Genomic DNA, 72,089 nt, shown 5'->3' on the forward strand with positions numbered 1-72,089 from the left:
ACAGGCTTCATCGGTGTGAAAGGTCCTCAGGGGGTCCAAAAACCTTCTCACTTGCCATCCTTCTGCTCTTGCCACATGCAGAATTCTTCCCATATGAGCTTTTGCTTTACACACCAGGCAATACTCGATCGCATGTCCATTCCAATAGCATGAGCACACCTGCATATCCACATCGTCTCCACGTATCTCCCACTGGGTGTAAAAGACCATTCTTGGCAACTGGGCTAGTCGGCATAACCCACATACAAGTGCATCCAAAACCTTCACCGGCTTCTGAAGTATTTGCTTGAACTCATGTTTTGCCCCACTTGGAATTGGGGGTTTTCTAATCCCAGGTTCCGACCATTGGACCGTCAGCGGTACTTCTTCGCGGCAAATCACACAGTGATTCTCAACTTTTTTCCATTGTAATATCTCCTTTTCACAAGATAAAAATCCTTTCTTTGCATGATATAGTTTTCTCAGGGCTCTGCCTGCCCAGAGGTCAGTTTTTGTTCTTCTTAAGGCAACCACCCCATTGACAGTAGCCACTCTGACAAAGGGTGAAAGATCTTGGTGTTGTGTGGGCCGCTGAAGAGGAGGTACTGCTGGCCCACCACCACCAGAGGGCGCCGCCGCCCCACAGGAGCAGCCTCGGTAACAGCTGTCACCCATCACCTGAGACAGCTGACGGCAATTATCACTGGGGTATATCAGCAGGACGGCATCTCCACCTCATCACCGAGATATCGTTCTACCTGGAAGGTAATAATCTCAGCTGACTGCTTGACAGTAACCTTTGTGATTTTTGTGAGTGATTGCAGACTTTTTTCCCCAACGAGAGGTGGAGGTAGCTTCCCTGCCGTACAGGTTGCTGGGTGCAAACGCGCCCACGTTAATTGTGTTCTTGTTCCTCGCCAGCAGTACCAGGTCCGACACGCGGAGGCAGTGGCCACCTGGGAGTTCGGAACTTGGCGGCTCCAGTATTCCCGGGGTCCTGTGGCGGAGGAAACCGTGTGGTTCCGGTTCTACTTTGGAGAGGCGTCTCCTATCTTCGAGCCTGCCCACACGACACCTTCGTGAATTGAACTTTGTCCATTGTTGTAATTTGTTGTGTTTGTTGTGCACGTTCGCAACAGTAAAGTGTTGTTATTTGACCTATTCCATTGTCCGTTCATTTGCGCCCCCTGTTGTGGGTCCGTGTTCCTACACTTTCCCAACACTTGGGTGTTTTTGGCCATGTTTAGCTCCTGGTTTCGTCTAATTAGGAGTTGGCTTCAGCTGCTCTACTCCTTGGATTCCCTTCTTCTTCAATTCTACTGTGTTGCTGTCCAGTATCTTCACTACTGTATCTGTGGTCTCATACTTAAGTTTAACAGCAGTGTTGGTTAGCTGATCTCGAGCTCTCACCCACACCTTCTGCCCAACCTTGAATGGGATCTTTGGTTCTGGTTCTCCGTCCCTTTTAGTCTGACTCCGCCCCACTTCCGATGTCGAAAATGGGCGTTGGTTCAGTTCTTGCGAAGGGGTGGGCCTGCCGGCACGATGGTGGTCATTCAGGGCCTGTCCAATTTCCAGGGCCTTAGTACTCCATTCCCTCGTGTTAGCATTCTTCCCAATCCAGTTTTTCACCAGTCCAATAGCCCTTTCCACGACTCCATTTGCTTGAGGGGTGTATGGGGGCGAGTAAATTCTCATTACTCCATTTTCCTGGCACCACTGGTCGACCTGAGCATTACGGAAATGTGTCCCATTGTCCGTTCTCAGCTCCCTAGGTATCCCCAGATTTGAGCACACTTGATCCAACATGCTGATCACACTGCTGCCGTTGGCTTTTCTCACAGGCTTAACAGTCACATAGCCCGACATAGAGTCCACAAGCACCAACAGATACTTCTCTCCTTTCTTACCGGTCACCCCCATGGGCCCGGCAACATCCATGCATACTGATCCCCATGGAACAGTACTCTTTATGGTGAAACCATCCACCCTTTGTCCTCATCGTCCTGCATTGTATCAACCACATACTTCACAGTCTTTGAGGACTCGGCAGACTTGGTTTCTCGGAATCCAAAGTTGCAGCTTCTCCAGCTCCTTCCATGTGGGAATGGTGCCTGCATGGCCAAGCGCTTCATGTACGGCCAGCAACACCTCTTTCATGGACTCTTTTGGAACTACCCTTCCCTTGGGTGTCTGTTCACTTCTCGATCCCGACAACGACAACTTTTCTCAGCTGCACATAGCGGTCCACTTCTTCGTTCCCGCTCCAATGTGCTCCTTCTTTTACATGGGCCTTCTGATGTACCACATCTAAGTCCATTGTTAGCCTCAACTCGGGATTTTCCTCCACAAATCCATATGAGCTACAGGCTTCCCCTTAGCTCCCTCGAATCCGTTTTCTTCCCAAATGGATAAGTCCTCTTTCAGGGCATGTGCGCAGTAATGACTGTCTGTAACCACTTTAGCCCTTTTTACTCTCCTCTTGGTTAACTCCAAGATTCCTTCCAGTATTGCTGTACGTTCGACCTTTTTGACGATATTTCTCTTTATCTTGATACTTCAGAATATAGCCCCAATAAGCTATATTGTCTGTACCCTTCTTCGACCCATCGGTGTACATAGTCCAGTCGTATGGCTCCATAGGGAGTTGCCTCTCCTTCGGCAACTTCTTTGTCGCCGACTGTTTTGGTCCAATTTCCAGCTCAGGGTCTAGCAGGATGACCTCCCACCTTCCCCATCTGGCATTTGTGGCTTTAATACTCTCAATAGTTCCTTTTCTTAGGAACCGGTGGACTTGGCTTTGAGTGATAACTTTTATTCCCTGACCTTGTGCAAGTTCTTTTAACGCACTCCAGTATCTAGCCAGGACTGCCAGTTCTTTTTCTTCCGGTGGATATTTTCTCTCAATCGAAGACAGAGTATAGCTCCACAAAGTTACCATACCCCCTCCTTCGTTGCTCACTTTTACCACCGAATTCTCTTCTTCACAGCTTATTTCGGCTAGCAGACGAGTAGTCAGACTACGCGGCTCCAGCCTAACTGCGTCTTGAATGGCTTTCTTTAGCTTTTCCAAGCAATCCTGATCTGTAGCTGTCCAAATCCATTGCTTTTGCTCTTGTCCATTAGGTTTCTTCTTGAGACGAGCATAAAGGGGCTTTGCATATCTCTGATAGTGTGGAACGTGATCTCTCACATAGTTACATAATCCCAATATTTTCTTTAGGTCATTCTCAGATTGCGGTGGTTTAATCTGACTCAATTTTTCTCGGTATACTTCTGAGAGTCCCAGGTCTGATGATACCTGGAATCCCAAACAGTTAACCTTGAATTGTCCAAACTGACATTTCCTCAGGTTGAGTTTTAATCCCGCTTCTGTAAGATTCTGTATCACCTTTTGCAGCCGCATTAGGTGTTCATTTTCATCATCATCTGCGATAAACACATCATTGATGTAGACTGTTACTGCCAGATCTTTTAATATTTCCATTACTGCTGCTTGGAACACATTTGGTGAATTTCTGTATCCCTGCGGGAGTCGTTGCCACACATAACTTTTCCCTTTATGTGTGAATGCTGTTTTCTCTTGTGACTGTTTTGCTAAACGCTGGGAAAAGAATCCATTTGCCAGATCAATGCATGATTTGTATCTCTTAATTTGGAGCATTTTCAGTGCTCCTTGGGGATTTATCAAACTCGCTCTATTGGCTATTGTTCGTCGATTGAGAGCCTTGAAGTTGATTACTGGTCTCCAGCCTCCTCCTGCCGACTCTGGCTTCTTAACTGCTTGGATGGGGCTGTTAGTGATCGGATTCATTTCCACTCGAATGATCCCCAAAGCTTCCAATTCTTTTACTATTTTATCCATTTCCTCAACCGCTCCAGGGTTCAAGGGATATTGTCGCACCGGTGGATGTACTCCTCCTTCGATGACATGAATGTATTTAGCCCCCAAATCTCCACAATCATTTTTAAATCATGCTACTTTAGCTTTGGAGATAATTTCCCTCAATTTTTCTTTCCCTGCTTCAGAGAAATCACTTTCTCCAATCTTTTCTTCTGTGACAGCTGGTACATCCACTTCTTTGTACCAGCTTACCGGACTCTTTCCAATTAGAGTCATATCCATTCGTACGACTTTTGCCTGTAATTTTTTCACTCGTCGTTTTATTAGATTTCGAAGCCTTTTGGGCCGATGCAATTCTCTCAAATCCTTGACCATTATCAAATTGAAGGGGCCTTTTATCCAAACTACCCCTTTCCATATTCCAAATGGTCTTTCCTCCGTTGCTGCATTCACATGCTGGATCAGTAGGTATCCCTTGGTCTTGAGGCTTCTGCGGGTCATGGACACCTCTGCTCCCGTGTCCACCAGGTACGGTTCTCCATCCACATCAGTGTAGATATTGTCCCCCTCCCAGTAGGCATGGTCTAGCGTGACCCGCGCCTCCGAAGCCATTACTTCTTCTGCCCTCCAGCTGCCGCTGAAGCTTGGCGGACTTCCTGGAGGGCTTTCCTTTGTTCTGGAGTTAATTTGTCGTACTCTTCTTTAGGGAGATAGCCACCACTATGTGGTGCAGGAGTAGGTCGTGATTGTGGTGGTGGGGGTGATGGACCTCTCGGCCGACAGCTCCATTGTCCTGCTGGAGGCGTTTCATTATCCCTCCGTGGTGTTTGAAACGGGTGAGGAGGTGGTGGTTTAGGCACTGAATTTCTTTTCTCCACTCCCCTGGTTTTTGTCCTGATCTTGTTGTGCTCTCCTTCTTTCTCTTTTCCTCATAGAACTGCTGCTCCAGATCCCAGCTCTTCACCACCACGTCCATTTGTGGGACTGTAGTGCCATCTATGGGCATTTTCACAAAGGTTATTTCCCCTCTTCTGCCCTTAGTGACCTAAATCAGTGCCCTAACATAGCGTTGTGGCAAAATCGTCTGTTTTAGCCCATGCCACACTTGAACTAATGTTTGACCTTCATCTAGTCCAGCCTTAGCTCGAGCAATATGGGAATCTTCATCATTGGGATCTTCCAACACTAACCTGGCATAATGGTTTCGTGCTGGTTCACCCCGACTGATGGGTTGACTGGTAACTTGGGCCAGCCACATAGATTTACCCTCTTCGCTGTTAGAAGCTCTGTCAATAAGGGGCCACACTTCTTTCAAATAGTCCTTTAGGTCCTCATTTGGTTCTTTCTCTCTCACCAGCATCTTTAATTCCTTGAATTCCCGGAATTTCCTGCCATCTGCTTGAATTTCAGCTTGAATTGCTGGCAGACTTTGCTCTCTAGATCCAGCAGGAAAGTCCTGATTTGGGAGGCTCACTTGCAATCCTGACAATGGTGGAATTGTTTCTCCTTCATCATCCAGATTTTCTTCATTAATTTCTCTCAACACTTGCCGTGACCAGCGTAAAGCTGCTGTTTTTAGTTTTCTCAACATCACATCACGCCTAAATAGGCGACTCTGAAGTTATTTGTTAACTCTTTACAGGCAGTCAGTGTAGAATAGAAGGGCCACATTAGCATATTAGCCCACTCCTCCAACAGTTGCTGTTACCTCGAGAGTTTTCTTTTCATCTTGTCGCTCAATCCACTCTTCTGGGATGTCATACCCAGTTTGCCCAACTTCTGGAGTATAGGTTTGTCGCTTATCTCGGGTCTCCACTGGGTTGACCCTGATATCTCTTGCAATTCTCTCTGATGCTACACGCACATTATACACCCCAACTCCTTTCTTTCGTCCTCTATAGCATCCAGTTCGTAGTTCTGGGTGTGAGACTTCTCTTTCCCCTACCACAGATAGCGGTTCATCCTCTTCCGAGTCTTGTGGATTGATCTCCTCTTCAGACTCTCTTTCCTGGTCGTCATCCATATCAGATTCATGGGAAGGACGTGGGTCTCGTGGTTGAAGCTCCCTGTTTTGTTCCGACTTTCGGGGTGACCCGGATGCTTTGGCATTTCCGACAGGTAGAGGAATGAATATAGGATCCTCTTTTCCATTATCCAGTGGAGGAGCCTGGAAAGGCTCTCTCATCTGAGATTGGGAGCTTGTGGGGTGTATGATAGTCTGGAGCCCACTTGCAACTCGTTTTAATGTTGGTCGTGGGGTTTTAATCCTTAATTGCTGCACTCCCACAGCATGAACTGATCTTTTCTCACGTGTCGCCGTGGAGATGGACTGCATCACTAGCGGGGGACTAGTTGCCACTCCACTAGCTCCAAGTGCACCCTTCCTTGGACCTGCTCTACTTGGTCCTAGGTTCACCGCTTCAAGTGCCCTTCTCACTCGATCTTGCTCCTGCTCATTGCTAGTGACCACCACAATTTCTCTCATTGATCCCCATGCTCCTGGGGTATGCATGTGTATGTTCACGGCTGCCATGGCAACCTTTTCTGCCTCTTCCCATGTCATATGTCCAGATCGTAATCCGTCCACACATATCACCACCCGCCGATGCTGGCGTTCTTTGGCCAAATCAATAGCTGTTCCCAGAGTTTTCAGCATTTCCTCCATGTATTCGATCGAATTTTCTCTCCCTGGGTAGCTTTCAAAGGGCACATGTATGAGTGCATGATAAGCCATTCGTGGTGCGCTTGTTATCACCATCGATCTTCCGTCCAGATCTCTCCCCTTTATATTCTTAAGCTCTTCTTGGTATTCTTTGCCTGCCCGCTCCTTGAGCTTTGCTCGGAATTTTCGGTTGGCAATTTTCAGTCTGGGATTTGTGAAGACAATGAGACTATCTCCATCTATATCCCAAGGACTGCCAAAATAATGATATGCCTGTCTTCCGTCTTGGGCCACCATTTTTTTGGTTCCTTCGGGCATAGGGTCCAATTCCTCCATGTAGTCAGATTCAGTGTATACATGGTGGGTTTTTGCTTTAGATTTTCTAAAGATCTCCTGTGAACGCCCTTCCTCTTTAATATGGTAACTCGGTCCGGCAACACATTCTTCAGCTTTAAGCTGTCCCAAGCTTCTGGGCCCACATTCCGGCGATTGATGGAATATCTGTCCAGACACTCCCTGAAGGCTTCTTCGTCTTTTATCCTGCTCAACCAGGCGTTCTGTCTGTTTTCTAACTGTTGAGGTTGTTCCTCTCACACTTCCTAGGGGCAATTTTGGCCACTCTGGGTCAAAGCTTGTGTGGAGCTGGTCCGGGCTTTTATTTTCTTGACCATTTCCCCCAGGATTAGGACCTCCCAGGGATATCGATTCATCTCCACCTACCTCTGGGTTGTGCTCCTCATCACTTTGTTCGGATTCGGCCTGGGAGTCTATCTTGCCTTTGTCTTCATTATCGAGGATCTGACTTCCACTCATATCTTCCATTATAGGATATTGTTCCTTAAGCATTCTTCCTAACCCTTTTAGCCGTTCTGCCGTGGACTTAAACTCAGCATATATGGACGCTGATTTTGCTTTAACATCAACCAGGACCATCTCTACTTCCAACAACCCAGCTGTCATTTTTACTACGGAGTCATAACTTTTCTCGGGGCGTATTAAGGTGGTGATTTGTCCTCTTTTCCACTCTTCTCCGAGAAGTTTACACCACCATACAAGCCACTCTCTGGTCCCCATCTTGTCCTTTGGGACTGGTGGGCTCTTCAAAACGGCCAGGATCTGCCCCTCCTTATGCTTACCTGGATAGTATATCCCTAATGTGTGTATAATTCCTGCCATGTCTTCTTTGAAACGTTCTTCATCAGTTTCCACACTTTGATCTATGACATATTTCTGAACTGTTTCTGCCCAAGTATCATATCCTCGTCCATACAATACCACTCTGTGTGGCCGGAAATCCACTTATTTTTTCCCTTCATGTTCGGATTCAGGGTTTGCTACTGGTCCTGGCTCTCCTTCAGCCATATTTTCACTGCTTGTTCTTATTACTAAACTTACTGTTTCGTAATGATTGTCCTCTCTTTATTCTCTCGGTTGCTGAGATTGTTGATTCTACCACTGTCGTCTCCTTGACTTCAGCTATGGTCTTTGTCGTCTCGAGTCGTCTGCCTCTCAAAGCCTCTCTTGACGCCTTGAGTCAGGGATGAGTGACAGACTACTTGGCTATTCAGCGCTAATTCCAGAGGTTAATTCCAGATCAGCTGCTCCTTTTCCCGCTTCTCCCCTCAGGAACCTCACGGGGTGATGATCCTATTCTCTCTTGTAGATCACCATTTTGCACGGTATACTCTCATACCTGCTTTCTTGATGATCCGATTCAGCAGGCTCCCTTGCCTGCTTCCCTTCCTTGTCGTTTAATGACGATCCAGCAGGCTATCCCCCTCTGCTTCTCGTCCCCGATCCCAGCTCCCTGGGATAATTACTCCTGTTTCCTTTACTTCGTCCTTCTGGTGGTCGCCTCCAAATTTTCACACCTCTGGAGGACAGATATGTTTCAAGCCGTTACTGGACCTATACACGCCATCAGCCGACACTCTCCACAACACTGTCCTCTTCGGTGATCTATTCAGGGGCTTTCCACCTGCCCAATAGCAAAGACTCTCCTTTGGCCAGGATTCTTCCTCGGACCCGACTACACTTTGTCTGGTCCCTGTTCGGGCGCCACGTGTCCGATCCCACTACCTAGATACATGGCACACACTCAACCTCCGATGAGTGTGGTTGTGTAAAACCAGCTCTCCGTCTCTGGGGTCCGACCTTCGTGTCTCCACGGATATTACCCGGCAAGGCTACAGAAAGGCTATTTAAGCTGGTGTCGAGGAGATTCGTCTAGCTGCTCACTGCCTCCATCCGGACGTCCACCCCACTGAAGCTGGTCTCGCACCCTGGTTGAATAGCCTCCTCAGGAACCAGGATACAAACTGGCCATGCCCGTTAACGGCAGCTCTCCTCTTATGGATCAGGGCTCTTGGAATGTTGCTAGATTTTAAATTTAGTGGCTCGTACAGCAAGTCCCCAGGATGTGTTATTTTTATTGAAAACCAGACTAACCTTTAGAGCACTTTGATGTTGTGCACCCAATAAACTTAACTTTCACACCTTAAGAAGCATCAATAATCCAATGTCCGAGCCTTAACACTTTGACTGCATGCTTGGAGTTTTACTGCAGGTTTTGCAAGGGCCGATAACATATTCATCATGGGCTATATGGTGATGATTTCACAACAGTAATACAAATATAATTAAAATAATGATTGGCTGAGATTTAGTATTATTATTATTTTTTTTTTTTAATAATACAATAATTCTGACTGATCTTGCTTTGACTGGGACTGGATTGATTTCTTAACAAATTTTCCTGGGAGTGAGGGAGGAAGGTTTTCGAGGTTAAGGTCCCCAGCTCGATGAACTTGATTTCCTCTTCATCAGCTATTAGTCGTTGGCTGACCACGATCCTTGTGCGATATTGTGATCCTTCAGCAAAGTTAATCCACATAAGATATTATTCCATCTTCAATCAACCACAAATTGATCTAATCCATTCTGGTATGCTGTGATATTCCTTGAGAGAGAAATCGTTGAACATTCCCCACTCAGACTTAAGGCCAGTGGTTATCCTCCATTGTTCTGCTACTCTGTAACTGGACGGCCTGAGTGGGCGTCGTAATATCTCTCAAACGACTCTGCACGGCTCCAATCCTCTCACTCCACGATTCCAATTGATGCTCACAAGATGGTCAAGTCTTGTGATCTCCTCGTAGCAGGGGAGTAGTGGCAACAGCACCTCTCCCTGGAAGAATAACTCCGTTTTCTGGTGTTTCAACAAGTTATATATGTTCCTGACTCCAGTCGTCCTCAGATGATCTTGGCTACCATGGGGACACTGTTGACTCAAAACCTCCTCCCTTCTCCTTCTGCTTTACTGGAAATCTCCGCAGCCCCTACCAGTAACTTATTTCTCAAGTTTCTCTTTTCTGTTAACACTTCAGCTTTTCTGAGAATTCATTATTTTAAATCATTTCTTCAAAATCACATCAATCATATTCAATCATTTCATTACAACTCTCTTTCACATAAAAACAATTCATATGATCATATACAAACATTCTCATTCCTTATTATTCATTTCATATTTTACCAACATCTTAATCATTTGGTCAATTGTTTCACATCAGTTTTTCTTGCCCCACTTGCGACATCTTCTTCACTCCCTCTTTTTCTCTGACTCTGCACTCTTTATGAAAAACAACTCATATAATCATTCATTTCACTTATTCGTAAAATACATCTTCTAATCAACTCTTAATTTTAACACATTACTACTTCATTTGATCATACTTGTCATGTTAGAATCATTTTTAGATATATTCCCTCGTCTTCACCACCGAGTTCATTCCGTGGACCTCCCCATTTGCAATGGAAAAGTCCGGCATGACCTCACTTACTCCTGGAAGGTACCAAAAACTGTGCAGTTTAATTCAACAGCATGTATATTAATCCCATGGCATGTATTATACTCCAAGATGAAAACAAGCTGAGAGCAAGCTTAAAGTCATCTTTCCTGACAATAGGTTCTGGGTAATTTTACTACTTTCTTGACTCCTACCTGGCAGTAAACTGACCATCTCTGGGTTGTGGACAAAACAAGAAACTTGAAGGTATCAACTTGGGTTCTGGGAAACACGAGTCAATATTCCTCCTCATTTTGACAAGTTACAGGTCAAATGTATCATCAATTAACCAGTCAGTTGTCTTCTCAATCAATCAATTCTGAAAACAGTCGTTTGCTGCAGCTCTACTTCAAACAAACCCACATCCCCCATCAGACCAAGTACAAAACACACACAACTCCCACACCCAAGACTCAGGGCAAAGAATTGCCCTGAGGCAGTGAGACAGGTTGCACCAGGACTAACAATTTCGACCTTGACTCTCCAGCAAAGGTGTTGGCATCTCCAAACACCTCTGGGCAGAGACCTTATGACTCCATAAGCTCTTCTCAGGAGTCTCACTCTCACACGCTAAGAACCCAGAGACACGAATGTCATTGTTGAGACAAGTGGAACCCTCCACAGGTTTGACACTTACACGGTAAATGGAGCCCAAGAAGTCGCTGAAAGCCTGGATATTAGTCTTGATCAGTGAGAAGCCAGGGTTCCAGACTCACCATTTTCCAGGAAGAGTACTGTAGCGCATTACTGGAAATTTCAAGAGCACAAGCAGAAAATTTAGGGGTGCAAACCTTAAATCTTCCTGCAATATAATTATTTGCATTTCTTCTTTTGTTGCCAGACCCTGATTTTTCCATTCAGCCTGCCTCTTTGGACTCTGGTTGCTGTAAAACCTGCTTTTTGTGTCTTTGACCCTCCGTACATATAATGGACCAGCGTCAGTGTTTTGACCATCACAGGTTTAGCTGTGATGCAGCCTGACCACCTTGTGTTTTTGGCACACAGAGAATAATGAACGTTGTACTTACCATCCTGTGTCTCTCTGCAAACGGGCTCTTTGATTGTACTCCAGGTGTTACAGAAACAGCCCTCATGCTCATGGAATGGTTCAACATTGAAGACAACAGAGATGCATATGTTTAGAAGTCAACCTCTCTGACCTTGCAGACTGAAACTACAAACAAGGACACCACCACATCTGAAAGAAAATTGAAAATAAATAATTACTGTGATAATCAACCCCTGTGACTACCGACCCCAGTCTCCCCTGTGCATGCAGTGTCGCAGACATACAAAGTGAACAAGAGGAGTTAAGAGACATATGATGACCACAATGCTACATCCTTCTGAAGAATTAAATTCCAGAGTTTATTTATGTCATGTTTGGGACTTTTACCTTCAGTGACCAATGGCCAAAGCCATGATTTTTTGTTTGTTTGTTTTTTCTTTGCCCTGATATGAGGGACTGGGCTGTCGGGAAGCCCTGATCATATCACCAAGTGTGGATGACCGACCATTCCCTGCTGAAGTGGCTCAGAACAATAAACCACATACTTGGCTTGACACAGGAGGGCATGGTGGGAAAATTGTAGATGGCAAATTTTTTTTTGAAAACAATCTAAAAATGGCTGATGCGCCTTGTTGTCGAAGATGGAATTCCAGCAGGGATTATTTGAAAACCCTGAAAAAACTATTACATTTAACCTTTATTTAACAAGCTTAGTCCCACTGAGATCAAGATCTCTTTTGCAAGGGAGACTTGGGCAATTATAATTAAGTTTCCAATTCGTTTAACCTGCATGTCTTTAAATATTGGAGGAAACTTGAGCACCTGGAAGAAACCCACGCAAGCACAGGGAGAACTAGGGATGGGTATTGATAAGATTTTATCAATATCGATTCGATTCATTATCGATTCCCTTATCGATCTTCTTCTTTTTCTTTCGGGTGCTCCCGTTAGGGGTCGCCACAGCAGATCAGTCGTTTCCATCTCACCCTGTCCTCTGTATCTTCCTCTGTCACATCAAACACCTGCATGTCCTCCCTCAGCACATCCATGAACCTCTTCTTTGTCCTCCCTCTTCTCCTCCTGCCTGGTGGCTCCATCCCCAGCATCTTTCTCAATATATACCCGGGGTCCCTCCTCTGCACATGTCCAAACCATCTGAGTTTTGCCTCTCTGACATCATCTCCAAACCGTTCCACCTGAGCTGTCCCTCTGATATGTTCATTCCAAATCCTGTCTATTCTCATCACTCCCGAACAAAACTGCAACATCTTCAGCTCAATCTCTGTGTTTTTGTTAGTGCCACCGTCTCTAAGCCGTCCAACATCGCTGGTCTCACTACTGTCTTGTAGACTTTCCCTTCACTCTTGCTAATATTCTTTGGTCACTCCTGCCACCTTCTCCACCCAGTCCAGCCAGCCTGCACTCTCTTCTTCACTGCTCAACCACACTCTCCACTACTTTGAACAGTTGACCCCAAGTATTTAAACTCATCTATTTTCACCACTTCTACTCCTTGTAACTGCGCTATTCCACTGGGCTCCCTCCCCTTCACACACATGTACTAAGTCTTGCTCCTACTGACTTTCATTCCCCTGCTCTCCAAAGCATATCTCCACCTCTCCAGACTAGACTCAACTTGCTCTCTACTCTCACTACAGATCACAATGTCATGTGCAAACATCATAGTCCATGGGGACTCCTGTCTGATCTCATCTTTCAACCTGTTCATCACCACTGCGAACATGAAAGGACTTAGAGCTGATCCTTTGTGTAATCACATCTCCACCTTGAATGAGTCTGTCATTCCGACTGCGCATCTTAACGCTGTCACACTATTCTTGTACATGTCCTGCACTACCCTAACATACTTCTCTGCCACTCCAGACTTCCTCATACAATACCACAGCTTTTCAATTGGCACCCTATCATAAGCTTTTTCTAAGTCCACGAACACAAAATGTAACTCTTTCTGGCCTTCTCTGTACTTCTCCAACAGTATTCTCAGAGCAAACGTTGCATCTGTAGTGCTCTTTCTCGGCATTAAGCGATTTTGCTGCTCACAGATCCTCACCTGTTTTCTAAGCCTAGCTTCTGCTACTCTTTCCCATACCTTCATGCTGTGGCTGATCAGCTTTATGCCTCTGTAGTTACTGCAGCTCTGCACATCACCCTTGTTCTTGAAAATAGGAACAAGCACACTACGTTGACACTCCTCAGGCATCCTTTCACTTTCCAAGATTTTATTAAACAATCTGGTTAGAAACTCCACTGCCATCTCTCCTAGACATTTCCATGCCGCCACTGGAATGTCATCCGGACCAACTGCCTTTCCACTCTTCATAGCAGCCCTCACTTCTTCCTAATCTCTTATACTTCCTGACTTACTCTCACCACATCATCCAGCCTTTTCTCTCGCTCATTTTCTTCATTCATCAGCTCCTCAATATATTCCCTCCACCTTCTGAACAGACACTCCTCACTTCTCTAACTTGCTGCACATCCTTTCCAGCTCTGTCCCTTTGTCTGGCCAATCAGTGCAAGTCCTTTTCTCCTTCCTTACTATTCAACTTCTTGTACAGCTCGCAATATGCCTTTTAATTCGCTTGCCTCTTGTCTGGGGGCTGAGCCCCGCCCTTGCGTAGGTCAGTGGTTCCTACCTTGTGCTTTGGATTCGGCTGCGGTGGCTCCTTTGCTCCCTGTCCTTGCCACTGCTCGTTCATGCCCTTGGGGGCCTTGGCCCTGGTGGCGTGGTTCTGGGGCTCCCCCTATTGGTGGGCCTATGCCAGTGCCCTGTGTGCTTCCCTTGGGTTTGGGGCGGCTCTGTGTGCCTCTGTGGGGGTGGTGGTGTCGGGGGTGCGTTCCATCGCTGTCGGGCCGCTCCCCTGTTGGTTTGCTGTGCTACCCGGTGGCTCTGGGGGCTGCCTTTCCTGGCCCCCGTGCCCTTCTGCTGCCCCTTTTCTCCTGGTTCCCCCGGGGCCCTGCGTCCTGGACCCACTTCCGTCAGTGCTCGCGGCTGGCTGCATGGTTTCTGACGTGCCGGAGTGGTCCATGTCATGTGGTAAGGTTCTGTACTCTTGTCTTGGCCCAACACACCAGCCACAGTAGTGATTGGATATTTAGCTGTGATCTGGGTCTCTGTGTGTGGATGGTCGCGTGTTTGTGGCCGTCACCACACAATTCGGTTTTTGGGTGCTCTTAAGAGGATTAACACTACGGTGTTCTAGATTAGGGTATGGATGCTCACTAATTAGACAACAGACTGCTGCTGTCACTGTTTGTTCATGTGTGATTGTTTGTCATGGTATGTTGTATGGTTGGGGCCCCGTCTCCTCGGTGTCTCACGTCACAGTTATTGTCTTCACCACTTGTCTCTTGTTCTCGTCTGTCTTTGTGTTGTTTTGGTGGTCGGCCCTTCCTGATAGAAGTTGTCGGTAGGCTTTGAGTAGGATGTTGTAGGCTGATCGGGAAGGGCGGCTGGGGGTCACACACACACCACATTCACTTATGCACTACATACCTTCTGTCTTGCAAGAATAAATTGCATATATGGGTATTAATGTTCATAAATGGTTCTGTCAGTGTGGCACTTACCATTATTATATATGCAGACAGGGGGGGAGAAAAAAAAGAAAAAAGAAAGGACTCAGAGCTGATCCTTGGTGTAATCCCACCTCCACCTTGAATGAGTCTATCATTCCAACTGCGCATCTCACCGCTGTCACACTATTCTTGTACATGTCCTGCACTACCCTAACATACTTCTCTGCCACTCCAGACTTCCTCATACAATACCACAGCTCTTCTCTTGGCATCCTATCATAAGCTTTTTCTAAGTCCACAAACACACAATGTAACTCTTTCTGGCCTTCTCTGTACTTCTCCAACAGTACTCGTATTCTCAGAGCAAACATTGCATCTGTAGTGCTCTTTCTCGGCATGAAACCATATTGCTGCTCACAGATCTTCACCTGTTTTCTAAGCCTAGCTTCAACTACTCTTTCCCATAGCTTCATGCTGTGGCTGATCAGCTTTATGCCTCTGTAGTTACTGCAGCTCTGTACATCACCCTTGTTCTTGAAAATAGGAACAGCACACTTCATCTCCACTCCTCAGGCAATCTTTCCAAGATTTTATTAAACAATCTGGTTAGAATCCTTTGTTGAGCTCTCACTCTCTTCTTCTTCTTTACCTCTAAACATTTGCATAGATTTGCATATTTAAATAGGGGTGTGCAAAAGGAGGAGCCTGGTACGTCTGCATGTGCGCTCAATTCCACATTCGATGGGATGTACAAACAGAACATGTATGGATCCACGTATATACACTCATTGTTTTTTTCTGCTTAAGGCCAGTTTCTGGGTTTGAAGACCCTTTCACACTGGGCTTGCATACAGTTGCGTTGTGATGTGTATGGAGCACGCTGGAAAATTGTGCAGATTTGGCGTAGTCCCTGTGTAAGCTGGTGGATGATGGCATATGGTGGCATTCCTAGTCTTGCTTACAGCTGCGTGCAGTTTCTTACTGTGTGCTTACTGCCACCTACGTAGCCCTCACCTCTATTTTTCTGCCTCTCTTAGTCCACTCCTGCCTACTTTTTGGGTTTGTTGGCATTGGGGTAATGCCCTCTGTTGTCAAAATGGTACATGAAAGCAAATGGCTCTCACATTTCCAGATGTACAGCAGGGCACAAGTTGTTGCCTCATCAAGGCTCCTAACATGAGATTGCAAAGTTCAGAGTCCATTGTGTCCCCCCCACCCAAAAAGTTGAAAATATTGCCATTTAAACTCACAAGCATAATTAAACATCTCCTTTTTTGTTTCAGCATTCTGAAGACAGTGAGAGCGCTCTCTCTCTGCTTTTTTCCAGGACAGGCTGTTTCGTTTTCTGATTATCTGATTTCTCAAGTGCACGTAAATGGATGCATCCGGCTCATGCACACAAAACGGCTCATTCAGCCAGTTCGATCATCTGTCGTAAGCACGCCCACGCACTGCAGGTTGGCTGCATGGATCATTTCACCACACACTCACATGCAGGTTAGATTACCTGTTCTGAGCATGCACACGTCTGCCAGTGTGAGTACACACAGGTGCTATGTGGATCTTGCAGCCACACACACACGTTATACCTGTTCTCCTGCAGCTGATTCACTCTGGATGCATGCACTCAGTGTTTGGATGTATACAGCTGTGCAGTGTCGTGCAGACCTGCTTAAAACCTGCGTACTTTCTGCGTCCAGTGGTCACCGGAGAAAAAAATAAACATGTTTACAACCCCAATTTCAATGAAGTTGGGACATTGTGAAAAATGTAAATAAAAACAGAATAAAATGATTTGCAAATCCTCTTCAACCTATATTCAACTGAATACACCACAAAGACAAGATATTTAATGTTCAAACTGATAAACTTTATTGTTTTTGTGCAAATATTTGTTCATTTTGAAATGGAAGCCTGCGACACGTTTCAAAAAGGATGTTACAGCCTGGATGGCATTGAATTTTCTTAATTTTAATGAAAAGAAAATGGAGGTGATTGTTTTTGGCCCTAGCAGCTCCTGTTCTTCCTCACCTGTCAATCTGGGGCCTTTGTCAGCCTTTTTGAAATCTACGGTCACAAACTTGGGTTTTAAGATGGACAACGATTTTAAACTGGACCACCAAATCAGTGCAGTAGTCAGATCAAGTTTCTTTCACTTAAGGCAGCTTGCTAAGGTTAAGCCTTTTCTTGCACATCAGCACTTTGAAACAGCAATCCATGCTTTTATTACCTCCCGGCTGGATTACTGTAATGCACTTTATTATGGAATGAGCCAGTCCTCCCTTGCACGTCTCCAGCTAGTTCAGAAAGCTGCTGCCCGTCTGCTAACTGGTGCACGTAAGAGGGAGCACATTACACCTATCCTGGCCTCCCTCCACTGGCTGCCTGTGCATTTTAGAATTCATTTTAAGATTCTTTTATTTGTTTTTAAATCTTTAAATGGCCTTGCCCCGCCCTACCTCTCTGAGCTGCTTCATTGTTACGCCCCTGCTCGCCACCTCCTCCTGGAGGTGCCAAGGTGCAAGCATATGCTCAGAGGGGACCGAGCTTTTTCTGTTGTGGCTCCAAAGATGTGGAACGAGTTACCGCTCCACATCAGGCAGGCCTCTTCACTTTTTGTTTTTAAAACTAATCTTAAAACCCACTTTTATGCACTGGCTTTTAACCCAGAATGAGATCTTGATCTGTTTTGGTTGTTTTAACTGGGGGGGGGGGACTTTTTTTTATTTGTACTTTGTGGTTTGTTACCTTTCATATGTCCCCTTGTGTACAGCACTTTGTTTCAGCTGCAGCTGTTTTATTTAAAGTGCTTTATAAATAAAGTTGATTTGATTTGAAAAAAGCTGGGACAGTGGTATGTTTACCACTGTGTTACATCACCTTTCCTTCTAACAACACTCAATAAGCATTTGGGAACTGAGGACACTAATTGTTGAAGCTTTGTAGGTGGAATTCTTTCCTATTCTTGCTTGATGTCCGACTTCAGTTGTTCAACAGTCCGGGGTCTCTGTTGTCGTATTTTGCACTTCATAATGTGCCACACATTTTCAATGGGTGACAGGTCTGGACTGCAGGCAGGCCAGTCTAGTACCCGCACTCTTTTACTACGAAGCCACGCTGTTGTAACACGTGCAGAATGTGTCTTGGCATTGTCTTGCTGAAATAAGCAGGGATGTCCCTGAAAAAGACGTTGCTTGGATGGCAGCATGTGTTGCTCCAAAACCTGGATGTACCTTTCAGCACTGATGGTGCCATCACAGATGTGTAAGTTGCCTATGGCATGGGCACTAACACATCCTCATACCATCACAGATGTTGGCTTTTTAACTTGCGCTGGTAACATTTTTTCATGCAGTTGTTCACAAAGTGGTGATCCTCACCCCATCTTTGCTTGTGAATGGCTGAGCCTTTTGGGGATGCTCCTTTTATACCCAATCATGTCACTCACCTGTTTCCAATTAGGTCTTCTTTGAGCATTCATCAACTTTCCCCATCTTTTGTTGACCCGTCCAAACGTTTTTGAAATGTGTTGCAGGCATCCATTTCAAAATGAGCAAATATTTGCACAAAAACAACAAACTTCATCAGTTTGAACATTAAATATCTTGTCTTTGTGGTGTATTAAATTGAATATAGGTTGAAAAGGATTTGCAAATCATTTTATTCTGTTTTTAATTTACATTTTACACAACATCCCAACTTCATTGGAATTGGGGTTGTAATTTCTTGCATCCACCTCCCGTACCCCTCAGCATACTGCTGCATAGAGGAGCAAAAACTCGGCATAGAGCTGCATAACTCAGCGTTTTTGGTACACTGCAATACACAACTCTGTGTTGGCCCCTGAAAGGGGCATTCGCGTACGCCATGTGTTAGTAGGAAATCCACACAAGTCTTTGTACATGAGGCCCCTGATTTTTCTGACAGAGGATAACCAACAAGACGTTTTTTCCCAATGTAACTTGAAACAGCAAACACATTTCCAGCAGCAAATCTTTAAGATGTTGGTAATCTGATGGTTCAGGTTCATTCTTCGTAGTGTGAAGAGATTTTTGGGTGCAACGTGTGCCATCAAAAACATGAAATCGTTATCCACAAAACACAACATATAGTGGTTGGCAGATCTGTGATTAGATTTTCACTTGACAATAATCTCTATGACATAACAGATTTTAACTGATATAACCATAACAAATTTTAATGTACAGTTATTTGCCTATAAAACTGTTCATGGACTTACACCTCCCTCTGACCCGGTGAAGCCCTACATACCAGCTCGGGCCCTGCGTTCACAGGGTGCAGGACTTTTATGCGTTCCCAGGGTGAATAAAAAGTCTGCCGGTCACAGAGCTTTGTCTTACCGTGCCCCGGCTCTGTGGAATGATCTCCTGGCACATATATGGCAGTCGGATATTGTGGAGACTTTTAAATCTAATCTAAAGACCCATTTGTTTTCCTTATTTTATCATTAGTTTTATTGTGTAATGTTGTGTTTTTAGTCTTATGTTCTTTTATGATTTTGTCTCTTTTGTCTCTTTATTGTGTTCTTAATTTTTTTTAATTAATTTTTTCCTGTTTTTCAGTACTGTGTTGTGTGAAGCACCTTGAGGAGATCTCATCGCAAATTAGCGCTATAGAAATTAAGAAATTTGAAATTTGATAACACAATGCAACACTGTCATGACTTCAGGTCTGTGCAATTTAATGAACTTGTTTCCATGTTGGTTATTGTTGGTGACCCTGATAATTAGATCCACAGAGGAAGGTTCTGGATCAATAAAAGCTTTACAGCAGTGGTTCACCTGAAGAATTCAACAAATGAAGTAAGTGTCAGGTAACTGGATATGCCACAAGAGTTTTAAATTTATTGTAATCCATATCATCAGCCTGTTTAATATTAAACAATGATGGATGAGAAACTAAATGTAACTTATATAACTCTTGGTGGTCATGTGGAATTACAGAAATACAGGTATCTTTATTTTATGATCATGTTGACAGTTTATATGATAATAATCTGCTGTAATTCTACTATTGTCTGTCTGATCTGGATTCATAAAAACCTCCATGAACCAATGTACATTATTACTGCAGCTTTGTTAATTAACTCAGTTGTTTTTAGTTCTGTTCTCTACTCAAAGCTTTTAATTGATTTTTTATCTGACAAACAGATCATATCATTTTCAAGCTGTATCTTGCAATATTTTCTGTTTTATTCTTTGTGTGCTTCTGAATTTTTCCTCTTAGCAGCCATGGCTTATGACAGGTTTGTGTCTATATGTAAACCTCTGCAGTATCACACCATCATGACAAAAAGAAACAATCATCTTTCTGGTTTCAGCTTGGATTTTTCCAGCGTGTCATGTTCTGATTGTTGCCTCATTAATTACCAAGAGAAAACTTTGTGATTTTACATTGAAAGGAATTTTTTGTAATAAGTCTTGTGTTAGAACTTCACTGCGTCAGATCAGCAACAATTACTGTATTTGGTCTTTTTGTTTTGACAGACAGTGTAATTTTCCTTCTGTTCTTCATACTTTTTACATACACAAAGATACTCAGAATCTGTTACCAAAGTAGTGCAGATGTGAGGAAAAAAGCTGCAGAGACCTGTTTACCCCACCTTCTGGTTTTAATCAGCTTTTCATGCTCGAGTCTGTATGATGGCATTGTGGTTCGACTGGAATCAAATATTCCAAAAACTGTTCGTTTAATAATGTCTTTACAAGTTATTGTGTATCATCCTCTCTTTAATCCACTGATATACGGACTCAAAATAAAAGAAATTTCAAAACACATCAAGCAGCTGTTCTGTCACATAAAATGGAAATAATGATTCAACAATTCTCTGTACCAGATACAAGAGAAATAGTGTAGCAGAGAAATGCATATATCATAAGAATAGCGGCTCATGGCATATCGCTGCTTCACAAGATACATACACAGGTGACAACTGCTGGGCAGACGTGTCCGGAGACCAGTGCCATCATGCTGTGTACAGTACATTAGGCAGGCATTTCCATCACCTCATGGAGTTTATGAGGGTTACAAAGAAGTGAGGAGAAGCCAGAACCATCCAGAAGATTATATGGACTAAGTGTACATGTCACATTTTCCAAGTTAATTTTGTAATTAAAATTTTTTGGTTGAGTTTATCACATGGATAATAAAGAATATATGCCAGACTGCCTTTGTGTGTGCATTTGGTCTGTATCTTGTATTGCTTTTTTTTTTTTTCTCATATATCCGAGTTTTGTCAGGAGGGTCAAGCAGTAAGACAAAGGTTATGGTTAACATGCATCAACCTAAAACCTGTAAAGACTAAACCTGTAAAGACTAATTCATATTCATGTCAAATTTTGATGAATGTTTATTCACAAGATAAATTTTTGGTGGTGCCGAAATCGGTGCATTATTTTTATCTGATGTTCGTTTTGAGATCGGTGAAGTAATTTCTTGTTCTGTGACCTAAATAAACCAAACAATTAAATCTTTCATGTGTTCATGTTTAGTGGCCTCATATCTCTTTCTAGCTACCCAGTTATGAGATTGTTTCTTCCAGACTTGCCTAAATTTTTGTTTGCCAACCTGACTGCTGCTTTTGTGTGACTGCTTGACCACAGTCTGTTTCCTTCCAACATTAGCATTGTGCTCTAATGCTGCAAGTTTGACCCTAGCAGACATGCAAGGGTAATCAAACTCTTGTCTCTTTGGGCAGCAGGTTGGAATGGAAGTTCTCAAAGCTGCCTGTATGGTAAAATAAACAAAGCTGCCTCATGTCATGTAAATAATTTTGTGTTACGTATTATATCCTTTAGTGCTAATAATGTTCCCCCTTTAACCCATTGTTTTTGTTTCTGTTGTGCTGGTGTCAGTGGTTCATACAAACATGCATTTATATATTTGTTACCAGACCATTTATGTTTGCCAGCAATATGGAAGGTTATACTGGTAAACAGCTCTCTGAGCTTGTCTGGATTTCCATCACAATGGCATGCACTCAACCACATATGGTTGATGATGCTTTGTGTCCAAGGAGCAAGTGTAGAATGGCTTTTTTGTTTTGTCAGCTTTTTAAGTTTTTTTCTATAAGCTATGAGCCATGTGATAAACATCAAATTGATGACTGATGCTGAATTTTGGTGTATACTCCCTTTTCATTTGTGATCTAATACCTGCATGTCGGTCTGTCACAATGGTTTCTACACTAATACCCTGATCAAGGAGGTGGTCTAATGATTTGCAGAATCCCTGTTTTCCATGGCTTGGGAACTAGTTGTTTGGGTTACCTGGACGAGTTTGAAATCGACAATTTTCTGTGTCGTACTATCCATAAAAGAATAGGTACAGTATTTTGCACTGAATCCTGGACTGTCACATCTGCCATCTCCTGCCAAAGTCAATGATTGAGTTTCATTGGTAAGCATTCTGAGATGGTCTATTTGTTCTTCTGTCCATTTTCATCAATCACAGGAATAAGCAATTTTGATTGTGATTCATAATATGTTTTTTCACAAATGAAGGGCATATTTAACAACTGACAAACACTGAACTCTGCTGTCAGACAAACCAGAGAATAGGATGCAGGCACGCACAACAATATTACCAACAGAGACTTTAGATCTGCCCTCACCTAAAAAAGGATGTGCAGACTGTGACATTTCAAGATGACTGCATAAATACTGTACTTTGTAAATGACATTACAACCTTGAATGACCTTTGTAATGCCATTTACTGGACTGTTACATTCTTTACATTTTGTGAGAATAACTGTGTCAGATAAGTGTCAAAAAACCAAATATTTGTTGCCACCTGTATATTTGTTAGCATTATCATAAAGTTTAAAACTTTGGGCATCATCTTCACTGTTATTGCAGTCATCATCATCATCAAAACTGATGTCATGGTTAGGATACCATGAGGTATCCATCCATCCATCCATCCATCCATTTTCTTCCGCTTCATCCGGAGTCGGGTCGCGGGGGCAGCAGCTCAAGCAAAGCCGCCTAGACCTCCCGATCCACACACACCTCCCCCAGCTCCTCCGGGGGAACCCCGAGGCATTCCCAAGCCAGCTGAGAGACGTAGTCCCTCCAGCGTGTCCTGGGTCTTCCCCAGGGGCCTCCTACCAATGGGAGGTGCCCAGAACACCTCTCTAGTGAGGCGTCCAGGGGGCATCCAGAAAAGATGCCCAAGCCACCCCGGCTGGCTCCATTCAACATGGAGGAGCAGCAGCTCGACTCCGAATGATCAAGCTCCTCACCCTATCTCTAAGGGAGCGCCCAGCCACCCTGCGGAGGAAACTCATCTCGGCCGCTTGTACTCGCAATCTCATTCTTTAAGTTATGAGCCAAATCTCATGAGCATAGGTGAGAGTCGGAACGTAGATCGATCGGTAAATCGAGAGCTTTGACTCCCTGCTCAGCTCTCTCTTCACCAGGACAGTCCAATACAGCGACCGCATCACTGCAGACGCTGCACCGACCCGTCTGCCGATCTCACGCTCCATCCGTTCCTCGCACTACCAAGTATCCCTCCCAGGGATTCCAAGAAGGTTGGGTACTCTGCACATATAACTTGGATGAAGTGGTTAAAATATGGTTGATTTTTGCACACTGGATAAAGTATAAAAATTGGTTAGGTTCGCCTACTTAACAGATTTCAAGCACAAGCTAATCAAGATTATACACCGTTAGAGTAGTTAATCATTGGATTTATTGTTGTGAATATTTTTTGTGGTGTTGGTTTGAAATTTGTGTGGGTTGGTTTTTTTCTGTCTGGGAAAAAAATTCAAATTGACTGCTTCAATTGAACATTGCAGTATTTGGCCAATCTTGCCTCAGTAATTATGAATGAGCTACTGTAGCACTGACCAATTAGATCAATGAGTTCAGGCGGGTCTTTATAAACTCGTTTGGAAACAGGCTCATCTAGGCAATCAAGAATTTGGGTTATAAAACATTTCTATGAAGTACGAGGGCTGTCAATAAAGTAACGGTCCTTTTTATTTTTTTCAAAAACTATATGGATTTCATTCATATGTTTTTATGTCAGACATGCTTGAACCCTCGTGCGCATGCGTGAGTTTTTCCACGCCTGTCGGTGACGTCATTCGCCTGTGAGCACTCCTTGTGGGAGGAGTCATCCAGCCCCTCGTCGGAATTCCTTTGTCTGAGAAGTTGCTGAGAGACTGGCGCGTTGTTTGATCAAAATTTTTTCTAAACCTGTGAGACACATCGAAGTGGACATGGTTCGAAAAATTAAGCTGGTTTTCAGTGAAAATTTTAACGGCTGATGAGAGATTTTGAGGTGATACTGTCGCTTTAAGGACTTTTCACGGTGCGAGACGTCGTGCAGCGCTCTCAGGCGGCGTCATCAGCCTGTTTCAAGCTTAAAACCTCCACATTTCAGGCTCTATTGATCCAGGACGTCGTGAGAGAACAGAGAAGTTTCAGAATAAGTCGGTTTCAGCATTTTATCCGGATATTCCACTGTTAAAGGAGATTTTTTTAATGAAAGACGTGCGGACGGGTCCGCGCGTCGGGACACAGCCGACGCGGTGCGGCGGCACAGGAAAAACACCTCTGTTGAAAGCCTTAAGGACAAGTTGGAACATGTCCTGCCTGTTAAACAATTTCTCATATACTCACTCCACTGAAAGCCATCAAAAGCCGCCTGGATTTTACAAATGGTTATCAACACGGAGGTGTTTTTCCTGTGCCGCCGCACCGTGTCGGCTGCGTCCCGACGCGCGGATCCGTCCGCACGTCTTTCATTAAAAAAATCTCCTTTAACAGTGGAATATCCGGATAAAATGCTGAAACCGACTTCTTCTGAAACTTCTCTGTTCTCTCACGACGTCCTGGATCAATAGAGCCTGAAATGTGGAGGTTTTCAGCTTGAACAGGCTGATGACGCCGCCTGAGAGCGCTGCACGACGTCTCGCACCGTGAAAAGTCCTTAAAGCGACAGTATCACCTCAAAATCTCTCATCAGCCGTTAAAATTTTCACTGAAAACCAGCTTAATTTTTCGAACCGTGTCCACTTCGATGTGTCTCACAGGTTTAGAAAAAATTTTGATCAAACAACGCGCCAGTCTCTCAGCAACTTCTCAGACAAAGGAATTCCGACGAGGGGCTGGACGACTCCTCCCACAAGGAGTGCTCACAGGCGAATGACGTCACCGACAGGCGTGGAAAAACTCACGCATGCGCACGAGGGTTCAAGCATGTCTGAAGTAAAAACATATGAATGAAATCCATATAGTTTTTGAAAAAAATAAAAAGGACCGTTACTTTATTGACAGCCCTCGTATACATATTAAATACTGCTAAAAGGTTAAAAAAAATGTTAATTGACTGGTCAGCTAATTATTTTTTGATGAAATAACAGACAGATGGGCGCGGGGGTTGTGGTAGATTCTTTGAGGACTATTAAAAACTGATTGTGAGACTGTGAATTAACACCCAGTTCTTGACCTCCGGGCCTCAAACAGCCTGGTAGAAGGTTGGCGGGAAAAGTCTCCTATCAGGGCACTGTAATTAATAGTTCCTTTGAGTTCTATATGTATACATGTGTGTATATGTTGAGTGTAATGGGACACAGGTAATTTTGGATCTGTGGACATTTTTTTTTTGGGGGGGGGGGGGTATTTGAGAAGAGTTGGTTTATTTTGCTTGTTTGTTATGCTTGTAGTAGTTGTGGGGTTCTGTTCTTGGTTTAGGGTGCTAGAGGAGAAGCGTGTATACGCATAAATGCTGAGGGAAACTCTAAATGTTCACTTCCCCCCTCCTCCTCCTCTCCCTGCCACTCCACACCCCCATAACTGCTTGAGAAATTGAGAAACCCTGCAGCGGAATTTTGTTGTGCTCTAACACATGAAACACAGGGGTTTTACATGTAATTGATACTATCACTTTCAATATGCTTGTAAATGCTAAATTTCGGAAGATGCTGTTTTATTTGATGTAATTAATTTCAGCAACAATGTTGTTTTGCATTGCATTATATTAATTATGCCAATTAAATTTCACATTTAATTTTTTTCGAGCGTGGTTTGTTTTGGAAACAAAGTGTGATTTAAACACTCCAGCCAAACAGCAAAGCAGAGGTTGTATGATATGTGGACAGAACGTGTGCAAGTGAAAGTTGGATTAAGAATGTTGAAAAGTTGGTGGTGTGTGTGGTTACATAAGGGTATGGTAAATGGTAAATGGACTGCATTTATATAGCACATTTCCATCTGCATCAGACGCTCAAAGCACTTTACAATAATGCCTCACATTCACCCTGATGTGAGGGTGCTGCCATACAAGGCGCTCACTACACACCAGGAGCAATCATTTCAAACTCTGGGTGGGTGCAGGCGGACGACAGTAAAACAGAGTTGACAATTGTAATGAGTGCTCCTGCTGGAAGCATTAATGTTGGTGAGGGTGAACTGACAGCAATGTAGAGGCAACAAATAATAATAACTCAATATTTTGATCCTCCTGTGTTTTGATTGCGACAATATGAACTTTCATGAGATGCTATTAACCCCTGCTGAAAATCAAACAAGCAGCTGCAGGCTTTCATAAAGAACCGATGAAGTGCTTATTAAACATTTGATGTATGCCTTGTTCAATTTTTCATTTATGTCTATTTTATTATTGGTGTTTCAGTCAACAGATCTATTCAGAGCTAAATTACTGATGAATCGCTATTAATCAATAAAATATCACTCATTCAATCAATTGCTTTTTGTGATTCTTGTAAAAACCATCCTGAAGGTACCGAGTTTTCAGGCTATGCTGTGGTCTCGGCCGACAAAATCTTTATCGCTCAATCTTTACCAACCCATTTGTCGGCCCAGGCTGCACAACTCATAGCCTTGACCGAGGCCTGTAATTTAATGAAGGGAAAGAGGGTAACTATATACACTGATAGTCAGTATGCCTTCTCGACAGTCCATATTTTTGCCCAATATTGGAAAAATAGAGGGATGATAACATCATCTGGGAAACCGGTTTTACACAAAGATCTTTTGCTGTCTTTGGTGCAAGCAGTTCAGCTTCCCGCAGCCGTTGCCAATTGTAAGTGCACTGCATATACTACCAGTCAGGACCCCATCTCCTGTGGGAATTGTTTTGCAGATGAGACTGCTAAAGCTGCAGCCCAGGGTATGCTGACAGTCCTGCTTTCTGCAACTGACAGCACAGAATTACAAATTCTTAAAGATATGCAACATCATGCTCCGACATCCGAAAAAGCTCATTGGGAGCATCACAATGTCCACCAAAATGCTAACGGTGTATATGCCTGATCCTCGAATAAACTGGTCCTGCCCCGCAGCCTTTTCAGGTGGGCTGCTGTTTTGAGTCATGGGCTGTGCCATGTCTCAATGGGAGGGATGGTTGGACTGGTTAATAATCATTTTTTAACGTTCGGGTTTCAGGCACATGCAAAAAACTACTGCAGAGCATGTTTAATTTGTACAAAACATAACCCACAGGGAAATGAGAGGCCAAAGCGAAGGAAATTTCCAACACCTCAATACTCGTTTCAAATAATCCACATGGATTTTACTGAATTAAACCAATGTGAAGGGAAAAATATTGCTTAGTAATGATTGATGCATATAGCAAATGGGTGGAGGTATTCCCCGTTAAACATGCAGATGCTCTGACAGTTGCAAAGATTCTTTGTAGAGATACGTATAATCCCGAGGCATGGGATACCTGAAACATTGTACAGTGATAATGGTACACGTTTTGTAAATAAAATCATCCAGCACTTAGCAGATCACTTGAGAATAAATGCAAAAACACACTGTGCTTACCACCCTCAAAGTGCAGGTTTAGTGGAGAGAACAAATGGGACAATTAAAAGTAGGCTCAGGAAATGCATGGAAGAAACAGGGAGAAATTGGGTTTATTGTTTGGATTTGGTGAAATTATATATGCACATAACACCCAGCTCAGAGACTGGCCTTACACAATTTGAAATTTTGTATGGCAGGCCCTACAGGTTACCAGACTTACAGAAAATAGCGGGGCCTGATAGTGAAGATGAGGGATTAGTTGATTATATGAGACAAGTGTTGTCCCATAAGAATGTTATACACACTAACACGATACCAGACTCTCCTGTTTCTGTGCAGGACCCTGTAAATCAGATCCAGATTGGTGATTGGGTGCTGATAATGACCATTAAGAGAAAGAACTGGTCATATCCGAGGTGGGAGGGTCCATTCCAAGTGCTGCTAACCACCCACACTGCAGTGAAAATTGCAGAGAGGTCATCTTGGGTGCATCTATCCCACTGCAAAAAACAAAGATACCTGAAAGATCCTGACTCGGACAAGGGGGACGACGTGTAACAGTGTCGGCTGACGGCCTATGTGTCCAGCAACGGCTGGAGGCGCATCTAACAACAAAGATAAAGACCAAAAGTTGAACCAAATAAGACACCCAAGCTCATCCAGGGTCCTGAGGCAGACGAGAAACCAGCTACAGCCGAGGAGAATCCTATCAACATAAACCAGGAGGATAAGCAGACGGACTACAAGCTTGAAATAGAGCACCAAAGCAGACGTGACCAGACCAGAAAAGAAGCAGACGAATCCAATTCTTTGAGAACAGCCATGAGAAAATCCTGTTCTATTCCTGTGTACCTGCATTTAAAGAAATGTCATGAACAGGACACAGGACAGAGCACGACATATTATTTTATTTCCACTTGATGATAGTACAGATTTATGCATTACATCTAAAGGGAAACAGCATAAAAAGAGTTCCTGATTCCCTCAGTCCCCAAAACCCCGAATTGCTGAACTGAGACTTTGAACTGTCGCTTTCAGTCCCTAAGCCCAGAACTGTCTAACTGAAATTCTGAACTGTCACCAAAGAAAGAAGATATCTCCAAGACCAGAACTGTTGTCTCTCTCTCTCTCTCACAAAAAAAAGAGAAAAGAAAGAGAGAGAGAGGGAGAAACATATTAACAGGCTGCTCAAAGACTATTTTAGCTATGGAAAGATTTTCTGCTACAACAGGGTGCAAAGTACGCACTCTGCTGATGATTCTGAAGATTATTGCTGTAATTGTGGCATTTACTGTGTGGTGGTATGAAAAAATATATGAACCACGTTACAATTCAGACCAGAAGCAAGTGAAATCACAAAGTTTTGAGTGGATGTTTGATACGCCACGTAACCCATATCAGATGACCATGTGGTACAGATATGCTAGGTTTTTGGCTAACTAGGTAAATGTAAACCATTATTATGTTTGTTCTTTGATGCCTGTTTCTACAACACACCCACGTATAAAACCACTGCCGCTCCTGAATGTCAGCCTTTTGTTTCCACATGTGGTAGCATCAGCAATCAAGCCCATGGTACTCAATCAATCAGTTCACTGACATACAGACTCTTATATAACTAACAAGACACCAAAAAACATATCGTTCAAAAATTTCCTACCTGTAGAAGGGTTACTCGAAACACCTGTGCACACTAATCTTTTCCTTGATCCTGGAACTCGACTCACCTGTTACGGAAACAACCAGCCTTTGTTTTCTGGTCCAATTACCAATTTAGGACAGATAGCTAAGCCGCTGTGTAAAGTCATTTTGGGGCAGTGCACTCGCCTGTCGGATGGAAGCTTTAATCATACACAAGCTCCCTATGGGGGTAAATGTATAGATTACTTCCAAGCACCGGACCCGATGGGAACTTACGCTCAGGTGAACACGTATTGGCTGTGTGGCCACAACACCTTCATAGCCCTCTCAGCGGGATGGACGGGCAGATGTGCCAGAATTAACACAGCTCAGCACTCCTACGTCGTAGCCGCTCACCTCTCGACCAGTCATCGCTTTAAGCGTCTCTTGGCTCCCCATGACCCTATATGGGGAACAGATGTGCCCGAGGATGCAAAGCTGTGGTCTACAGACCAGAAGGTCCTGCTATCACTCTTCCCCTGGTTGGGCGTGAGCAAGGTCATGCTACGCGTGGAGACTCTAAATGAGCAATTTACCTATTTTGTGAACTCCACTGTTGAGGCTCTTAGGGGCATAAGGGCAGAGGTGTCAGCTCTGAGGATCATGGAAATGCAAGATCGAATGGTTTTGGATCAATTAACTGCGGCCTCGAGAGGGGTGTGTGCCATGGTGGGGGAGAGCTGTTGTACATTTGTCCCTGACAATGACAATGATGGTGGATCCATAAGTCTGGCCATCCAGAATTTGACATTGTTAGAAGCACTGTGAGTAAGGATTTTATTACGGACAATAGCTGGACCTCATGTATCTTTTCTGGATCATGGTATCACATCCTGTTAAAACTGCTGACTCCAATTATTCTTCTACTGGGCTTACTGAGTGCTATGATTTGTTGTATAATTCCTCTCGTTCGATCATTGGTTCAACAGATGATTTCCACCACAGTTAATGGATTGCTGCTAGACCGTGATTACATAGCCTTATTGCAGTCTGATGCTGATCCATAGTCACCCCATTCAGATGGGGAAAAATGTTGGTTAAGTATATTGCTTCCTCTGAGTGTAAGATTTTGATGTTTCTATGAAGATGACCGGGTCATTGAAAGTCCAGGTATGGAGGTGGTGGCTTTGAGATGTTGAGAATGTAGACATTAATTTTGATAAACAGGTGGAAATGATAGTAAATTTCAAGACATTTATCAATTATTAATGTCTTTGATTCTGTCTTTGATCCTGCTCTTCATATACATATATATATATATATATACACGTGTGTGATTTCACTTAATGTTTCTGTGTAGGCTCTCAGTTGTCCAGGTGGTTTCCATAGTAGAGAAGCTTGAATCTTTGACTGGACTGGGTTGCTTGACGCGAGGATGTTTTGCTTCAAATCGCAGAAGATTCCTCAGCTAAAATTCTTGCTCTGGTGGTTTGACTTCTGCCTTGACTCTTGTAGAGAAGAATAATCAAGAAGTCACAAAAGCTGGAGTTTTAAACCTAACCAGACCCCTCCTACCGAGAGGCAGACTGCTATAGGCTGGTGACTAAACAATAGCTCTAATTAGCACCTATTGTGCTCTAGTTAACACCCTCCTAATGACAGGGCAGCTGTCCCTCTCCTGATGGCTCCCTTGACGACTCTGCTGATGATGTGAATGACTCATTACCATGAACAAAAGACTGAAACTGCTTTGACCTGAGTACCCCATTGTAAACAGGGGATAAAGCGTGTCTCAGACCCCCTCCCCGGTTAAGGCTAGGTTTCAAACTTTTCACAAAGAATGCCTCCTTGACCCCTCTCTCAAACCATTTCTTCTCTCTGGCTAATATTTTAACTTCCTTGTCCTCAAACGTGTGGTTGGTGTCTTTAAGGTGGAGATGAACTGCAGACTGAGGTCCACTGGCGCCCTCTCTGCGGTGCTGGTATAGCCTTTTGTGTAAAGGTTGCTTAGTCTCACCTATGTAGTGTTCGTTACAGTTTTCCTGACATCTGATAGAATACACTACATTGCTCTGTTTGTAACTAGGGATCCTGTCCTTAGGGTGAACTAATTTCTGTCTCAAGGTGTTAACCAGTTTAAAGTAAACTGGGATTTTGTGCTGTCTGAAGATCCTCTGTAGTTTTTCCCCTACTCCTGCTAAATAAGGGAGAGACACTCTTCTTCTTGTCTCCGTCTCCTGTCTATCTGGTCTCTTTGTTCTCTGGGACTTCTGCACTTTGTCCATGGACCATCGTGGGTACCCACATACTGTGAGGGCTTTCTGGACAAGTTGTTGTTCTTTAGCCCTTCCCTCTGCAGTTGTGGGCACCTGTAGGGCTCTGTGTTGAAGCGTCCTGATCACCCCGAGCTTGTGTTCAAGGGGGTGGTTTGAGCCAAAGAGCAGATATTGGTCAGTGTGAGTTGGTTTTCTGTAAACCCCTGTCTGGAGTTGCCTGTTCTCTCCAATCATAACATCACAGTCCAAGAAGGCTAAATGGTTGTTTCTGGCATCCTCACGTGTGAACTTGATATTGGTGTCCACCGAGTTGATGTGTTCTGTAAAGTCCTCAACTTCCTGTTGCTTGATTTTAACCCATGTGTCATCAACATATCTGAACCAGTGTGTTACATGGCTGGGGGGGCCTGGCTGCCGGTTTGTTTGCCTTTTGGTTTCCTCCCAGGTGGCGTGCATTTGGGACTGAGTGGCTGTGTTGCTGAGGCTGTTAGGACTTCACCCTGATCACCTGCGACTCGTCAGGACTCACAGCTGAGGTGCATCTGGATGGATTGGAGCATGTTGGCATTTAAGACTGAAGTGCACAGTGTGCATTTGCCAGAGACTCGACCTTGTGACCAGACGGGTGAGATCGTCGTCTTGGGAGCCATCTCATCAGCAGCGGACGCTGAGAATGTCCAGGTTTGATGCACGGTCTGTGAAAGAGGAGGGGGTGAGGTCTCACGCTCGTCAGCACACTTCCTGAGGTACGTTGGATTTTGTGACTAACAGTTATACAGTCAGTAAATGTGGTGTCCCTCACACCTTATTGTATTGAGCTGTATGTTAGTCATGTATCAGCTTCCACTGCGGTGGAGTTTTGTGAACGGGATGTTCCATGCCTGCAGGTTGGAAGCTGATCAGTAATCAAGCCAGGAAGTGTTTGCTGTTTGTACACCTTTAAGTGTTCTGTGTGTAGAGTGTGGACTCACATAATGGTTCCTTCTTTCACAGACTCGGTTGTTGCGGCCACCTGGGGGGTGTCGGCGGGGTCCTTGGGTCCGAAACAGCTTCTGGCTCCGGACCGTTTGCGCTGCTGGGAGCGCACCACGCCAGACCGCACTTTTGTTATTATTATTATCACTGTTATGTATTAAATTCAGTTAGCCTTTGTACCGTGCTTTGCTTATTTCATACTGGGTCCTTCAGACGCTGGTCGGTTCTCCGAGCTGCGTCCGACACATAACACAGTGACTGGGAGAGATGCCCGTGAAAGACATCAAGGCTGTCTTCTCCACTCGCTCCATGTACAGATTGGCCACAATGGTTGTGTCTTTTGATGTGACTTCGTTGTTCACCTGCATCCCCACCGCTGAGGCCGTCTCAGCTGTGAGGCAGAGACTGCTGGAGGATGTGTCTCTACTTGAAAGGACCAAACTCACACCAGACCACATCTGCCAGCTCTCTGTCTTAACACCACGTATTTCCTGTTTAGGGGGAATTACTGTTGTGTGGGCCGCTGAAGAGGAGGTACTGCTGGCCCACCACCACCAGAGGGCGCCCTGCCTGGAGTGCGGGCTCCAGGCACCAGAGGGCGCCGCCGCCGTACGAGAGCAGTCAGGGTGACAGCTGTCACCCATTACTGGACACAGCTGACTCCACTCAGCCCGGGGGTATATCATCAGGACGGCGTCTCCACCTCAGTGCCGAGATATCGCCTTAAGACTGAGGTAACGTTCTCTGCATTCATAGTCTGAATAACCAGCTAAAACTTGTTAAACCTTTTCAGGACTGCTGACTACTGATAGCTAAATTGCTTGGATAAGTACTCACCTTCCTGTTATATATTGACAAGAGGTGGAGGCGGCTCTTCCCTTCTCCGTTACTGGGTGCTGTCGCATCCACACCTGTGTGTTGTTGCTCTCTCCCGCCAGCAGTACCGGATCCGACGAGCGGAGGCAGTGGCCACCTGGGAATTCGGGACTTGGCGGTTCCAGTATTTCCAGGGTTCGGTGGCAGAGGAGATCTGGGTGGTTCCGGTTCGACTGAGACGGACGTCTCCTACCTTCGAGCCTGCCCACACGACACCAGCGGATTCGACCCCAAATTGTTAATTGTTGTATTCGTTGTGCTCGTTTCACAACAGTAAAACTTGTTATTCACCTTTCTCCATTGTCCGTTCATTACGCCCCCTGTTGTGGGTCCGTGTACCTACACTTTCACAACAATTACTACAGGCAGATTCATGGCTGTGCAATGGGGTATCCCCCATTGTGGCCAATGGGGGATACCATCAGAGAGCCTCGTCCACAAACGACCACAAAAGACTCCAAGTTGTCACTAATGTCAAAGGGTGCAGCACATGGTATTAAGAACAGGGCATGTAAACTTTTGATTAGGGTAATTTGGGTAGTTTCTGTTATCATTATCATTTAAAAAGAGTAAACACTTGTTTGACAATAAATAGCTTCATCCAACCTCTAACCAAGAGTGAAGAAAGTTTCTGTGTTATTCATATTCTATGAAAAATGGCAACAACAACAACAACAAAAAAAAACATTTAAAAAAAATCCAAAATTCTGCCAGTGTATGTAAACGTTTGAGCACAACTGTATATGTACATTCTATCTGAAGAGCTGGAGTTGTATCAGGAATGGAACATGGTGAAAAGTTCTTCCAAATATATATCCAGATACAGATCCAAACCACATCTCCTGTGACAAACAGGAGCAGAAAATAATGAAATGGCAAGTAAATAATTTTCATTTTGTAATATTGGTGTTTCTGGGGTGCAGACACATGCTACCAGACTTCAGTGATTTTGGTAAACCAATGATTCTCACAGATATTCTTAATGTAGGAGTTCAGGGTGCAGCTGTGTAACAATAAAAAAAAGCCATCACTGTGTCATGATTCACACTGTCATTACTTCAGGCCTCCACAGTTTGATGACGTTTACATGTTTGTTGCTCCTGGTGAAGACTTTAATTAGGGCCACAGAGGATGATTCTGGCTCAATAAAAACCAACAGTTTACATTTAGAACTCTGCAGATGAAATGTGTGAATTTCTCTGTCAGGCAGCAGTGACACAGACAGACTATTATCTTGGTTGTGATACTGGATTTAACAAACACTCACTGATATCAGACCTTTTCATGTACAAACAATGATGAATGAGGAACCAAATGTAACTTATATAACTCTTGGTGGACATGTTGAATTGCACAAATACAGGTACCTTTACTTTACCATCATGTTTATTGCATATCTTCTAATAATCTGCTTTAATTCTACTATTGTTTGTCTGATCTGCATTCACAAAAACCTCCATGAACCAATGTACATTTTCATTGCAGCTCTGTTGATGAACTCCGTTCTTTTTAGTTCTGCTTTCCACCCAAAGCTTTTATTTGATTTTTTATCTGATAAACAGATCATTTCATATCCAGGCTGTTTGTTTCAGTCGTTTCTGTTTTATGCTTTAGGAGGTTCTGAGTTTTTCCTCTTAGCAGCCATGGCTTATGACAGGTATGTGTCTATATGTAAACCTCTGCAGTATCACACCATCATGAGACAAACAAACATCATTATATTTCTGGTTACAGCTTGGATTGTGCCAGCGTGTCATGTTCTGGTAAGTGCCACACTGAGTGTCAACAGAAAACTGTGTAACTTTACTTTGAAAACAGTTTATTGTAATAACACAGTGTTAACACTTCCATGTGTGAAATCAACAGTAATAACTACATACGGCATTTTTATTTTTCTGAATCTTGAAATTTTCCCTGTGTTGTTTATACTTTTTACATACATAAAGATTCTTAGAATCTGTTCCCAAAGCAGAGCAGATGTGAGGAAAAAAGCTGCAGAGACCTGTTTACCCCACCTGCTGGTGTTAATCACCTTTTCGTGTATGATTATATTTTATTTCATTGTGATTCGACTGGAATCACTTATTCCCACAACCATTCATTTAATAATGTCTTTACAAGTTATTGTGTATCATCCTCTCTTTAATCCACTCATATATGGACTCAAAATGAAAGAAATTTCAAAACACCTCAAGAGGCTGTTCTGTCACAGAAAAAGGAAATAATATATCAACAATTTTAGCTCATGTTTAAAGTCACCTGCAATGACAAAATTTATTTTGTCTGAAATAATAATGCATAGATTTAATTTCTGTGAATTTATGTCTGACACATTTGAAAGAAATTTCAAAACATTAAGTGAAACCAAACCATATGTATATATCAGGGGCGCAGCACCATATTCTGGGCTCTAGGTACTAGCCATATTGAACACCTCCCCCCCAACACACACACTGTTATGTTCTTTTTTATTAACGCAAACACCAAATTTCTAATGCGTGGTCAAACCAGGTCTAAATCATGTATACCTTAGATCACACCTGGGAGTCAGAACCCTTTTCGAAGTTGGGGGAGCAATACTGAGTTGGGGGGGTCTGGGAGACCAAATTGCAACTTTTTTTTTTTTTTTTTTAGAAAAATGGTGCAATTTGGTGCATTCCCCTGCATTTTAACAGATATATACCCCAATGTTAACTTGACTACAAATTAGGGTTAGGGTTTGGGATATAAGATCTACAGTCACAGAAAAATATCTAATTTAGCACAATTTTCCAAAATACATAATTAATTAAAAGTAAGTGTAATTCATGGCTTAACAGTGTGTAATTCCCTTTGTGAAGGAAAAAAAAAAAATACATAATACAATATTCTACAATCAAAACATTAAAGAACAGATTATTCATCTTATAGTCAATGTTATTCAGTAAACTCCGTCAATATTATTAAAAAAACAGACTTTCAGAATATTACTGCTCTGTGTAAGCCTGATCCTGTCAGATCTCAGAAGCTAAGCAGCGCGGGACCTAGTACTTGGATGGGAGACCTCTTTGGAACACCAGCGGCTGTGTGTGTTTCTCCAGGTTACACTGAAGTTGCGTCAGGTAGGGCATCCGGTGTAAAACGTGTCCCAAATGCCAATGCGGATCTGGCTGTATCCACTGTAGCGAGCCAAATGGACAACAACAACTTCCTTAACCTACAACTTGTAGGTTAAGTAATTACTGTGAGGTAATTACTTATGAGGTAATATAAAATAATGTCATAATAAAAATGACATATTTTCTAACTCTGTATTTGAAAAAAGAAGGTAATTCCTGTTATTTCTTAACAATATTAGATTGAATAAATCAAGCAATATATTTTTGTTTGTTAAAAAATAATTCATATCATATACTCTCTATACATACCATAATCGCCCTATTCTTATTCTGTGTATTTTGTAATTCTCTTTAATATGGTATAGTTTGTATAGTCATCTTCTGTCTGTCCCTGAGTACCTGTGACTACAAAGACACACCATTTATTAGGTAATCCTAATATTAGCTCAACAGAAAAACAAATACACAAAACAGGAAAAAAAAAAATGTTGTAAAGGTTTCTAAAATTCAATTACATTTTAGTTTAATTTGCTTGTAAAGTGGCTCCATAAGCTCACCTTCACTAACATCCTTGTTGCTTGGATAAGATGAGGGACCTGAACTTGGACCAGCACCTGCTGCTTTGTCTCAAACTAAAGGCCATGGAGGTTCATAATATTAACATTACATTCTGATAATACATTTTTTTTATTGTAAAAAGTTTAACCTGTTTGTGTGTGTGTGCATGTGTTTTTGTAGGCAAAAACTGGATTACCCTATGTTTTAAACAGATTGAAGAAAAATAAATATTGTTAATCGCAGAGTACCACACATCATCAGTGATTTTAGTCCCACGTTCCTCCTCCCACTTTGCTTTGGTACACGCCAGTGGTTCCACATCATGAGAGTTAATAACACCGTAAATTTTACCAATGACATTTGTAGATATATCTGCGTCGAAGATGATTTCAAGGAGTGAGTCAGGAGGCCGTGAGGGGAAGTAGTTGAGTGAGGATGACACAAAGCTGCGGAATTAAAGATATCTGAAGAAATGGGAATCAGGAATTTGAAATTTTGTTTTCACTTGCTGGAATGAAGCAAATAGTCCTTCAATGTACATATCTTTCATTAACCTAAGGCCATGTGTAGCCCAAACTGTAAAAAAGTGATCACTAATGGAGGGAACAAATAAACGATTTTGTACTATAGGTGCATGAATTGACAAATCATTTAAACCTAAAGTTCTTCTGAATTGAGCCCAAATTTTAAGTGAATGTTTTACCACTGGGTTTGTTGAATACATACATAATGGCTGAGGGAGAGGTAACCTTGAGCACAACAAAGAACGCAGAGAGGTAGATTTACATGACATCTCTTCGAGTTTTAGCCATTTACCACTATTATGGGGAGGGTGAAGCCAATACAACATCGCACGGATGTTAGATGCCCAATAGTAAAGCTGGAAGTTTGGAAGAGAAAATCCTCTGTGCTCTCTGTGCCGTTGCAGAATATTTCTGGATATGTGGGCGCTTTTCCCGTTGCATATATAGGATGAGAGTAACTTATCTATAATCGAGAAAAATGTTTTTGTTAAAAATATGAGTACTGACTGAAATAAATACAGGAATTTGGGTAAGACATTCATTTTAATTACATTAATTCTGCCCCCCAACGATATTGATAATGTAGTCCAGCGTGCAAAATCCTGTTTTATGCAATTTAGTAATGGAATGAAATTTGTTTTATACATATCTTTGTAATTTTTAGTTATCCATACACCTAAATATTTAAATGTGTCTTTACTCAGTTTGAATGGGAAATTTAACATATTTTGTTGGGCTTCAAAGTTAATAGACATATATTTGCTTTTCTGCATATTTATTTTATAGCCTGAAATTTTACCAAAATCCTCCAAAAGATCCAGTAATCTGGGGAGGCTCCGAAGTGGTTCAGATATATACAAAAGGATGTCATCTGCATATAGGGACACTTCAAGTGTTCAAGATTTTCTCTTTGCATACCCTTAATGAGAGCATTGTTACGTATTGCTGCCGCTAAGGGTTACGCTAAGGGTAGTGTAAAGAAATGTGACAGATTATTTGTCCAAACTGCAGCAACAGGGGAGGAGTACAGCATACGGATCCAAGATATAAAATTTACACCAAACCCAAATCCTTTGAGGGTATAAAAAAGGTAATCCCACTCCATCCGATCAAATGCTTTTTCTGCATCTAGTGAGAGAACCACTTCAGGTGTATCGGGTGGAGTGGGATGGTGAAGAATGCTTAGAAGCCTATAAATATTATAAAAGGAATGCCCATTTTTTTTATAAAACCTGTTTGATCATCGGATACGAATGAAGGTACTACTTTTTCTAGACGAAGTGCTAATATTTTGGCGAGGATTCTACTATCAACATTTAACAATGAAATGGGCCTATATAAACTGCATTCTAATTTGTTTTTGCCTTTCTTATAGACTGGAGATATGACGGCCTGCTCACAGATTCTGGCAATATACCAGAAGTAGAGGACTCATCATATACAGAAAGCAAAATAGGAGATAATTCTGTTGCAAATGCCTTAAAAAACTTACTCGGGAAGCCGTCAGGCCCGGGGGCATTCCCACATTGCATAGATGCCACTGCATTCAACAATTCACCCTTAAAGAATGGTCTCTCTAATTCTTGTGCTAGTTGATCACTGATAGTGGGCAGATTAAATTTACTGAAGAAGGTGTCAAGTTACGATTTGTTCCCACTGGACTCAGAAGTATACAGTTGTAATACTCAGCAAATCTTTGATTGCTCTGCAAGGGTTCTGTTAGTTTCACCCCATACTTGTTATTAATAGCAAAAATAGTCTGATCAACCTGTTGCTGTCGCAATTGATGTGCTAATATTTTCCCCATTTTTTCCCCATGTTCATACATTTTATGTCTAGACTTATTTAAAAGATTTTCAGTTTGTTTTGTAGTTATCAAATTAAATTCAGTTTGAAGAGCTAGGCGTTGCTTATAAATCTCAGATGAAAAAGAGATAGCCAAAGCTCCGTCGAGTTGAAAATATCATTTTCAATCTTTTTGATGTGCTCTTGTTGAGCTTTTTTAACTTTAGTACTATATGATATAATCTGGCCTCTGAGATAGGCTTTTAGTGATTCCCAGATTAGACTAGAGGATATTCCAGGAGTTATATTACGTACTAAGTATTCATTAATTTCTTTTGAGATACATTTTGTAAACTCTGCATCAGACAGAAGAAGCGTATTAAATCTCCACGGTCAGTATGTATTGCACAAAGTTGGCATATTTAGCATCATCAGTAAGGGGGCGTGGTCTGATATCACTACTGCCTGATATTCGCATTTGCTAACAAGTGCAAGTAGATTATTGTCAAGAAAAAAGGTAGTCTATTCGGGAGAATGTTTTGTGCACTGGCGAATAGAAGGAGTAGCTTCTGTGGCCAGGGTTTCTGAATCTCCAGACATCATTCATTCCATAGGTTTTAAGAAGCTGGTTAACCACTTGAGTTGACTGTGTTGGCTTCATGGATTTGATGAGCTTCGGTCCAATGCCGGTGATAGCACACAATTAATGTCACCGCCCAGAATGAGGTGGTGTGTATCTATACTTGCTATTCGAGAAAAAAGTCCAGTGAAAAAAGAATGGTTGTCCCAATTAGGGGTTTATATATTTGCTTGCACCACAGGTGCGTTATTTAGTCTACCCGTTACTATTATATGGGCATTTTCACAATATCGTAGAGCATTCAGTCTCAAAGAAGTCAAAAATTGATGTCTTCAATTTGCTGTTTTTAGTAATTAGTTTATATCTCTAGCCTTTACGGTTGCAGAAACTTTTTACATTTTGGCTCTAACTTTATTTTCTCTCAAGTTCTGGTCTTTCAAAGTATACATGTCCAAAAGGCTAAAAATACAAGAAAATTACCACTGTCAGTAATAGCCATATTTCCAAGTTAAAATAACTGTTGTGTGGGCCGCCAGAAGAGGATGTACTGCTGGCCCACCACCAAAGGGCGCCCTGCCTGAAGTGCGGGCTTCAGGCACGAGAGGGCGCTGCCGCCACGGACACAGCCGGGAGTGACAGCTGTCACTCATTAATTCCTGACAGCTGTCACACATTCTTCATCATCGCACTCCATAAAGACCAGACGTCATCTCCACCTCATCGCCGAGATATCATACTTCATTGGAGGTAATATCCTCAGCCTTTGTGGAAATATTGAGAATCTGTTTATTGTGAGTGTTTGCAGGACTTCCGGTCCTTTTGTGGAGGCTGTGCAATACGGCACTCTTTTTCCTCTGAGGATGCGCTGCAAGTATTGAGTGAGAGGTGGAGGTGGCATTCCCACCGTTGTTGTTACTGGGTGTACACACACCCACACTTGACTGTCTTTGTTCTTCGCCAGCAGTACCAGATCCGACAGTCGGGGACGGTGATCACCTGGGAATTCGGGACTTGGCGGCTCCAGTATTCACCAGGTTCTGTGGGGGGCGGAAATCGTGTGGTTCCGGCTCTTCTCAGGACAGACGTCTTCTATCCTCGAGCCTGCCCACACGTCACCTTTGTAATTTGACTGTAATTATATTCTGAGATTGTCTGTATGTTCGTTGTGCACGTTTCACAACATTAAATTGTTACCTTTTGGCTCATCTATTGACCGTTCATTTGCGCCCCCTGTTGTGGGTCCGTGTCACTACACTTTCACAACAGGATATCTCGGCCAGCGTCATGGACTCCGAGGGGCGTCACCCGGCTGTTGAACAACCAATGGGAGAGCAGGGAGCGCAGGCGTCTGCAGGAGGCGTGATTGGTGAGCTACAGCACATTCTCACCGCCTTTACGGCTCGGTTGGATCAAATGACCGAGCAAAACATCCTCCTGAACCGCAGGGTGGAGGCTCTCTCCGCACAGATGGCGGCGAGCGCTCAGGGCGCTGCTGCAGCTCGTCCTCCTGTCGACCCTGTGCAGGATATAAACGTTCCAGTGGTGGTTCAACAACCCCTCCCACCATCCCCTGAAGCATACATAAGCCCTCCTGAGCCGTACGGAGGTTGTGTGGAGATGTGCGCGGACTTTCTTATGCAGTGTTCGCTCGTCTTCGCACAACGTCCCGTCATGTACGCGTCAGATGCTAGTAAAATAGCTTATGTGATTGCTCTGCTTCGGGGTAAAGCACGCGCCTGGGCTACGGCGCTCTGGGAACAGAACTCACGGTTGTTATCAGCATACACTGGGTTTGTGGGGGAGTTCAGAACAGTGTTTGATCACCCTAACAGAGGAGAGACCGCTTCAACCGTGCTGCTGTCAATGAGACAGGGACGCGAGAGCGCAGCCGCTTATGCAGTCAACTTCCGCATCGCGGCTGCAAGGTCCGGCTGGAATAACGTTGCGCTCCGCGCCGCCTTCATAAACGGACTGTCGTTGGTTCTGAAGGAGCAGCTGGTAGCTAAGGAGGAACCGCGGGATTTAGATGGGCTTATCGATCTCGTTATACGGTTAGACAATCGGTTGGAGGAACGCCGTCGCGAGCGAGGCGAAGGACGTGACCGGATACGCGCCGCCCCTCTCCCTTCCGGGTTCGAAAAGGGGCCGCCTTCCCCACGCTCCACAGCCGCAGCGCTTTGTGGGGCAACAACTCCCCCTGCTGACGTTGTTAGGGAAACGCACAGGGCAAAAATGAGGAGGCTGATCCGCGGGGAGTGTTTTCTCTGCAGCTCAAAGGAGCACATACAGAAAAACTGCCCCAAACGGCCAAAACGACAACACTCGCCCTTAGAGACTGGGCTAAGGGGGGTCAAAACATTCAATTGAGACACACACAGATTGCCACATGACTCCCAGTCACAATCCTGAGCGGGGATTTAACCCTTCAAGCCCCAGCACTGGTGGACACGGGGTCAGAAGGGAATCTGCTAGACAGCAGATGGGCAAGGGAGGTAGGGCTCCCTCTGGTGGCGCTTCCTTCGCCATTACAGGTTCGGGCACTAGATGGCACCCTCCTCCCTTTACTCACACACAAGACACAACCAGTAACTCTGGTGGTGTCTGGAAACCATCGGGAGGAGATTGAGTTTTTTGTAACTCCTTCTACCTCCCGCGTGATTTTGGGCTTCCCATGGATGTTGAAGCACAATCCCCGAAATGATTGGCCGTCTGGGGTGGTGGTTCAGTGGAGCGAAACCTGCCATCGGGTGTGTTTAGGATCCTCGGTTCCTCCCAGTTTACAGGCTAAGGAGGAGGTCAAAGTCCCTCCCAATCTGACGGCAGTGCCGGTTGAGTACCACGATCTTGCTGACGTCTTCAGCAAGGATCTGGCACTCACCCTTCCCCCGCACCGTCCGTACGATTGTACCATTGATTTGGTTCCAGGCGCTGAGTTCCCGCACAGCAGGCTGTACAACCTCTCACGACCTGAGCGCGAATCAATGGAGACCTACATCCGGGACTCATTAGCTGCCGGGCTGATCCGGAACTCCACCTCCCCGATGGGGGCAGGTTTCTTCTTTGTGGGCAAGAAAGATGGCGGACTCCGTCCATGCATTGATTACAGGGGGCTGAATGAGATTACGGTTCGCAATCGATACCTGTTACCATTGTTGGATTCCGTGTTCACCCCCCTGCATGGAGCCAAAATCTTTACTAAGCTGGATCTTAGAAATGCGTATCACCTGGTTCGGATCCGGAAGGGAGACGAATGGAAGACGGCATTTAACACCCCGTTAGGTCACTTTGAGTACCTGGTCATGCCGTTCGGCCTCACCAACGCCCCCGCGACGTTCCAAGCCTTGGTTAACGACGTCTTGCGGGACTTCCTGCACCGATTCGTCTTCGTATATCTGGACGATATTCTCATCTTTTCTCCGGATCCTGAGACCCATGTCCAGCATGTACGTCAGGTCCTGCAGCGGTTATTAAAGAACCGACTGTTTGTGAAGGGCGAGAAGTGCGAGTTTCACCGCACGTCTTTGTCCTTCCTGGGGTTTATCATCTCCTCTAACTCCGTCGCCCCTGATCCGGCCAAGGTTGCGGCGGTGAGAGATTGGCCCCAACCAACAAGCCGTAGGAAGCTGCAACAGTTCCTCGGCTTCGCTAATTTCTATAGGAGGTTCATTAAGGGCTACAGTCAGGTAGTTAGCCCCCTGACAGCCCTGACCTCTCCAAAACTCCCCTTCACCTGGTCGGATCGGTGTGAAGCCGCGTTCAAGGAGTTGAAACGACGGTTCTCTACTGCGCCAGTTTTGGTGCAGCCCGACCCTAGCCGCCAGTTCGTGGTTGAAGTGGACGCCTCTGACTCAGGGATAGGAGCCGTGCTGTCCCAGAGCGGAGAGACTGATAAGGTTCTTCACCCGTGTGCCTACTTTTCACGCAGGTTGACCCCGGCTGAATGGAACTATGACGTCGGCAATCGAGAACTCCTTGCGGTGAAAGAGGCTCTTGAGGAGTGGAGACACCTGTTGGAGGGAGCGTCTGTGCCGTTCACGGTTTTCACTGACCATCGGAACCTGGAGTATATCAGGACCGCCAAGCAGCTGAACCCCAGGCAAGCCCGCTGGTCACTGTTCTTCGGGCGTTTTGACTTCCGGATCACCTATCGCCCCGGGACCAAGAACCAGAGGTCGGATGCCTTGTCCCGGGTACACGAAGAGGAGGTCAAAACTGCACTGTCGGATCCACCGGAGCCCATCCTGCCGGAGTCCACTATCGTGGCCACCCTCACCTGGGACGTGGAGAAGATTGTCCGGGAGGCCCTGGCACGGAGCCCGGACCCAGGTACAGGTCCGAAGAACCGTTTATACGTCCCACCAGAGGCCAGAGCTGCAGTCTTGGACTTCTGTCACGGTTCCAAGCTCTCCTGTCATCCAGGGGTGCGAAGGACCGTGGCAGTTGTCCGGCAACGCTTCTGGTGGGCGTCTATGGAGGCCGACGTCCGGGAGTATATCCAGGCCTGCACCACCTGTGCTAGGGGCAAGGCTGACCACAGGAAGGCCCAAGGACTACTCCAACCGCTTCCTGTGCCTCATCACCCCTGGTCCCACATCGGCCTGGATTTCGTCACGGGCCTCCCGCCGTCCCAGGGCAACACACCATCTTCACGATAGTGGACCGATTCTCCAAGGCGGCCCACTTCGTGGCCCTCCCGAAGCTCCCAACAGCCCAGGAGACAGCAGACCTCCTGGTCCACCATGTTGTCCATCTGCATGGGATACCCACCAACATCGTCTCAGATCGTGGTCCCCAGTTCTCCTCACACGTCTGGAGGAGCTTCTGCAGGGAACTGGGGGCCACCGTGAGCCTCTCGTCCGGGTATCATCCACAGACGAACGGACAGGCAGAGCGGGCCAACCAGGAACTGGAACAGACCCTCCGCTGCGTCACATCCGCGCACCCGACGGCCTGGAGTAACCATCTGGCCTGGATCGAGTATGCGCATAACAGCCAGGTGTCTTCCGCCACCAGCCTCTCCCCATTTGAGGTGTGTTTGGGGTATCAGCCCCCGTTGTTCCCCATGGTGGAGGGAGAGGTCGGTGTGCCCTCGGTCCAGGCTCACCTGCGGAAGTGCCGTCGGGTGTGGCGCTCCGCCCGTTCTGCCTTGTTGAAGGCCCGGACGAAGGTGAAGACCCATGCAGACTGCCGGCGATCCCCGGCCCCTGCTTACCAGCCCGGGCAGGAGGTGTGGCTGTCCACAAAGGACATCCCCCTCCAAGTGGACTCCCCCAAGTTGAAGGACCGGTACATTGGACCTTTCAAGATCCTCAAAATCCTCAGTCCTGCCGCAGTGAAGCTCCGACTCCCAGCTTCACTGCGGATCCACCCGGTTTTTCATGTGTCCAGACTCTAGCCTCACCACACCTCACCCCTCTGTGCTCCCGGTCCGGCACCGCCTCCTGCCCGGATCATTGACGGGGAGCCGGCTTGGACAGTGCGCCGGCTCCTGGACGTCCGTCGAATGGGCCGGGGGTTCCAGTATTTGGTGGACTGGGAAGGGTATGGACCCGAAGAACGCTCCTGGGTGAAGAGGAGCTTCATCCTGGACCCGGCCCTCCTGGCCGATTTCTACCGCAGACACCCGGACAAGCCTGGTCGGGCGCCAGGAGGCGCCCGTTGAGGGGGGGGGTCCTGTTGTGTGGGCCGCCAGAAGAGGATGTACTGCTGGCCCACCACCAAAGGGCGCCCTGCCTGAAGTGCGGGCTTCAGGCACGAGAGGGCGCTGCCGCCACGGACACAGCCGGGAGTGACAGCTGTCACTCATTAATTCCTGACAGCTGTCACACATTCTTCATCATCGCACTCCATAAAGACCAGACGTCATCTCCACCTCATCGCCGAGATATCATACTTCATTGGAGGTAATATCCTCAGCCTTTGTGGAAATATTGAGAATCTGTTTATTGTGAGTGTTTGCAGGACTTCCGGTCCTTTTGTGGAGGCTGTGCAATACGGCACTCTTTTTCCTCTGAGGACGCGCTGCAAGTATTGAGTGAGAGGTGGAGGTGGCATTCCCACCGTTGTTGTTACTGGGTGTACACACACCCACACTTGACTGTCTTTGTTCTTCGCCAGCAGTACCAGATCCGACAGTCGGGGACGGTGATCACCTGGGAATTCGGGACTTGGCGGCTCCAGTATTCACCAGGTTCTGTGGGGGCGGAAATCGTGTGGTTCCGGCTCTTCTCAGGACAGACGTCTTCTATCCTCGAGCCTGCCCACACGTCACCTTTGTAATTTGACTGTAATTATATTCTGAGATTGTCTGTATGTTCGTTGTGCACGTTTCACAACTTTAAATTGTTACCTTTTGGCTCATCTATTGACCGTTCATTTGCGCCCCCTGTTGTGGGTCCGTGTCACTACACTTTCACAACAATAAGTTCATGTTTCTTAGTAAAACTTACCTGGATTATTTATATCATTTACTGGATGACTAATGTTGATGTAGAATCTGAAATTTTCACTAAAAATTTGAGTCTTAGTGAAATATTCTCCTCTGGTGCCAAAATTTTCTACCCATAAGGGACAAATGTGAGAGCAAAATGTTATTCTTTTGTATGAATAACAATAAATTATGTTTTTATTATAAGTATTAATCCATAGTTTCAAGAAAATATTAATACATGGCCCAAAGTGATAACTCTTGTACTGTATTCCAGCAATTTGGGCATCTTTTCTTGGGGTTCGGATAATTACGAGTATATTAAGTCAACAGGCTGCAAAAAATTAAAACAATGTCAAGACTGTCAGAAATATTTCAAAAGTATATAATGTCACAAGTGTCTTGATATATTAGAAAAATCAATAAAATCAGGAAAGATTAATGATACACGATACTTTAAGATTTGTAACAAATGGTTTCGGAGTGGACAAAATTATTTTAGACACATTCCTTGTAGGTCTTATTCAAAATTAACAGCCAATAATTTTCCAAGTGCATAATATGTATATTATGAAGTGAGTGGATATTTTTTATTACCTAGCCTTAGCAAAAACATTTACAGTGTTAACATACCGAGGACTTAAACATGTATTTCGGAGTGGACACTTTTGGACGGAATGATGTTCACATGCTTCTCAATACCAAGTTTCAGAAGCTAGTTCAGATATATTTTGCCCTAAGGTGACAAACATAGATGCACTTTATTAAAAGTGTATCTGATTCACAAAGATGTATTTCTTGTTAGAGCAACAGATGGAAAAGTCGGAGTGGTCATTTTGGACGGAAACATACTCATGCGGATTCAATTCTACCCTGTGCGGAAAAAATCCTGGATATAGCCACTATTGCATCATTTAGTAAAAGTACATATTCTAATGTATTTTACCAGTGAATATTTTTGTGGAGAATATTTTGCCTTGGAAATTATTCAACTTGGAAAATGGTGAATTTTTCAAATGGGAAAGTCATTTCTGTCCAAAATTCAACTGCTTGATATATTTTCAAGATAAACAAATAGTTTTTGTTTGTTATTTTTTTTATTTACAGATACTTCATTCTATCATGTACTTATCCGTATATGACATTTTACCTAATATGTTTAGATACTGGAAATATAAGGCCAATTTCAGTGCAACCCCAGCGCTCTACGATACTGTGAAAATACCCATATAACGTCCAGCTGGATCGGCTTCAACTTTAGATGCATTAGACGACACATTCTTCTTAATTAAAATGGTTGCACCTCTAGATCTGGAGTCACGTTTGAGTGAAAAAATTGTCCCACCCACCCCCTTCGAAATCTTTAGATGTGTCTCTTGGAGAAATGCAATGTTGGTATTCAACTGGTTGAAATGGGCAAGAACTTTCCTACGTTTTACTGGATGATTGAGAGATTTCACATTCCAGCAGACAAAATTTACCTGGTAAATATTTTTGGAGTGTTCAACAATGGACTAGCCATAAGTTACTGTTTTTATGTTGGTAAAATTTGCAAAATCAAAACATACAGCAGATGAACCACTCTCTGACATAGAAAACGCAGGTAGTTGTGATATATGTTTAGGTGCAACAGGTTCCCCACCCCAAAAGTCACCAACAAGAACATGGTGATAAAGAAACCCTGTATAACAAACTCCACACTTTGCGTGTTTATCATAACTTGAGCTTCACAGGAGGCTCCGCACAAAAACTGAGTATAACTAAAAATGTTAAGTCCTCTAATCAATATGAAAATTGTTGTGTGGGCCGCTGAAGAGGAGGTACTGCTGGCCCACCACCACCAGAGGGCACCCTGCCTGGAGTGCGGGCTCCAGGCACAAGAGGGCGCTGCCGCCTCACAGGAGCAGCCGGGGTGACAGCTGTCACTTATCACCCACGACAGCTGTCACCAATCATCTGATCTTCAGTGGTATATCAGCAAGACGACATCTCCACCTCTTTGCCGAGATATCGCTCTACCGAGGAGGTAACGTACTCAGCCGACTTTGTTGTCTTCCTGACAGGAATACCTGTTGCTTTGTGTGTTGGACAGCAGATATTTTGTTTCCTTTTTTCCGACGAGAGGTGGAGGTGGTTTTCCACCATACGTGTTGCTGGGTGAAGACGCACCCACATCTAACTGTTTTTGTTCCTCGCCAGCAGTACCAGATCCGACAAGCGGAGGCAGTGGCCACCTGGGAGTTCGGGACTTGGCGGCTCCAGTATTCCCGGGGTTCGGTGGCGGAGGAAATCGTGTGGTTCCGGTTCTGCTTTGGACAGACGTCTTTTATCTTCGAGCCTGCCCACACGACACATTTTTGTGAATTGACTTCATTGACTATTATTGTAATCTGCTGTGTTTGTTGTGCTTATTCACAACAGTAAAGTGTTGTTATTTGACTTCCTCCACTGTCCGTTCATTTGCGCCCCCTGTTGTGGGTCCGTGTTCCTACACTTTCACAACAGGATATCTCGGCCAACGTCATGGACCCCGAGGGGCGTCAACCGGCTGTTGAACGGCCAATGGAAGAGCAGGGCGCACAGGCATCTGCAGGAGGCATGATCAGTGAGTTGCAGCGAATCCTCACCGCTTTTACGGCTCGGTTGGATCTAATGACCGAGCAGAACGTCCTCCTTAACCGCAGGGTGGAGGCTCTCGCCGCGCAGGTGGAAGCGCGCCCTCAGGGCGCTGCTGCGGCTCCCCCTCCTGTTGATCCTGTGCGCAACAGTGACGTTCCACAGGTCGTTCAACGACCCCTCCCACCTTCCCCTGAAGCATACATAAGCCCTCCGGAGCCGTACGGGGGTTGTGTGGAGATGTGCGCAGACTTTCTTATGCAATGTTCGCTCGTCTTCGCACAACGTCCCGTCATGTATGCGACTGATGCTAGTAAGATAGCTTATGTGATTAATCTGCTTCGCGGTAAGGCACGCGCTTGGGCTACAGCGCTCTGGGAGCAAAATTCACGGCTCCTTCTGATGTATGATGGGTTTGTGAGGGGATTCAGAACAGTGTTTGATCACCCAAATAGAGGAGAAATCGCTTCAGCCGTGCTGCTGTCAATGAGACAGGGGCGCCGGAGCGCAGCTGCTTATGCAGTCGACTTCCGCATCGCGGCTGCGAGGTCCGGCTGGAATAGCACTGCCCTCCGTGCCGCCTTCATAAACGGACTATCGTTGGTCCTGAAGGAGCACCTGGTGGCTAAGGACGAACCGCGGGATTTGGACGGGCTTATTGATCTCGTTATACGATTAGACAATCGGTTAGAGGAACACCGTCGGGAGCGAGGCGAAGGACGTGACCGGGTACGCGCCGCCCCTCTCCCTTCCGGGTTCGAAAAGGGGCCGCCCTCCCCACGCTCCACAGCCGCAGCGCTTTGTGTGGCAACAGCTCCCCCTGTTGACGTTGTTAGGGAAACGCACAGGGCCAAAATGGGGAGGCTGATCCGTGGAGAGTGTTTTCTCTGCAGCTCAACAGAGCACACACAGAGAGACTGCCCCAAACGGCCAAAACGTCAACACTCGCCCTTAGAGACTGGGCTAAGGGGGGGTCAAGACATTCAAGTGAGACACACACAAATTGCCACACGACTCCCAGTCACAATCCTGAGCGGGGATTTAACCCTTCAAGCCCCAGCACTGGTGGACACGGGGTCAGAAGGGAATCTGCTAGACAGCAGATGGGCAAAGGAGGTAGGGCTCCCTCTGGTGGCGCTTCCTTCGCCGTTGCAGGTGCGGGCACTAGATGGCACCCTCCTCCCTTTACTCACACACAAGGCACAACCAGTAACTCTGGTGGTGTCTGGAAACCACCGGGAGGAGATTGAGTTTTTTGTAACTCCTTCTATCTCCCGCGTGATTTTGGGCATCCCATGGATGTTACAGCACAATCCCCGGATCGATTGGCCGTCTGGGGTGGTGGTTCAATGCAGACCTACATCCGGGACTTATTAGCTGCCGGGCTGATCCGGAACTCCACCTCCCCGATGGGGGCAGGTTTCTTTTTTGTGGGCAAGAAAGATGGCGGACTTCGTCCATGTATTGATTACAGGGGGCTGAATGAGATTACGGTTCGCAACCGATACCCGTTGCCATTATTAGATTCCGTGTTCACCCCCCTGCATGGAGCCAAAATCTTTACTAAGCTGGATCTTAGAAATGCGTATCACCTGGTTCGGATCCGGAAGGGAGACGAATGGAAGACGGCATTCAACATCCCATTAGGTCACTTTGAGTACCTGGTCATGCCGTTCGGCCTTACCAATGCCCCCGCGACATTCCAAGCCTTGGTTAACGACGTCTTGCGGGACTTCCTGCACCGATTCATCTTCGTATATCTGGACGATATTCTCATCTTTTCTCCGGATCCTGAGACCCATGTCCAGCATGTACGTCAGGTCCTGCAGCGGTTGTTGGAGAACCGGCTGTTTGTTAAGGGCGAGAAGTGTGAGTTTCACCGCACTTCTTTGTCCTTCCTGGGGTTTATCATCTCCCCCAACTCCGTCGCTCCTGATCCGGCCAAGGTTGTGGCGGTGAGAGACTGGCCCCAACCCACCAGCCGTAGGAAGCTGCAACAGTTCCTCGGCTTTGCGAATTTCTACAGGAGGTTCATTAAGGGCTACAGTCAGGTAGTTAGCCCCCTGACAGCCCTGACCTCTCCAAAAGTCCCCTTCACCTGGTCGGATCGGTGCGAGGCCGCGTTCAAGGAGTTGAAACGGCGCTTCTCGTCTGCACCCGTTCTGGTGCAGCCCGATCCTAGTCGCCAGTTTGTGGTTGAAGTGGACGCCTCGGACTCAGGGATAGGAGCCGTGCTATCCTAGAGCGGAGAGACCAATAAGGTCCTTCACCCGTGTGCCTATTTCTCCCGCAGGTTGACCCCGGCTGAACGGAACTATGACGTCGGCAATCGAGAACTCCTTGCGGTGAAAGAGGCTCTTGAAGAGTGGAGACATCTGTTGAAGGGAACGTCCGTGCCGTTCACGATTTTCACTGACCACCGGAACCTGGAGTATATCAGGACCGCCAAGCGGCTGAACCCCAGGCAAGCCCGCTGGTCACTGTTCTTCGGCCGTTTTGACTTCCGGATCACCTATCGCCCCGGGACCAAAAACCAGAGATCGGATGCCTTGTCCCGGGTGCATGAAGACGAAGTCAAAATGGAGTCGTCGGATCCACCGGAACCAATCATCCCGGAGTCCGCTATCGTGGCCACCCTCACCTGGGACATAGAGAAAACCGTCCGGGAGGCCCTGGCACGGAGTCCGGACCCCGGAACCGGGCAGAAGAACAAACTTTACGTCCCACCAGAGGCCAGAGCTGCAGTCCTGGACTTCTGTCACGGCTCCAAGTTCTCCTGTCATCCGGGGGTGCTAAGAACCGTGGCAGTTGTCCGGCAGCGCTTCTGGTGGGCGTCCCTGGAGGCCGACGTCCGGGATTATATCCAGGCCTGCACCACCTGCGCCAGGGGCAAGGCTGACCACCGCAGGGCATCGGGACTGCTCCAGCCGCTGCCTGTGCCTCATCGCCCCTGGTCCCACATCGGCCTGGATTTTGTCACGGGCCTCCCACCGTCCCAGGGCAACACTACCATCCTCACGATAGTGGACCGATTCTCCAAGGCGGCCCACTTCGTGGCCCTCCCGAAGCTCCCGACTGCCCAGGAGACAGCGGACCTCCTGGTCCACCACGTCGTCCGGCTGCATGGGATTCCAACAGACATCATCTCCGATCACGGTCCCCAGTTCTCCTCGCAAGTCTGGAGGAACTTCTGCCGGGAACTGGGGGCCACGGTAAGTCTCTCGTCCGGGTATCATCCTCAGACCAACGGGCAAGCAGAACGGGCCAATCAGGAAGTAGAACAGGCCCTACGCTGCGTGACGGCTGCGCACCCGGCGGCCTGGAGTACCCATTTGGCCTGGATCGAGTATGCCCATAACAGTCAGGTGTCTTCAGCCACCGGCCTCTCCCCTTTTGAGGTGTGTCTGGGGTACCAGCCCCCGCTGTTTCCGGTGGTTGAGGGAGAGGTCGGTGTGCCCTCGGTCCAGGCCCACCTGCGGAAGTGCCGTCGGGTGTGGCGCGCCGCCCGTTCTGCTTTGCTAAAGGCCTGGACGAGGGCAAGAGTCCATGCAGACCGTCGGCGGACCCCGGCCCCTGCGTATCGGCCAGGGCAGGAGGTATGGTTGTCGACGAAGGACAGCCCCCTCAAAGTGGACTCCCCCAAACTGCAGGATCGTTACATCGGTCCCTTCAAGATCCTTAAGGTCATCAATCCGGCCGCAGTGAGGCTTCGGCTTCCGGCCTCACTGCGGATCCATCCTGTTTTCCATGTGTCCCAGATAAAGCCACATCACACCTCACCCCTCTGTGGTCCGGGTCCGGCACCGCCTCCTGCCCGGATCATCAATGGCGAGCCGGCTTGGACTGTGCGCCGGCTCTTGGATGTCCGTAGGATGGGCCGGGGCTTCCAGTATCTGGTGGACTGGGAGGGGTACGGACCCGAAGAACGCTCCTGGGTGAAGAGGAGCTTCATCCTGGACCCGGCCCTCCTGGCCGATTTCTACCGCCGCCACCCGGACAAGCCTGGTCGGGCGCCAGGAGGCGCCCGTTGAGGGGGGGGTCCTGTTGTGTGGGCTGCTGAAGAGGAGGTACTGCTGGCCCACCACCACCAGAGGGCACCCTGCCTGGAGTGCGGGCTCCAGGCACAAGAGGGCGCTGCCGCCTCACAGGAGCAGCCGGGGTGACAGCTGTCACTTATCACCCACGACAGCTGTCACCAATCATCTGATCTTCAGTGGTATATCAGCAAGACGACATCTCCACCTCTTTGCCGAGATATCGCTCTACCGAGGAGGTAACGTACTCAGCCGACTTTGTTGTCTTCCTGACAGGAATACCTGTTGCTTTGTGTGTTGGACAGCAGATATTTTGTTTCCTTTTTTCCGACGAGAGGTAGAGGTGGTTTTCCACCATACGTGTTGCTGGGTGCAGACGCACCCACATCTAACTGTTTTTGTTCCTCGCCAGCAGTACCAGATCCAACAAGCGGAGGCAGTGGCCACCTGGGAGTTCGGGACTTGGCGGCTCCAGTATTCCCGGGGTTCGGTGGCGGAGGAAATCGTGTGGTTCCGGTTCTGCTTTGGACAGACGTCTTTTATCTTCGAGCCTGCCCACACGACACATTTTTGTGAATTGACTTCACTGACTATTATTGTAATCTGCTGTGTTTGTTGTGCTTATTCACAACAGTAAAGTGTTGTTATTTGACTTCCTCCATTGTCCGTTCATTTGCGCCCCCTGTTGTGGGTCCGTGTTCCTACACTTTCACAACAGAAAATGATAATATTAAAGACTGTGAGCCTACACAGAAATATTAAAGAAAAAATAAATAAATAAAAATAAATAAAACAAAATACTTAAAATAATAATAATGAAATAAATAAAAAGGCTTTGATAATTGAATGATATTATAGTGAGTGTGCCACGGATCAGACAAGAATACAACTTTTAAGGCTTAAACAGCAGAGACAGATATTATGAACGAGCCCCATGGACCGAAATGGATTGTGCTACTTAATCATATAATTCTGCAATAATACTGTAATTATACACTAAACAAAATCAAATAAAGGCATAAGACGGGGCAGTTTTACCAGCATTCATTTTGTCTGTCCTCACACGATATTCTCCTGGATGTACCTCATAGCCTCTGCTGGGTTGTTGAAAATTACTTCTGTACCATTGTTGTGGGTGATCCACAGCCGTGCGGGATAGAGAAGCCCGTAGCGCACTCCCTGCCGTCCTCGAAGAAGTTTCTTAACATCATTAAACACCAACCTGGCGCGGGCAACACTGGGTGGGTAGTCTGGAAAGATAAGGATGGGCGAGCCGTTGTAGCGGAGTGGAACAGCTTCTTGTACTCGGCGGAGGATGTCAGCACAATCTTGAAAATAGTGCAGCTTAGCGATGATCACTCTGGGTTTGCCGTCTGCTCTTTTGCCTTTTAAAGTGCGATGTGATCTGTCAATCAGCACGTCTATCTTGAGCACGTCTTTGAGTAACCTGGACACAGATATTGGTGCGCACGAAAATTCTTCAGCCACATTCAATACGCATACGCCCCTCCATGTCCACACATTTCTCATGTTGGAAACCATTTGGAAGATTCAGACGGCTTTCGGTGGCTTTTCAGTCGAGTGAGTATCCGAGAAATTGTGTAACAGCTGGGCATGTCACAGCTTGTCCTGTGAGACTTCCAACACAGACATGCTTTTTGTTGTGTGCCATTGTGGCTCCGTCCCGACACGCAAATTCCTCCGCACGTCTTTCATTACAAAATCTCCTGTAACAGTGGAATGTGCCACAAAAGTGTTGATGTCCACCTCTTCTGCAATTTCTCTGGTAGTCAGACGATGTCCCGGATCAACACAGCGTTCACTTTGGAAATGATCTGGTCGTTTCAGCCTGTCGATGGCCGCTCGGAGCGCAGCGCGCCCTCCGCCGCTGTGGGCCATCTTTAATCTGGTTGTAATGCTCCTTAATCTGTGTGACGCCCAGAGTATACTCACCGAAAGCCGTCTAAATCTTCTGAATAGTTTCCACCTGGCTGTCTCTCACAGTTTCTGGAAAAATTAGATTCAGCGCTGCTCCAATCGCTCAGCCATTTCCCTGGCAATGAAAATCCGATGAGGGGGGTGGTCCAGTGCTCACTCAAAACCTGCCCACAGGCGAATGACGCAACCGACAGGCGTGAAAAAACTCACGCATGCGCACGAAGGTTCAAGCTTGGCTGATGCAAGCGCACATGATTCAAATCCATATAGTTTTTTTAAAAAACAAAAAGGTCGGATAGTTTTCTAACTGACCTCGTATGATGACCACAATGCTTCGTCCCTCTGAAGAATTAAATTCCACAGTTTATTTATGTCATGTTTGGAACTTTTACCTTCAGTGGCCAATGGCCATAGCCATGTTTTTATTTGTTTGTTTTGTTTCCTTGCCCTGATATGAGAGACCGGGCTGTCAACTTTGGGAAGCCCTGATCATATCACCAAGTGTGGATGACTGACCATTCCCTGCTGAAGTGGCTCAGAACAATAAACCACATGCTTGGCTTGACACAGGAGGGCATGGTGGGAAAATTGTAGATGGCAATTTTTTTTTTTTTTGGAAAACAATCTTAAAATGGGTGATGCACCTTGATGTAGAAGATGGAATTCCAGCAGGAATTAATTGAAAGCCCTAAAAAAAATCTATTAAATTTAACATTTATTTAACCAGGTTATTCCCATTGAGATCAAGATCTCTTTTGCAAGGGAGACTTGGGCAATTATAATTAAGTTTCCAATTCGCCAAACCTGCATGTCTTTAAATACAGTGAGGAAAATAAGTATTTGAACACCCTGCGGTTTTGCAAATTCTCCCACTTAGAAATCATGGAGGGGTCTGAAATTTTCATCTTAGGTGCATGGCCACTGTGAGAGACATAATCTAAAAAAATAAAATCCAGAAATCACAATGTATGATTTTTTTTTAAATAATTTATTTGTATATTACTGCTGCAAATAAGTATTTGATCACCTACCAACCAGCAAGAATTCTGTCTCACACAGACCTGTTAATTCATTCCAGTAGTATTCTGTTCATACTAGGATACAGCAGTTTTCTACCTTGCCAGATAGTTCTGGAGGAAATCACTGAAGAACAAATTGAAAATATGGTTTGACCGAAACAAACTGTCATTAAACTTAAATAAAACAGGGATGAGGTGGAGGTGTAAGAGTCACTATGTATTCACAGGAAACACTTATTGATTTCTATATTTATGTTCATTGTTAGTTGTTTTTTCTTTTCTATTGTGTTTTGTTTTATTAGGTTCTTGTCTCTTAATCTAAAATTGTATTGTTGTTGCTATTATTATTAATATATAAATAAAAAAAATTTAAAATTATGAAAATTTGTAATACATTTGACTCTTATGACAACAAACGCTGAACCATTAATTATTATACAGAAAACAAATGCACACAAACGTGCTGAGATGTGAACAGCTTAATGCTAACTTTAACATTGAAAATGCCACAGACATGTTCATGCATTAACATTGGCCCCGTTTTTAAGTTATGAAATACATCAACTGTTTCAGAAGACCATAACAGGTTGGTTTAACAAAAAAGGTAGATATTACTCCTAGATGTATGTTCTTTGGGGTTTTAGCAGGGAAAAATTAAGATAAAGCAAAATAAAACAAAGAACCAATGAAGCAGCAGGTCGGATCACTGCTTCATTGCTTCAAGCTTCAAAGAAGAGCTGTGCTGCAGAAACGGTTGATTACAGACCCTGCAGGGGTTCTGTAATCAACGTAGAGAAATGATGATTTTCCTGACAAACATCCCCAGAAACAACGGCCGCTCTGAAGGACCGATAAGAGAATCGTTAAGTAAAAAGGCTACTGGTCTCGGTGGATCGAATCATTTCTTAATGATGACCAAAAGAACCACTTCCCTATACCCATCCCTAGGGAGAACATGCAAACTTCACACAGAAAGGGCAGAGGTGGGAATCCATCACATGACCTTTTTGCTGTGAGGTAGGGTTGCCAACTCTCGGAAAAATAAATAAGGGACACCTCACTGCCAGGGCCGACCGGCCGACTGACCATTGCCTTCACCCTTCCCAGCGTCTGTGTGAAACAATTTTTAACCATTTGACTGTTGACTTGACCCTGAATTTAGGTAGATGCATGCATGCATTTGTTCTGATATGAACACGTGGAAAACAAATGATTATTTAGCAATTTATTTTTAGTGCAAAATAAATTTTCACTCACAATTTCAATATGAGCATTCTGTCTTCTTTAAAAATAAATCTCTGTAGTGCTATTGCTTAACTTAAAATTGTATAAATTAACAAAAAAAAAAAAAAAAAAAAAGGAAATTTGCATCATCCAAAACAATGTAACAGTGCAAAACAATGTAACAGTGCACATTTACACATTTAGTGTAATAAAAAGTGCAAAAAATAAAGTCTGAAAAGTAAACAATACTGTTGTCGCGCACCTTTTCCACCCAGCCATTTTCCTTTTCTCATTCTCCCCTGTATTTTTGCATTCTTTTTTGTTTTGTTTTTTTTAGATGAGTGATTCTGTATTGTCAACTCGTGTCTGTCAGCTCATTGGTGAAAAGCAGGAGAGAGGTTGGGATCAAATTTACCGTAAGTTTCCATATAAAGCGCCAGTCAATTCCATTGACATTTTACAGACTTTTTGATTCTCACAGAAATACGGGACAAACTGCGTCCCGTTTCAGGTCAATACGGAACGCACACTTTTATTTCCAAATAAGGGACGATTCCGTTTTTCAAGGGACGGTTGGCAACCCTACTGTGAGGCAACAATGCTAACCACTAACCCACCATGCTACCTAAATCAAAGTGAAATTTTTCTAGCTATTGACTGCACACATATTGCTATAAAGGCAGCATCACATTATCAACATGTTTTTGTTAATAGGAAACATTTTCCTTCCATCAGTGATCAAATCATATGTGATACACAAATGCACTGGGTTGGGAACAGGCTGACTGGCCCTGGTGCTGCTTCGCGAGTACACAGTTTATTTGTGTAATTGTTCTGTATGAAAACAAGAGCGGGCACATTTGGGCATGTCCACATTCAAATATGATTATTGTTATTATTATTAATGAGTTGTCTTTTTCTTATTTTTCTAATATTGCTTGGCTTTGGAAATGGCCTGATGCTTTGTCATTCCTGCTGCTGGCCACTTGGGGGCAATGTTTGTCTCTGGAGGCTTTTTTTCCCCCTCAAGAACAATCCCACGTGGGATCCACCAACAATCCATGTGGAATCGGTGGTTTTGATTGGTTTACATCATGTGTTTTTCCACCAATGATATAGAAGAATGTTTTTTTCTCCTGGCCACAGCAGAGGAATGAGGAAAAACGTACATGTGCACGTGGTGAATGCAGCATCTCTGCAATCAAAAACGAGGGTTTAAGATCAATTTTGGTTTGGTTTAGAGTGTGTGTTTAACACTAAATCATAAAGGGACAGTCAGAGAGCGAGAAGTACATTCGCGCGTGTTGGACGAGTGCATGAACGGAGAACCGCTCCACACACATTACCATAGTAATAACGCAGCAAAAATTGGTCATATGAATTTTGACACGGATCCGCTACGAATGACTGCAGAGGGTTAATTGACTATGTTTATATTAAAACTTATATATTAAAATACAAAAATAATTGGTGTACTTATTATATAAAACTACAAGTTTAGTATCTAACCTTTGATGTATTCCGTTTAATCAGACACTTTTCTCGTCTGTCATCATTCCTGACACTTCTGTGCATGAATTACGTCAGAACTGCATCTGGTTTTAAGTGTAAATGTTTGGGCTTCGTGCCCAGCAGCTCCTCCTGCATATCCCACAGGTAGCAGCTCGCCGTGAAGTGGTCTTGACACACCACTGAACATAGACATCCCATAATAGACAGGTATTTTGTTCACGTGACCTGGAACGCTGAGCCGCCCATCTTGAAAGGTTGTAGTGCTGCAGCGGTCTCGCACAATCAGTGGAAAATGCATGCTCTGAGCTTGTAATCACTGTAGATTCTCTGGACGACTTCTCAGCTGTTATTTACATGCAACACGTGAAATCTTGTGCTTAGGTCAATTCAGATACGTAGGTTCGATTTCTGAAGTCAGATTTATCATAACTGTTGATTTTTACTCCCTATAAGGCTGTGAGTGGAGCGTAAAGTGGGGCACCTGTTAATAGAAAACTTATCAGTCAACTCTGGCTGATTCCTCTTTTTTTCTCTCTGTGCTTTGACAGTGAAGGATTAGAATGAAATCATGAGCAGAAGAGACAAAACAGGCGGTAAAGCCAGAGACAAGGTGAAGACTTGCTCATCCGTGCTGGATTGCAGTTTCCAGTCAGTTGTGTCCAAGGGCTGTATGGGGCATGTATGGAGCCACCGTTTATCTGGTGGCTGTGCTCCAGTGTTCAGCCACTGGGATCCTCGAGCTGGCCGGCGGCGCTGCTTGGGACAGTGGGAAGACATGTATCATTCTGTGAGGAGCTCGAGTGCCGTTGCGGCCGGTTCAGGGATCACGGCGGTCGGGTGCTCGAGCGTGCCAGCAGGGTGGGTGTGGGCTCCGGCACCCACCCGCTCTGCGTGGTTGTGTTGTGTGGGCCGCTGAAGAGGAGGTACTGCTGGCCCACCACCACCAGAGGGCGCCCTGCCTGGAGTGCGGGCTCCAGGCATCGGAGGGCGCTGCCGCCTCACAGGAGCAGCCAGGGTGACAGCTGTCACCCATCACCTGAGACAGCTGATATTAATCAACAGGGAGGTATATCAGCAGGACGGCATCTCCACCTCATTGCCGAGATATCGCTCAACTAAAGAGGTAACGAACTCAGCCAGTTGTTTAATTCTGAGAGATAATACTTTTTTGCTTGTGCTTAGGGTCAGCTGAAGACCGTATTGGACGTGGTTAGATAAGTACTCACATTCCAATCCTACAGTGTTGTTTTTGAGAAGAGGTGGAGGTGGTGTTTCCACCCTACGTGTTGCTGGGTGCAGCCGCACTCACACCTGACTGTTTCTGTTCCTTGCCAGCAGTACCGGATCCGACGAGCGGAGGCAGTGGCCACCTGGGAGTTCGGGACTTGGCGGTTCCAGTATCCCCGGGGTTCGGTGGCAGAGGAAATCGGGTGGTTCCGGTTCGACTCGGACAGACATCTCCTATCGTCGAGCCTGCCCACACGACACCATTGGTTTCGACTTACTGCTGTAATTGTAATCTGTTGTGTTGGTTGTGCGTGTTCACAACAGTAAAACTTTGTGATTTGACTTTCTCCATTGTCCGTTCATTTGCGCCCCCTGTTGTGGGTCCGTGTTCCTACACTTTCCCAACAGGATATCTCGGCCAACGTCATGGATCCCGAGGGGCGTCAACCGGCTGTTGAACGGCCAATGGAAGAACAGGGCGCACAGGCGTCCGCAGGAGGAGTGATCGGTGAGTTGCAGCGGATCCTCACTACTTTCACGGCTCGGTTGGATCTTATGACCGAGCAGAACGTCCTCCTTAACCGCAGGGTGGAGGCTCTCGCCACGCAGGTGGAGGCGCGTCCTCAGGGCGCTGCTGCAGCTCTCCCTCCTGTCGACCCTGTGCGCAACATTGACGTTCCACAGGTCGTTCAACGACCCCCCCCCCACCTTCCCCGGAAGCATACATAAGCCCTCCAGAGCCGTACGGAGGTTGTGTGGAAACATGCGCGGATTTCCTTATGCAGTGTTCACTCGTCTTCGCACAACGTCCTGTCATGTACGCGACCGATGCTAGTAACATAGCTTATGTAATAAACCTGCTTCGCGGTAAGGCACGCGCTTGGGCTAACCCAATTCACGGCTCCTTCAGACATATGATGGGTTTATGAGGGAGTTCAGAACAGTGTTCGATCACCCTAATAGAGGAGAGACCGCTTCAGCCGTGTTGCTGTCAATGAGACAGGGGCGCCGGAGCGCAGCTGCCTATGCAGTCGACTTCTGCATCGCGGCTGCGAGGTCCGGCTGGAATAGCACTGCCCTCCGCGTCGCCTTTGTAAACGGACTGTCATTGGTTCTAAAGGAGCACCTGGTGGCTAAGGACGAACCGCGGGATTTAGATGGGCTTATTGATCTCGTCATACGATTAGACAATCGGTTAGAAGAACGCTGTCGGGAACGAGACGAAGGGCGTGGCCAGGCACGCACCATCCCTCTCCCTTCCGGTTCCGACCGCGTTACGCCCTCCCCACGCTCCACGGCCCCTGCGCTCCATGTGGTCACAGCTCCCCCTGCTGACGAAGCTAGGGACACGAGCAGGGCTACATTTAGGGCACCAGATACACAGAGGAGGCTGGCCCATGGAGCGTGTTTTGTTTGTGGCTCGATGGAGCATCAGGTCAGAGACTGCCCCGAGCGGTTAAACACCAAACGCCCGCCCCTAGAAACTGGGCTAGGGGTGGGTCGAGACATTCACGTGGGACACACCCACATTGCCACACGACTCCCAGTTACAATCCTGTATGAGGATTTAACCCTGAAGGCCCCAGCACTGGTGGACACGGGCTCTGAAGGGAATCTGTTAGATAGCAGATGGGCTAGGGAGATAGGGCTCCCTCTGGTGGCTCTTACCTCGCCTGTGCAGGTACGGGCACTAGATGGCTCCCTCCTCCCTCCAATCACACACAGGACACCACCTGTAACTCTGGTAGTGTCAGGAAATCACCGGGAGGAGATTGAGTTTTTTGTGACTCCAACTACCTCCCGTGTGATTTTAGGGTTTCCTTGGATGTTAAAACACAATCCCCGGATCGATTGGCCGTCCGGGGTAGTGGTTCAGTGGAGCGAGACCTGCCATCGGGTATGTTTAGGTTCCTCGGTTCCTCCCGGTTCCCAAGCTAAGGAGGAGGTCAGAGTCCCACCCAATCTAGGGACGGTGCCGGTGGAGTACCACGACCTTGTGGATGTGTTCAGCAAGGATCTGGCGCTCACCCTTCCCCCCCACCGTCCGTACGATTGTGCCATTGATTTGTTTCCAGGCGGTGAGTTCCCGTCCAGCAGGCTGTACAACCTCTCATGGCCTGAGCGCGAATCAATGGAGACCTACATCCGGGACTCTTTAGCCGCCGGGTTGATCCGGAATTCCACCTCCCCGATGGGTGCAGGTTTCTTTTTTGTGGGTAAAAAAGATGGCGGACTTCGTCCATGCATTGATTACAGGGGACTGAACGAAATCACGGTTCGTAATCGATACCCGTTACCACTGTTGGATTCGGTGTTCACGCCCCTGCATGGAGCCCGAATATTCACCAAACTAGATCTCAGAAATGCGTATCACCTGGTTCGGATCCGGAAGGGAGACGAGTGGAAGACGGCATTTAACACCCCCTTAGGTCACTTTGAGTACCTGGTCATGCCGGTCGGTCTTACAAACGCCCCCGCGACGTTCCAAGCTTTGGTTAATGATGTCTTGCGGGATTTCCTGCACCGATTCGTCTTCGTATACCTAGACGATATACTCATCTTTTCTCCGGACCCTGAGACCCATGTCAAGCATGTACGTCAGGTCCTGCAGCGGTTGTTGGAGAACCGGCTGTTTGTTAAGGGCGAGAAGTGTGAGTTTCACCGCACTTCTTTGTCCTTCCTGGGGTTTATCATCTCCCCCAACTCCGTCGCTCCTGATCTGGCCAAGGTTGCGGCGGTGAGAGACTGGCCCCAACCCACAAGCCGCAGGAAGCTGCAACAGTTCCTCGGCTTTGCCAATTTCTACAGGAGGTTTATTAAGGGCTACAGTCAGGTAGTTAGCCCCCTGACAGCCCTGACCTCACCAAAAGTTCCCTCCACCTGGTCGGATCGTTGCGATGCCGCGTTCAAGGAGTTGAAACGGCGCTTCTCGTCTGCACCCGTTCTGGTGCAGCCCGATCCTAGTCGCCAGTTAATGGTGGAAGTGGACGCCTCGGACTCAGGGATAGGAGCCGTGCTGTCCCAGAGCGGGAAGACCGATAAGGTCCTTCACCCGTGTGCCTATTTTTCCCGTAGGTTGACCCCGGCCGAACGGAATTATGACGTCGGCAATCGAGAACTCCTCGCGGTGAAAGAGGCTCTTGAGGAGTGGAGACATCTGTTGGAGGGAACGTCCGTGCCATTCACGGTTTTCACTGACCACCGGAACCTGGAGTATATCAGGACCGCCAAGCGGCTGAATCCCAGGCAAGCCCGCTGGTCACTGTTCTTCGGCTGTTTTGACTTCCGGATCACCTACCGTCCCGGGACCAAAAATCAGAGATCGGATGCTTTGTCCCGGGTACATGAAGATGAAGTCAGAACGGAGTCGTCGGATCCCCCGGAACCCATCATCCCGGAGTCCACTATCATGGCCACCCTCACCTGGGACGTGGAGAAGACCATCCAGGAGGCCCTGACACGAGACCCGGACCCCGGAACCGGACCGAAGAATAAACTCTACGTCCCACCAGAAGCTAGGGCTGCAGTTCTGGACTTCTGTCACGGTTCTAAGCTCTCCTGTCATCCTGGGGTGTGAAGAACTGTGGCAGTCGTCCGGCAGCGCTTCTGGTGGGCGTCCCTGGAGGCCGACGTCCGGGGTTACATCCAGGCCTGTACCACCTGCGCCAGGGGCAAGGCCGACCACCGCAAGACATCGGGACTGCTACAGCCGCTGCCCGTGCCTCATCGCCCCTGGTCTCACATCGGCCTGGATTTTGTCACGGGCCTCCCGCCGTCCCAGGGAAACACCGTCATCCTCACGATAGTGGACCGATTCTCCAAGGCGGCCCACTTCGTGGCCCTCCCGAAGCTCCCAACGGCCCAGGAGACAGCGGACCTCCTGGTCCACCACGTTGTCCGGCTGCATGGGATACCATCAGACATCGTCTCCGATCGTGGTCCCCAGTTCTCCTCGCACGTCTGGAGCAGCTTCTGCCGGGAACTGGGGGCCACGGTCAGTCTCTCGTCCGGGTATCACCCCCAGACCAACGGGCAAGCAGAACGGGCCAATCAAGAGATGGAGCAGACCCTACATTGTGTGACAGCCGCGCACCCAACGGCCTGGAGTACCCACCTTGCCTGGATCGAGTACGCCCACAACAGTCAAGTATCATCAGCCACCGGCCTCTCCCCTTTTGAGGTGTGTTTGGGGTATCAGCCCCGGTTGTTTCCGGTGGTTGAGGGAGAGGTCGGTGTGCCCTCGGTCCAGGTCCACCTACGGAAGTGCCGTCGGGTGTGGCGTGCCGCCCGTTCTGCTTTGTTGAAGGCCCGGATGAGGGCGAAGACCCATGCAGACCGGCGGCGGACCCCGGCTCCTACGTATCGTCCTGGGCAGGAGGTGTGGTTGTCCACCAAGGACATTCCCCTGCAAGTGGACTCCCCAAAACTCCAGGAACGATACATAGGTCCGTTTAAAATTCTCAAGGTCATCAATCCCGCCGCAGTGAGGCTTCAGCTTCCGGCCTCACTGCGGATTCATCCAGTATTCCATGTCTCCAGAATCAAACCTCATCACACCTCACCCCTCTGCACTCCGGGTCCGGCACCACCTCCTGCCCGGATCATCGACGGCGAGCCGGCTTGGACTGTGCGCTGGCTCCTAGACGTCCGACGGATGGGCCGGGGTTTTCAGTATCTGGTGGACTGGGAAGGGTATGGCCCCAAAGAACGCTCCTGGGTGAAGAAGAGCTTCATCCTGGACCCGGCCCTCCTGGCCGACTTCTACCGTCGCCACCTGGACAAGCCTGGCCGTGCGCCAGGAGGCGCCCGTTGAGGGGGGGGTCCTGTTGTGTGGGCCGCTGAAGAGGAGGTACTGCTGGCCCACCACCACCAGAGGGCGCCCTGCCTGGAGTGCGGGCTCCAGGCATCGGAGGGCGCTGTCACCCATCACCTGAGACAGCTGATATTAATCAAGAGGGAGGTATATCAGCAGGACGGCATCTCCACCTCATTGCCGAGATATCGCTCAACTAAAGAGGTAACGAACTCAGCCAGTTGTTTAATTCTGAGAGATAATACTTTTTTGCTTGTGCTTAGGGTCAGCTGAAGACCGTATTGGATGTGGTTAGATAAGTACTCACATTCCAATCCTACAGTGTTGTTTTTGAGAAGAGGTGGAGGTGGTGTTTCCACCCTACATGTTGCTGGGTGCAGCCGCACCCACACCTGACTGTTTCTGTTCCTTGCAAGCAGTACCGGATCCGACGAGCGTAGGCAGTGGCCACCTGGGAGTTCGGGACTTGGCGGTTCCAGTATCCCCGGGGTTCGGTGGCAGAGGAAATCGGGTGGTTCCGGTTCGACTCGGACAGACGTCTCCTATCGTCGAGCCTGCCCACACGACACCATTGGTTTCGACTTACTGCTGTAATTGTAATCTGTTGTGTTGGTTGTGCGTGTTCACAATAGTAAAACTTTGTGATTTGACTTTCTCCATTGTCCGTTCATTTACGCCCCCTGTTGTGGGTCCGTGTTCCTACACTTTCCCAACAGATTGCCCATCCTTGGTGGGTGGTGGGTGCAGTTGGCTGGGGGCTGCGGTCCAGCACAGGATGATTTCGTTCTAATCCTTCACTCTCAAAGCACAGAGAAAAAAGAGGAATGAGCCAGAGAGTTGATGACATGAGTTTTCTATTGTCAGGAGCTCCACTTTACGCTCCATTCGCAGCCTTATAGGTAGAAAGGATGAACAGTTATGATAAATCTGACTTCAGAAATTGAATCTATGTATATGAATGGACCTAAGCACAGGTTTTCATGTCTTAAATGTAAATAACTTGTAACTAAAGCATACTTGATGAGGACTCATTACCAGCGTGACCTGACGGGATCACTGGTATCATACTTGATTATTTAAATAGCTATTTAGTAAAATGCACTACAAGCATACTTTAAACCCTACATACCAGCCCAGGCTGCGCGTTCTCAGGGTGCAGGACTACTTTGTGAATAAAAAGTCTGCAGGTCACATAGGGCTGAAATGATTAATTGAGTAATTAAAATAATTTGATTACAAAAAAATGTTTGATGCAAATTCTTTGCCTTGAGGCTTTGTTTAAAGCTGTAATACATACACCAGGCCTGTAGGTGGCGCTGTAGTGCTCCCACAAAAAACAGAGATGACAGTAAAGCATGCACATAACTAATGTAAGCACTAATGAATGTGCAATAACAGGAAAAAAAGAATGTCCTGTCCGCAGACTGAAGATTTCAGAGACCGCCTGGACTAATCGTTTGGCAAAACTCCAAAACTCTTAATAATGCAAAAAAACAAAATAATTACTCAGGAAAACAGAGAGAGCGGGAACACTCTAAACTTAAAAATCTGCGTGACGGCACACCAACATTTTGCCATTGGTTAGGGAGAGCCCTGCCACTACTGATATTGTTTAAAAACACAAAAGTACTTTTTACCCGATGACTCGATTATCGATAAAATAATGGATAAACTACTTGATTCCAAAAATATTTGATAGCTGCAGCCCGAGGGTCACAGAGCTTTCTCTTATTGTACCCCTGATCTGTGGAATGAAGTAACTGCGTCAATAAAACAGTCAGTTTCTGTAGAGTTTCAAGTCCAGACTTAAGAAGGCCATGCTACAAACAAATTACAGAACAATTCACAAAACAAATATACAGGAAATGCTGTTGGTGCACAGGACAGGAGGGTCTCCAGCACAAATACCACACCCATCTCTGGATGGAGCTGCACCTTAAACTGAGAGAAAAACAGAATCAGAAAGACAAGAAAGACAGTATCATTTGTCAGCATTAAACAAGAAAAACAGGAAATACTAAGGTGATCACCGGCCACTAGCCCTAAGCTTCACTAAAAGATCCAGAATTTAGATAATGTTGAGGCCGCGGCCCAGTACGTTTAGCAATAAAATGAATTAGAAGAGTAAAAAGCATAGAACTATACTATGCCAGTATGCTAGCCATACGAAAGGAAAAATAAGTGCGTCTTTAGTCTGGACGTGGAAGTCTTCACAGAATCTGACTTTTATTGATGCAGGGAGATCATTCCACAGAACAGGGGCATGATAAGAGAAAGCTCTATGACCTGCAGACTTGTTATTCACCCTAGGGACACAAAGTAGTCCTGCACCCTGAGAATGCAAAGCCCGGGCCGGGATGTAAGGTTTAATGAGGTCAGCTCGGTAGGAAGGTGCCAGTCCATGAACCATTTTATATACTCGTAGCAGAACCTTAAAATCTGATCTCACTGGGACAGGAAGCCAGTGAAGAGATACCAAATGGGTGTAATGTGGTTGAACTTTCTGCTTCGTGTCAAAAGTCTGGCTGCAGCATTTTGAATCAAATGGAGAGCCCTAATGCTGGACTGCAGTAAATCATAAAATAGATCATTGCAGTAGTCCAATCTAGAAGAGATAAATGCATGGATCAGGGTCTCAGCATCAGCCATAGACAGGATGGGACGAATCATCGCTATATTTCGCAGGTGGAAGAAAGCAGTCCTCATAATATTTCTAATGTGGAGGTCAAAGGACAATGGAGGATCAAAAATTACCCCAAGTTTCCTCACTTTGTCAGTGTGATGTATGACACATGAGCCTAGGCTAAGTGTTAACTGGTCAAATTGATGCTGATGTCTCACTGCCCTTACCAAAAAATAGTATTGATAAGTATATAAAAAGTAAACTGGAAGTATACTTGAAACATACTTGCATGTACTACTTTTTGGTAAGGGTGGACCAAGAACCATCATTTCAGTCTTATCAGAGTTTAAAAGGAGAAATTTTCAAGACATCCAACTTGTCACTGATGCAAGGCAATCTTCTAAGGATTTTATGTGGATGAGATTACCAGCAGTTATTAGCATGTATAACTGAGTATCATCAGCATAGCAATGAAAGGTAATCCCAAAGCACCGCAATATGTGCCCAAGGGGTGCTATATAAAGGGAGAAAAGCAGGGGGCCTACAACTGACCCCTGTGGAACCCCAAATTTCATGTCACTAAGGTTAGAGGTAGTGTTACTGTACAAAACACAGTGAGACTGACTGGTAAAGTATGACGTCAACCATGCAAGGGCACTCCCAGTAATCCCAAAATGATTTTACAGCCTTTCAAGTAGAATATGATGACCCACGGTATCAAATGCTGCACTGAGATCTAACAGCACCAGAACCATAGTGGTCCGAATCCACTGCAAGCAGAAGATCATTCACCACTTTAGTGAGAGCCGTCTCTGTGGAATGATATTTTCTAAAAGCAGACTGCAGTGGCTCAAAGAGATTATTCTCAGTAAGATAGTCTATGAGCTGCCGTGACACCACTTTTTCCAGAATTGTAGAGAAAAATGATAGATTTGATATCGGCTGATAGTTTTTCAATACACTAGGGTCAAGATTAGATTACTTAAGTAATGGTTTAATCACTGCAGATTTGAAACATTTAGGAACAGATCGAGAAGTTAAGGAAAGATTAATCATTTCCAGCACAGTCGGCCCAAGAGTGGGCCACAGGACCTTAAACAGTTTTGTTGGTATAGGATCAAATAAACAGGTTGTGCTTTTTGTTGACATTACAAGTTTCATCAGCATGCCTAGAGAGATACTCTCAAATTCTGTAAATCTAGGAAATACCTCAGTTATGGCGCCCCACCTCAATAGGAGGGTGTAGTGGCTGGGTGAAGGCATGCTGGGATATGTTCAAAGCAAAGCCACGTCCCGCTCTACTTGGGGAGTGTCTGCCAGTGTTCTCACGAACAGAGGGAGGAGAAAGACCGTGGCTCATAGCAAGCAGTAAACAGAGTGGAGAGGAGTGAAAATTCACACAGTCCCTTCCTCCGCAGTCCACGCTGATATTGCTGCTGCTTTGATTAGCGCAGAATGGGATGTTGCTTTGATAGTGAGGGTATCATATTTCGTCCCCAAAACACGCATGACACCACGTGCACACGTATATGTGTTGTTAAATTTTCCAAATGACGGAAATCCGTCGTGGTGACAGAGAACCCATGTGTAAGACAGACTGACTGAGTACGATAAGAGATCTGCCCAAGCTCATTCTCTCTTTATATAGCACCCCTTGGGCACATATTGCATTTTTTGGGGGGGATTACCTTTCATTGTTATGCTGATGATACTCAGTTATACATGCTGATAACTGCAGGTAATCTCATTTGCTGCTGCTGCTGCTGTACTGTTGTACTGTTCTTTTAAGACAACTGAAGCACAGAAAATTTGTTCTCTCATTAGTTGTCTCACTAAAATTACAGAATGGCTTACTGAAAACAGCCTGCAGTTGAATTCTAATAAGACTGAGACATTGATTGTAGCTCCAGACAGTGCTATGTCTGTCATTAAGAATCACCTTGGTAATCTGAGCAGCTGTGTTAAAGGCAGCCTGCGTAACCTGGGTGTCATTTTGGATGGAGGGATGTCTTTGGAACATCACACTAGGCAGCTCGTTAAGAACTGTTTTTTCCAAATTCGGAACATTTCCAAATTACGCAAAATGGTGGCTTTTAATGAGCTAGAGATTATTGTGCATGCATTTGTTTCTTCGCGACTTGATTATTGTAACAGTCTCGCGCCACGGAGCCATTGATTATGCAGCACAAAACCACCTCCGTGTTGGTCTCACAGGACGGCTTTCAGGTGGATTTCAGACGGCTATCGGTTGCTTTTCAGTCGTGTGATTATCCGAGAAATTGAGCATGAGCTGGACATGCCCCAACATGTCCTGTGAGGCTTCATCATGGCGTTGCTTTGCGTCATGCGGCTCCACCGCGACGCGCGGAACTCCTCTGCACGTCTGTCTCAATGTGCCGAAAAAGTGCTGATGTCCACGTCTTTTCACAATTCCTGTGCTAGTCAGATGACATACCGGATCAAGACAGCGTCCAGTTTAGAAATGAATGGCACATTCGACTGTTACAGGAGTTTTTGTCATGGAAAGAGGAGCGGAGTTCTGCGCATCGCGGTGGAGCCGCATGGCGCAAAGCAATGCCGTGATGAAGCCTCACAGGACATGTTGGGGCATGTCCAGCTCATGCTCAATTTCTCGGATAATCACACGACTGAAAAGCAACCGATAGCCGTCTGAAATCCACCTGAAAGCCGTCCTGTGAGACCAACACGGAGGTGGTTTTGTGCTGCATAATCAACGGCTCCGTGGCGCGTCCCTCTGCTTTTCTTTCCATGAAAAAAACTCCTGTAACAGTGGAATGTGCCAAAAAAGTGCTGATGTCCACGCCTTCTGCCTTCTTGTGAAAGTCAGACGACGTCCCGGATCAACAAAGCCTTCACGCTGGAAATGATCTGGTTGTTCCAGCGGGGTTGGAGCCTGTCGATCGGCGCTCGGAGCGCTCTCAGCAGTTGTGGAGGGTCTTTAAACCATCTGGATCACTCCTTAATCTGTGTAATCCCCATAAAATCGTCCCTGAAAGCCATATTAATTTTCCGAACAGTGTCCACCTGGAGGTCTCTCACAGTTTCTGGAAAAAAATTGATGCAGCAAAGCTCCAAATCGTTCAGACATTTATTCGCAATAAAAAAACGATGAGAGGGGTGGACCAGTGCTCACACAAAGCCTGCTCACAGGCGAATGACGCAACCGACAGGCGTGAAAAAAATCACGCATGCGCACGAAGGTTCAAGCTTGATTGATGCAATCACACGTGATTCAAATCCATATGGTTTTTGAAAGAAAATAAAAAGGTCGGATACTTTTCTCACAGACCTCGTACATGTCAAAAAATGTGAATATCATGAAAAAGTTCAGTATTTTTTGACAGGTATTTCAGACAGTGAAAATTTAACATTCTAGTTTCAGTACAACCTGGACTTCCAGAAGACCTCAACAGTGCCAGAGGATGATCACCTCCATGCAGCACTGATGCAGGAATTCCTTCAAAAGGAGCCACAATCAAATACTGAGGGCATAAATGAACATACTTTTCAGAAGTGAGATACTTCTGAATGATAAATACTTTTTTAAACTGATCTTCTGGAGCTGTAGGGGAGGGGATGGTCTAGTGGTTATAGCATTTGGGCTTGAGCCCAGAAGATCCTTGGTTCAAATCCCAGCCTGACTGGAAAATCACTCAGGGCCCTTGGGCAAGGTCCTTAAACCCCTAGTTGCTCCTGGTGTGTAGTGAGTGCCTTGTATGGTAGCACCCTCACATCGGGGTGAATGTGAAGCATAATTTTTAAAGTGCTTTGAGCGTCTGATGCAGATGGAAAAGTACTATATAAATGCAGTTCATTTATCATTTACCATTTTTAGGCTGTAATTATGTCAGGGTCTGACGGTTTATCTTGTCTCTTGCTTGGTTTTTGGTTTGTTTTTGCTCATGTATTGCTTTTCTGTGTATTCTTTTCTTGCGGGGATTTTACTGTTGGGGTCTCTCTGCGGTTCTCTCTCTCTCCCTCTCTGGCCACTTCCTGCTTCTGGTTTCTTCCATGCACACCTGTTCGTGATCTGCTGATTGACACCTGGTGTTTTATTCGCTCACAGGTTGTGTTGGTTCTTTGCCAGTTTGTTGCGCCCTGTGCCTTCATACCAGCTCTTGTGCTCGTGTTTTCTAGATCTGCCTGCTTCACTGTGTACTCAACCTCCTGCCTGTTTATTTCGACCTCGATAAGCCTGATGAACTTTGTACTAGTGCTGTGCATTTTGGACTGCCTTCCTGTGTACCAACCATTGCATTCCTTCTCACTAAAGCCTTTTTACAACCACAGCTGTGTCAGTGAGCCTTGCATTTGTCTCCTACCAAACCTGTCTGTCAGAACAAACTGGCCAACAATGGAGATAGCGGGCTCAGATCCTTTTCAGCTGGTGATATGCCACCACAGCCAGCAGATCACAGAGCAAGAGGACAAACTCGATACGTTCAGCTCTGGGGTTTAGCGAACTCGTCACACGCCAAGAGACTTGTATGGCTTCAGTAAGTGCTTAGATGAGTCAACTGCTGTCCAAACTCGATTCTCAGGCTACATCAGACGTGGCCACCGGCAATCCTAGCATACCACCGGGGCTGCCAGCTGCCTCGCCGGCTTCCGTACCGGCGCCTGTCATTTGCAATCAGTTGTCACATCCTGAATGCTT

General features: G+C 46.0%; 2 protein-coding genes across 2 annotated transcripts; both read left to right on the top strand.

The window, feature by feature from the left end:
* Positions 1 to 19,789: 19,789 nt before the first annotated feature.
* Positions 19,790 to 20,715, top strand: LOC117525305 (olfactory receptor 11G2-like). Its single transcript, XM_034187137.1, is given in 3 exon segments — positions 19,790 to 20,196; positions 20,198 to 20,324; positions 20,326 to 20,715. Coding segments are annotated over 3 exon segments (924 nt in total).
* Positions 20,716 to 34,731: 14,016 nt separating this feature from the next.
* Positions 34,732 to 35,658, top strand: LOC117525306 (olfactory receptor 6N2-like). The gene has a single exon (XM_034187138.1). The coding sequence runs from the start codon at positions 34,732 to 34,734 to the stop codon at positions 35,656 to 35,658; it is 927 nt and encodes a 308-aa protein (XP_034043029.1).
* The last annotated feature ends 36,431 nt before the right edge of the window (positions 35,659 to 72,089 follow it).

Source organism: Thalassophryne amazonica, chromosome 14, assembly GCF_902500255.1.
Source record: "Thalassophryne amazonica chromosome 14, fThaAma1.1, whole genome shotgun sequence".
Lineage (NCBI taxonomy): Eukaryota > Metazoa > Chordata > Actinopteri > Batrachoidiformes > Batrachoididae > Thalassophryne > Thalassophryne amazonica.

Excerpts from the sequence above, each read along its gene's own strand:
- LOC117525306 (XM_034187138.1), top strand. The coding sequence starts at position 34,732 with ATGAATGAGGAACCAAATGTAACTTATATAACTCTTGGTGGACATGTT.